Genomic DNA, 72,089 nt, shown 5'->3' with positions numbered 1-72,089 from the left:
AGCAAATGGGAGAGAAGCAATAATACCTATATATTTATCTTAATGGAAGCTAGCATCTGTTTTTTAAAATAGTAATTCCCATAAGGTTCATTTATAATTGCTCAATAGGAAATGGAACTGTAAGCTTCACATCCAAGAGCCACAGGAAAAGATTCCTTTCTACCCTAAACCTGCAGCTTCCAAAGAGATATTGTAACTATCAGGACAGCTCGACATCTTAAAAGTGCACATGGGAACCATCTGTGTGGCTTGTGAATATATGTGTAAATTTCCTTGATTCTAGCACCTTGAGAAAAGTGCTGATTTCACAGAAATTTTTCTACTTCCACCTCTAAACAAGCTGTGCCACTCCTATAGTTAGATCAGATCTGCTAATATCCCACAAACCATATTTACTGATCAGTACGTTCCCTCATTAGCAAAACCATAGAATGTCAGTCACAATGTAGATTGATAAGCCCAGGTTTGAACTGGTTAGATCATTGAACTGAGGCATCCCAATATGGACACATACCCTGTCTTAGTCTGTTCATGTTGCTACAACTAAATACCACAGATTGAGTAATTCATAAGCAATGGAAATTTATTTCTGATGGTTCTGGAGGCTGGGAAGTCCAAGATCAAGGCCAGCAGCATTGGTGTCTGGTGAGGGCTGCTCTCTGCTTCCGAGATGGTGCCTGGTTGCTGCATCCTTACATGACGGAAGAAGAGCAGAAGGGCAACGGGGCCTCGCCAGTTTCCTCCAGCCCTGTTATAAGGGCATGAATCTCATTTATAAAGGCTCCACCCCCATGACCTAATCACCCCCAAAGGCCCAGCCTCTTGATACTATCATCCTGGGGTTTAAGTTGCAACATATGAAATTTTGAGGGACACATACATTGGAAGCATAGCATACATAACGGCTTCATAGCCCTGACTGTTGAGCTGCCCTTCCTCCGTTCTCCTCTGCTGCCAAATGGTGCTGGAGACCAAGCCGTCTCTTATCTCTGGACTCTGCTATGACCATTGTTCTAGCAGAGTCTAGAGAAAAGAGACTCTCTTGCTATGCCAATTGGAGAGCAACGATCATTGGTTTGATGTCATAGGGATCATTGGTTTGACCGTTGCTCTCCAATTAGAGATTAACAGCAGCACAAGAACAACAGCCACAAAGGGAGCCAGATGTAACTATGACATGGCTCCATCTCCCTGACGTTTTCCTCAGACAACCTGTTTGGAACCTGACTTTCATTCGGAGGGGTATCTGCATTTGGCATGAAGTCTGACGTTTGTACAGGTGGGCTCTCATGGTGAATACAGATTCTGAGAAGCTCTGAGTTAAATCGATGGCCCTCTCCAAAGTAACTGAAGTGAGTTTTTTAACAGACTAATCTTTTCCCTGAATTTATTTTCCTACTTTTATAATTACCTATTTACATCTATTCTGTTTCTGTTGTAAGAAATATTGTCATATTTAGTATATTGATCTTTTTTTCTCCATGCTATTTTCTATCATTTTATACTTGGCATTATTTTTCATCTGGTTGATGGTGGGGGGCGTCTATGCAACTGGCATTAATTCAAAGAAGAAATGTACTGGCGCAAAAAAGTTTGAACCTTAGAAGCTGGGCTCTAAGAGGAATTGAGGTATAAAATAAACACAATAAATGACACCCTGAGTTCCTTCTCTCAAGACTAGAAAGTATTTCCGCACAACAGAATGGCATCAAGGAGAAAAGAGCAAAGAGACGTGACAAGGGAGAGACGGCTTTGAGAAACACAGGCAGGGCTAGACACAGCCTCTCCAGGAAGCCCGTTCTCTGCTAGTCATCCACATAAACATCAGCCTTGCTGTCCTTCCTCCAATCCGTCGCTCAATGACCGCTCCACAGCAATGGCATCAATCTGTCTCCTAAAGACTGAAGTTACACTGTGGGGGAAGCATCCCCTGGCTGGTGCCAGGATGTAAGTAAACCCTCAGGGAAGGAGGGCAGCATCCTAGACATTATAGAGGGAAGCAGAGTCCTGGACCTACAGTGGGGACACTTTATATTTTGCAGAGTATAACTGCAGAGAGGTAGGTGCCATCACTAGAGGACAGCAGGGTGTCACACCAATGCAATCACCACTTCAGCCTTGAAAGTTTGCATTTTAGCTGTATCAAAAATACCGTGAGGGGGGGAAAAGTGTAATCAATCAGTCAGCCACAATGCAATGTAGCATAAGTCTCAAACTAAAGCTTCTGGGCTGAAGGAGACGTGGAGTTGCATTTTATTTGGCTTCTACTGTATTTTCACATTTTTAAATTCATTGTCAGCATTTAGAAACTATAAGGTCTTACATAATAATCTCCATTTTTTGGCTTTGAAAAACATTGGAAGATGAGAGAACACTTGGCTCCTGTCCCTGGATGGTGACAGTGGGCTGGAGCTGGGTCCAGGAAGCCCCTGCTGTTTTCATTCATTATCATCTTAGACCTTCTGAGTTTCTGCATTCATGGATTTTCCTAGCCCCTGTAGGCTTTCAGGTTTGCTGTCATGTAATCATTAGAGTAGAGATAAAGACCTGGCTCTGTTTTGATCAGTATTGTTGAACTAATTGCCTATTTTGCTGAATTTCAGGTGTCATCAATATAGCTAATTGCCTGTCATCTTGGTTCTAGATACACTGATCAGTGTATTGGACCAGGACTGACAGGAATTCTATGAGTTTTCAGTCTTCTGTCCTGCAGTCTTTTTCATTCATCTACTTCTCACAATGCTGAGAGATCAATGAAAAATTCTTCTCCCCTCCCACTTTTTTTCTTCCACATTTTCATACCTACGAAATAGAGAAAGAGTGCTGCCTAACATCAAAATGTCCTCCACCTAGATTCAATCATCGCTACATTTTTGCCACGTTTACTTCTTCTCTTCCTAATTTTTTGCTGATATTGAGACACTTGAAAGTGACAGGCATCACTTTCAAGTGCAGACATCAAGACACAGGGTGCCTTATTTCTTGATCATTCAGAAACATGTACTAAAAACAGTAATGGATATTTTCCATGTATAATTGTCACTCTTTACCAGAATAACAGAAATTTCATATCTCCTATTATCTAATCTATATTTAAATTTCCCTGAATATCCCCAAAGAATATTTTAGAGGGCTAAAAGTTGTTTTGAACGAATTCCCTATCTTCTCAATTTTTATCATTTAAATTTATAAATGACCGGCCTGGGAACGGAAGACACACTGCAAAGTTCTTCAAAACAATCTCAGCTCCTTCCGTCAGATCAAGACTTGAAACCCCTGTTTTCCAGATGCAATTTCTGCATAGCAGTGTACGGCAAAACTCAGCACTTCAGTTATTTTTTATTATGGTCATGGGATGTATGGGTCAGAAATTTGGACAGGGCATCTTCGGGGGTCCCATAATGCCCTGGCCTCAGCTGGGAAGACTTCCAGCTAGGAAATGAAATTATCAAGTCACCTGAAGGCCCCTTCACTCTCAGTGTGTTGCCTAAGCTGCAAACCCATGAAGAACTAAACTACTGGGAGAAACACCTACATGGGGCTTCCCCACAGCATGACGGCCTTAAGTAAACTGAGACTTGGGCATGAGAGCCAAGAGTGCCTTGGGGCTTTGATTATCAAATGGTCATGTCCTGTATTTTCTGTTAGTTTGTTACCTTTTCAGAGAGGACCATTTTTCTTGTTCCTCTGACAGAATTAAAGTCATCTTCCCATGAAGTCCACCTATCTCCCATTTTATTTCTACCTTCTTTGATGCACACGATCTCTATAAAAAGCTCTCATAAGTTCTGAATAGGTAAGCTATCATTGATTTTTTTCCCCTTTCACCTGCTTCCACTTAACTGATGATGAGAGTCTTAGGTGTGAATAGAGTCTATGGCATCCTGGTGTGACTCCGTCCACCTGTGCAACAGCAAATCCTCTCAACACCAACTCAACTGCAGAAAAATTTATTCATGCAATTATCCAACAGACAGTCTAAATACGTTCATGGATTCAGCTTTCTCTTCCCTCCCCCAACCATTTCTTAGAAGGCTATGCCCTGGGTAATTGGTAACCACAAAACTTTCTACCATCATTAAAGTCGATCTGGTGTTATCAGTCAGTGAGTTTTCCTGTGGGCAGATTTCTTAATAGGTTTCAAGGCTTTGGAAGTAAACACATTAGCAAAACAAAACTATTTGGGCGAGTGCATCTCCCACTGGTGATTAATAAAGAATTTCTGTGCATTACTCTTCTAAAGAGTCAGCGTTCTGGAATAGACAGCAGAGGCATAATTAAAGATGGCAGCGTCACAGTCACTAATAACCTCTACAGGAGTCTGCTGTTCTGTGTTCTCCATAATTAAGTAGGTAGTTAATGTTTGTGTGCCACTTGTCTGACAGCATTTCAGCTCATTGACTTCATGGAGTCCCCTGGATTTGTGGTTAACTTGCATATACTGTAGGCTTTTAACGGGGGAAAAAACAGAATTTCACTGTGATCACATACGTGGAGAGAAAATTTGAAGAGTACAGGTTGAGTATCTTTTATCCAAAATGCTTGGGGTCAGAAGTATTTTGGGTTTCGGGATTAGAGATATTCAATCTGTACTTGGTTTTGCTTTTTTCCAAATGAGTAATAATATTGAAGTAGTCTAGGAAACTAAAGTGATAAGCATTATGATGGTTTTTAAATCGCTATGTGATTGATGTTCTGGAGATACTATAAAAGCTTGGGCCTTGGTGGTAGAAGTGAAGTAATTATTTCATGAAGGCTTTCAAAATAAACAGAAAGGCAGCAAAATTCACAGAGCAAAGTGTTAGTTTTCTGTGCCCTGCCTCTGACAAAAGATAGGGACCACTGGGGAGAGAATGGTATTAATGAAATCAAAATGAGATTAACCTAACTAAAAAGACCCTCCACAAAGGCGGCAGTATTGTTCAGCCGAGGTGTACTTTTATGGATTTAATTATTCATTTATCAATTCAGTCTTTAATTTACAGGGAGAGAAGGGAAATGCCGGCCGATTCCAGTACTTAGAAGCCAGTTGGTCACTAAGCTGATATTTGGGTTGCTACCAAGTGAAAGTGAGCTTCATTTCTCTTTTCTCTTTTCATTAGCATGTTTACCGAAAAGATCCCCACACTATTGCAAGTTGGGTTTAAGTCACCAGCCTTCCTCCTGCAAAGCAAATAAATGCCAATTGAGTTTCCACCTCAGACGTTGTCTCTTCCTTCAGAACATGGTTTCTTTAAAAGCACAAAGGCTTCTGTTTCTTGGCCTGACAGGTAAAGAGCTTGAAAGTCATCACTCTTGTTCTTATAACAAGGAAAAGGGGTGAACAAACTGGAAAATCAACAACTTTGCTCATATCCATGAGGGAATTTAGGTCACAGGATGAACTTCTTGGCCCCAAACCTGGAGAGACAGATGAATCCTTGTGTTATCATTGTCATCAATGTAACATCTTTCCTGGTATAAAGCTATCAATACAGTTTTATAATTATTATCTTATGAAATTGTGTGTTAAGTCATTTAAAAGGAAAGAAATAGGTTGAATCCAGATTTGGGCTATTGTGAATAATGCTGCAATAAACATGGGAATGCAGATTAGAAAAAAAAATAACAAAGGCAAAAAAAAAATTAAGTGAGACTAGATTTTTTCCTTTTGGTCTTTTCTTTTTTCCCCATTCTCCCCATTCAAGGTTTAAAGTCATTTTAGACCTTGCCCGGCCACCCCAAAACTCTTAAGCGGAATTCCTTGGAAATCTTTGATGATTTAGATACTTTATTCTCTCTTCTGGGACTTCATTTGAAAACGTCTCAGGCTTCCTTTGTTGAGTATTAGAGGGTCTCAGAGAATGAGCCAAACAAATTAGCCATCCTGGCTTCTAGTTGATACTGAGTTGAGGGCCAGTCATTGATCTTCCTTTGAAGACTCTGGCTGCCTACCATCTCCCACAGAGCAGAGGGTGCCGGCAGGAGAGGGAAATGTCTGCATCCATTGGCTCTGGCAGAGCTCATGGGCCAGCTCCCTTTTCTTGGTTTCCTGCGCAGTTGAGATTCAGGTACATTCCCTGCCACTGCCCTCTTCTGCAGGACGTTCCTGTGGCTTTTGCGTCTGCCCTCAAAGCTTCTTTCTTATTCAGAGGTGGCACGTGGTACAAAGACACTTATTTTTCCAAATACTTGCAGCTTTTTAAAACATACATATGCAGCGGCTCCTCAGATTTCAGCTATTATGGACTTGAAAGCAATGTGCTGTTTAGATTCAAATTACTGAGAGAGGAATGTCTCACCGACTTCACACACACCCATAAAAACACGTTTTTTTGCAATTTTCAGGATATTCGAAGAAAGGGAAAAAACGTGATGCTTGTGTTTTTTTTTTTTTTTTTTCCTCTTCACAACACGTTTCTCTCTCTTCCTCCTATTTTGATTTCCGTCACTTAATTTCTTAAATTGGCTGAGCTAGAAGGAGTTTACAGGACCGGATTTGGCAGTGGAGAACTGTTTTGCACTACAAAATCAGAACCGCGCCACTGAGCAAAATGACCACAGTGAGAAGAAAAATCTTCCTTTGCAAAAAACATTGCTCAGTGGGTAGGGGCTATTGGCTGGGGTGGAACCGAGCTGTTTGTGGTCAGCAAGAGTCCAGCGGCCCTTACATACCCCAGGGAGCTGCCCACACTCAGAACCACCGAACACTTCAGCAGTCAGTTAGTTTTCTCAGCAGCTGGGCTTCTAATTAGCCACCTCGCGTCCAGGCCTGACCTCAATTTCAGCTCACCTGAGAAGACGAATAGCCTCCTTCACCCTCAGCTGATGGCTGGACCCAACCTTTGCACCCATGATGGAGCACACTAGAAGCAGAGGCCAGGAAGCAGAACAAGGCTGGCTGGGCACAGAGGCCAGCTCTGCAGCCTCGTTCATAATTGGCCAGGGACAAAATCAGCTTGGCATTGCTTGTCTTCTCCAGGACTTGTGAAATAAATAACTCCAACAATAAAGCACTGCATTTTGCCAATTGAGGGATTAACTCAAGCGGGGAGAAGAAACAGTGAGTGTCCAGCCCGACAGGGCAGTGGCGCCTGCCAAAGGGACTCCTTTGGATTTTGGTGGAGTGGAAACCAGTGTGTAATTATTTTCTGAATCAAGCCCTAATAGAGCTGTCAGTAGCTCTGTGGGAAGAATAACAGTAAGAATCTTTGTTCCACAGGCTCGGAGGTGAAAGCCTTCTACAAGAGGAGTTCATGACTTATAGAAACAGCCAAAGAGGAATAATTTAAGAATTCATCATTCATGTGGTTTACAATTTGTTAATCTTAGTATTCATCAAGGAAATTTAAGAAATTCTTGTTCAGCTCTGGGTGCTTTTCTAGGTTTGGGGGTTCAGCAGTGAACCAGGCTGCCTCCTCATGTAGGCTGCCCCCCTGGAGCTACGTGGACCAACAGTGGAGTCCTGTTCCTGGAAGGGGAGATGGAGGCTGGGAAGGGAGGAGCTGACTGATGTGTATTACTGCACATTCTCCGTGTCTGTACATTTCTCCTCATTCATTTGTATCTTAATCTGCAGCCTCATTCCCAATTCCATTCCTATCTCCATTTTTGACTCATGGATAGTTTACATATGGAATAAAGTAGCTATTTCATCTGATAGTCGGGTAGAAAAGCAGCAACAGCACCAGCAATAAACCAGGTTCCAGAGGAGCTGCCACCTCTCCTCCCCAGGATATAAGACAACCCTGTCCTTCTGCTGTTCCCTTTTCCTCCCTGCCTTTTCCCACAGCTTCCATCAGTGCTATGCAAGTCACTGACTCATCTTCAGTCACTGTCCTAGCCAGCAAAGCTATCGAGCGTGTTTGTCTCTCACTCATAACTGTGCTGCCGTGGTGTGGCCAGCTGACCTGCTCACATAATGCTTCCCACTTGCCCGTCTCCTGGGTGGCATGAACAACCTATTTTTGCCCGCCTGCGTCCATTCGAATTCTTGTGGGAGTGACACTCCAGTGTATTTTTTGAAGAATGAGCTTTTGCTTATTGCCTGTAGTCATGTGTGGGGGACAGTTGGTCAGAGATCCTAGCACTCCCCCACCAAAAGTGAGTCTATAATTCATTCTGGCCTTATCAGCTCTTTCTGAACTTTGAGTCTTTAGCAGAGTGATGCAAGAATGGAAAACAGACTCATTGCAGTCGTCACACCCTAAGAAGACGGCCAGTCATCTCCTTAGCTCCTGCTCTTTGAAACTGTGTTCTTAAGCTTTGTAACTATTCTGCTACTTTATCACCTTCTGTGTCAGGGGTTCCCAACCCCCAGGGCATGAACTGGTTTTGGTCTGTTAGGAACTGGCATAACTGCCTGAGCTGTGCCTCCTATCAGATCAGTGGCAGCACTAAATTCTTATAGGAGCATGAACCTTATTGTGAACTGCGCATGTGAGGGATCGAGGTTGCTGGGTCCTTGTGAGAATCTAATGCCTCTAATGATCTGTCACTGTCTCCGTCACCCCCGGATGGGACCGTCTAGTTGCAGGAAAACAAGCTCATGGCGCCCACTAATTCTACATGATGGTGAGTTGTAGAATTATTTCATTATATATTACAATGTAAGAGCAATAGGAGTAAAGTGCACAATCAGTATAACGTGCTTGAATTATCCTGAAACTATCCCTGTTGCCTGGTCCGTGCAAAAACTGTCTTCTATGGAACGTCCCTTGGTGCCAAAAAGGTTGGGGACCACTGTTCTCTGTTCTATCCTTGCTTCAGTCGGCCCAGTCGGTTTCTCTGAAGAATGGACACAACAGGTTTTCCTGGAGGATTATTGTCTCTTTCAGTCTTCAGTTCGAGTCACAAGTAAAGAACTGCTTGAAGCTTAGGAAGAGACAGACCCCTGCGCTACTGACCAGTCATAGAACCATGAATGAATAAAAGCGAGTTGAGTGTCACCATGCCTGTCCCTCAAGCCGGCTACACTCCTGCCTGTGCTGGGGTGCTGACAGCATGGAATCCTAGAGCATCCTCTGGTTTTTGTTTTTAAATTTGGCTCTCACTGAGTCTTGTCCATTATAGATAGACTCAAGAGAAAGACACACTTGGATGGTCTCTGTTTCACTTGTTCCTCTCTTGGCTGGTTATAAGGTCTAGGGCCTTCAGGAGCACATACTTACCAGCAAGAAAATGTCCTGTCCCTCTGGTACTTTTTAGTAATGGCTCGTTCATGCATTCATTTGACAATCATTCATTGAGAACCTATTGTTTACAGTCCAGGACTTTCTCTGAGCATCTCATATATAGTAAGGCTCTCATCAACATTTGATTGTTTGAAAATATTTTATATGAAATATATTAAAAACAGATTTTTTTCCTCCAAGACTCAATGTATGGGTCTTCTAGAGCTGCCATAACAAAATACCACAGACTGGGTGGTTTAAACACCGTCACTTTATTTTCTCACAGTTCTGAGGCTGGTCATCCAAGGTCGAGGTGTCAGCAGGTCTGGTTTCTCCTGAGGCGTGTCTGTGACTAGCATACTCACACAGTCTTTCCACTGTGCATGTCAATCCTGGGGACCTCTTTCTGTTATCAAGGCCCTGTCCTACCAGATTAGGGGCCCAACCCTATGACCTCACTTAACCTCGACTACTTCCTGACAGATCCTGTCTCCAAATGCAGTCGTGTTGGGGATTATGGCCTCAGCACCTGAGTTTGGGTGGGAGATGAGGCATGATATATGCCATCACCTGGCCCTCACCCATGGTTCTCCCATGTGGTAAGTGGCACCATAAGCCTCTTCATTGTTAAGGTGTTACTCAGAAGTTTTCTGTGATCCTTCCCTTCCCTGACACCAACAGCCAAACTATTACAAGTCTCATAGGTTTGGTCTCAGAAATCTAACCTGACCTACCTAATTCTTTCCATCTTCACTGATAACCAATCTCCCCAAGTGCCCATCTCTCACCTGCGCAAATTCACCAGCTGCCCGATTCTATGAATGTTCCACACAACCCAGTTTTCACACAGAGACAGAGTGGTATTTTAACCTTGAAACACAAATCATGTCTCTTTCTGCCATCAGTGAGGGGCAGCCCATTGTACTTAACTGAGTGATCTGACTCCTTGCGATCCCCTGGCTTCTCTCCTCCTCTGGATTTTGCCTCTGTCACTCCCCAGTCTGCACACTAACACATCTGTTGTATCTCAGAACCTTTGCATTTGCTGCTTCCTTTGTCTAGAAGATTATTTCCCCCATCTCTGCCCCTACTCCCCCACTTTCTGTATCCCTGTTCCCTTTCATCCTCCAGGTGCCATGCTGGTCAGGGTACCATGGTGAAAAAGATGGACACGTTTATTTCTCAAGAGCTTGCAGTCTTATCAATCTAGCACGAGAGAGCCAATATCCAAATACGCCTGCTGAAACCCACCACAACACAAACTGCCATTAATGCTATGTGGAAAAGTGACAACATGTACCAGAGCCTATATATAACACAGGGAGCTGTTCCATTCTGTGCGGTCAGGGTAGACTTTCCGAATAAGGAATATTAGACTAGAGAACTGAAGAATGACTAAGCAAGACAGAGGAGGATATTCATTCATGCACAAAGGAAAAATGGGACTGGCGACCCATCACTAGGAAAGAAGAAAGACAGTGTTGAGGGTCATTGCATGATGTGAAGCTGGGACTAAGGATTTAGATTGTAATTTTTAAAGCAGTGGGCAACAATGCATAGATTCTGAGCAAGGAATGGATGACATCAGAAATGAATAATTCCAGGCAACCTAGGCTTTTATGTAAGAATATGAATCATCGGAGGTCTATCAAGCCGAAGATCTGGAAGAACCTTTTACTGCCAGTTTATTTCACAGGTGAGCTGGGTTATGCCCAAGGCCAGGTAGCTTATTAACGATAGAGTCAGGACAATCCTTTGAGAATCCCACACAAAGTCCATAGTCTTCCCGCTGCACCATCTTGATTTAATTTTACTCAACACTAAGCAGGAAAGAAGACCTATTTAGCAAAATGCTGATAATTATGTTAAATAATGATACACCATATATATGTGTGTGTGTGTGTGTGTGTATATATATATAAATAATGCCGAAAAGAATGAAAATTAGTAGCTCTCTTACAGATCTCTGGTTTATAGAGTTGATTTCTGATGCCTGAGGGTTTGGGTGCCCTGTTGGAGAGTGTATTATATCAACACAACGGAGAGATGATGTATTACTGCTGTAAATTCTGCTGGGCAATCTCCAAAGAGTCATGTCCCACCTTGGCTGTGTATAAAGCTCTTTCTTCATGCATGTATCATTCCTTCAAAATGTCCCAAAATCCAAATCCTGTGCTTTGTATTTGGCCAACTAACAAAATGTCTATGTGACATTGGGTTTTCTCAATTAGCCCATTAAAAAGTAGGCAAACGCCATGAATAGACATTTCTCAAAAGAAGACATACAAATGGCCAAGAAGCTTATAAAAAAATGCGCAACATCACTAATCATTTGAGAAATGCAAATTAAAACCCCATAAGATATCATCTTATGCCAGTCAGAATGGCTATCATTAAAAATACGAAAAATAACAGATGTTGGCAAAGATGCAGAGAAAAGGTAATGCTCATATGCTGTTGGTGGGAATGTAAATTAATGCAACCTCTATGGAAAACAGTATGGAGATTTCTCAAAGAACTAAAAATAGAACTTTACCATTTGATCCAACAATCCCACCATTGAGCATCTACCCAAAGAAAAAAATCATTCTATAAAAAAGATATCTGCACTTGTATGTTTAACACAGCACCATCCACAATAGCAGAAACGTGGGATCAACCTAAGTGTCCATTAGCAGATAACTGGAAAAGGAAAATGTGGTGTATATACACAATGGAATACTATCCAGCCACAAAAATGAATAAAATTATGTCTTTTGTAGCAAGGTGAATGGAACGGAAGGTCATTATCCTAAGTAAAACAACTCAGAAAGACAAATACCCCATGCCCTCACTTACATGTGGGAGCTAAATAATGTGTACACATAGACATAGAGAATAAAATAATAGTCACTGGAAACTTGGAAGGGTGTGGGGTTGGAAGGAAAGTGAGGGATGAGAAATTAATGGGTACAATATATGTAATTCAGATGATAGATGCACTAAAAGCCCAAACTTCACCACGATGTAATATAGCCATGTAACAAAATTGTAATTGTACCCCTTAAATTTATACCAAAATACAGTTTTTCTAGGATGATGGTGGAGCGGGCAGGAAGATATGTTGCAGGGCAGATTCTCAGGGTCATCAGAGATTGCTGGCCACTGGGCTGTCTATGGCATTCACAGCTACTTAGAAGGATGAGAAAATGAAAGGTGAAGAAAGTACTTACGAAAGACAAAAATTTGTACATCAAGATATAATCTCATCACATAGGCACAAAGCTCTTTCTTCTTTTTATTAGGCCACAAGGTTTGTCATACATAAAATTCCATTTCATCCAAGTCATCAGATGTGTGTGTGTAGTTGTTTGTGGTGTTTTCTCATAAGCCTTTTTATGTGCACAGAATCCGTAGTTTTAGTCCCTGCTTTATTCCTGATATTGCTGATTTTTGTCTTCTCTGTTTTCCCTGACAGTTTTTCTAGAAGTTTGTCACATCTATTGGTTGTTTCAAAGAACCAGCCCTTAGTTTCATTGATTTGCACTACTGTTTTTTATTTAGTTTTGTTTTCCGTTTCTTTGATTTCTACTTTTTATCATTTTTTCTGCCTGATGTATGTTTACTTTGTTCTACTTTTTCTAGGTTATTGAAGTGGAAACTTAGATTACCGATTTTAGACTTTTCCTTTTCCATGATATAAAATATTTAGTGCTATAAGTTTTACTCACAGCACTGCTTTAACTGCATGCCACACATTCTGACATGTTCATTTTCACTTCATTCAGCCCAATGTATTTTTTGATAGCCTTTGAGATTTTCTCAGTGTATTGAGTGTGTAGAGAATTTCCCATTACCTTTCTGTTGCTGATTTCTAGTTTGATTCCACTGTGCTCAGAAAATGCAGCTAGTATAATTTCAACTCTTTGAGATTTGTTGAGGTTTGTTTTATGTCCCAGGAAATGGCCCATCTTGGTATTTGTTTGGTGAACACTTGAAAAGAACATGCATTCTGCTCTTGTTGCTTGGCATATCCTACAAATGTCATTTAGATCCAGTTGGTTGATGATGTTGTTGATTCTGTATACTTTCTGGTTTTCTGCCTAGTTTTCAATCAGTTGTTGAGAGAGGTTGTCAACGTCTCCAACTATAATTGTTGTTTTGTCTATTTCTCCTTTTAATGCTGTTGGTTTTTGTTTCACGTGTATTGCAGCTGTGCTGTTTGATGCATGAACATTTAGGATTACTCCATCTGGTTGGTGAACTGACAATTTTATCATTATATGTCTCTGTCCCTTGAAAATTTATTATCCCCAGAGTCTGTATGATATTCACATAGGCGTATGTGCTTTCTTTTGATTAATGCTTCTTTAACATATCGTTTTTATCGTTTATTTTCAACCTACCTATGTAGTTTTATTTGAAATAAATTTCTTATAGACAGCATAGCATTGGGTCATTTAAATAAATCCATTCTGCTAATTTGTCTTTAATTTTCTTTTTCTTTTTTTTTTTTTCATTTCAATAGCTTTTAGGGTAAAAGTGATTTTCGGTTACATGGTATGAATTATACAGTGGCAAATTCTGAGATTCTGTGCACCTGTCACATGAGTAGTGTATGCTGTACCCAATATCTAATTTTTTTATCCCATTCCCCAATCCCACTCCCCGCCACTTCTGAGTCTCCAAAGTCCATATATCACTTTGTATGCCTTTGAATACTCATCTGCTAACTTGTCTTTTACTGATATTAGGGCTTAAACCTTCCATTTTATTTTGTTTTTTGTTTATAATTTCTGTTTTTATTTTTGTTTCTGTCTCCTTTTTACTGACTCCCTGTGAATTACTTAAATATTTTTTTAAATTCTGTTTTGATTTCTCTATAGTGTTTTTTAATGAATTACACTGTATAAACTTTAGCAGTTGCTCAAGGTATTTTATTTTACATACATAACTTGCCACAGTCTACTGGTTTTACCCATTGAAGTCAGCCTTACTTCCCTTCATGTTTTTCATGTCCTTTATCTTCCCATATTCATATATAATTATCTTAAATGCTTCCTCTACATGAGATGGAAACCATGTCAGTGTTACAATTTTTGCTCCATTTATCAAACATAATTTAGAAAACTCAGGAGAAGGAAAGCCTTTATTATTTATACCTATCCATTTTTTCTTCTTTCCATTGTTCTGATATTTCCTTCCTTTCTGATATTCTAAGATCTCTTCTGTTATCACTTTCTGTTAAGATAACTCTCATTAGTCATTCTTTTAGGACTGCTTTGCTGGCAACAGATTCACTTAGTTTTGAATTTCCTTCATTTCTGAAAGATATTTAAATGGATAGAGAATCCTGATTTGACAGTTATTTTCTTGAAAAAGGTTTTGCTAGTTTCTTCTGGCCTCTGTGGTTTCTGGTGAGAAAGCTTTTTTTATTCAAATTGTTTTCTCGTTTTATAAAAGGTATTGTTTCTCTCTCACTGCTTTCTAGATTTTTTTCTCTTTCATTTTCAGAAGTTTGACTATAATGCACTTTAAGGTGGAATTCTTTAGATTGTCCTGTTTGGGGTCAAATGAGTCATGAACCTGTCCCTCCCTCCCTCCCTCCCTCCCTCCCTCCCTCCCTTCCTTCCTACCTTCCTTCCTTCCTTCCTTCCTCCCTTCCTTCCTTCCCTCTTTCCTTCCTTCTTTCCTTCCTTCCTTTCTTCCTTTCTTCCTTCCTTCCTCTCTCTCTCTCTCTCTTTCTTTCTTTTTTGCCAAATTTTGGAGCCTTTTAAGGCATTTTTTCTTAAAGTACCTTTTCAACCTCACCATTTTTCTTGTCCCCTCTGAGTCTCCAAAGACACAAGTGTTAAATCTCTTGATATAGTTCCAATGTGTCTCTGGGCTCACGTTAAAAAAAAAATAGTCTATTTTCTCTCTGAACAGGTTGAGCAATTTCTGTTGTTCTGTCTTACATAACAGCTAATTGATTCTTTCTCTGTCACCTCTATTTTGCTGTTGAGCCTATTTATTGAGCTGTTTATTTCAGTTATTTTATTTTTGAGTTCTGAAATTTCTATTTGGTTCTTCTGTTTATCTTGTACTTATTTGCTGATATTTTCTATTTCTTTGCTAAAGTTTCTATTTCTCATTTGCTTCAAGTGTGCTTTCAATCACTTATTAAAGTAATTTTAGGATGACTGTTTTAAAGTCATAGCCATGTAATTCTGTGTGTCATCTACATGTGAACATCAATGAAAGTAATGAGTAATTTCTCATTACTTTCTCAAGTTGATAGTTCCCTGATTCTTGGTATAATGGAAGACTTTAAAAATGGAAATCTGCTTACTTTTGGCATTATGCTATAGGACTCTGGATATTAACCTTGTTTCAGCAACTTTCTCTGATGTCATTCTGTTTTGATGGATGGAGGAGAACAGTGCTGCCTTATTCTATCCAGGTTCCTCACCCTGTCTCCTTTGACACTTGGGGAGAGGGACTCCTCATTGCTGCTGGGTGAGGTTGGGAGTTCAGACTCTCTGCCAGGCCTCCACTGACAGCACCACTCTCGCTGGAAGGGGACAGTGGGCTTCACTGCTGCTCTTCAGCTGTCTCCCACTGACACCATGGGAAGGTTGGTCTCCTTCATCCGGACTAGTGGAGAAGGTCCAGGCTCAATCTTGGCTGGTGGTGGTAGGCATGGGTCATCATTTTTCCTGTGGTATATGATTGAAGAAGCATATTAATTATCTAAAACTTTTCTGTCTAGCTAGTCAGTTTGTTTCCTAGTGTTTGGGGTTTAAAAAAAGTAGACTTAGAGCCTTTTTCATCTGCATCCATTGGTGTTTCTGAAGCATCAGCTTCTCTAGCACTCAATTTGGATTACATGAGGCAAAAATAAACCAGAGATATTGTTCCTTGGTTTCTGTTTGCTTTACAGATAATGTAAAGCATGGATGTTAGCTCTACTTAGCAGGAGGAATAGGGAAAAGTGCATCTACTCCAGCCCTCAGATGTGGAAGTCTAGAATTCTAACATTCAGACACTACCAGTTGGATTGAATGAAACTTTCTCATGCCCTGCCTTGTCCACATTTCTCTGGCCTCAACACTCTTTATGTCAGTATTATATTACCTAGATTTCCCTCCTGCTCCTTGACTTTCTTTATATGATTTAGGGAAAAAAAAAACAAAAACAAAAACAAAAAATAAATGCCTGGTCTATATTTACTTTATTGGACTTGAGACTGTTAGATTATTTTCTTAAACCTTCCTTTCCAATCTCTCTTCCCAAATTACCTGCTTAGCTGAGGCCACTCTAATTTCTGCTTTTGTTTTTTTGAGCTGCTGGTGGTGGAGTTTGGAATTAGAACTCTGCAGGCACACAATGGAAACACTCTGCCCTCCCCCAGATCGCAGATAAGCTGCCAGACCCGCCACCAGCCTCTGCAGGAGCTCGGGAAGCTGCAAACCTTGGAAACAGCTTCCATGGTGTTTGTGGTGCCTGTAAATAAGGCAGAAAGCCTCCAGCTACAAAGTTTGTTTCAAGCCTTTTTGTTTAACAAAGTTTATTTTAAAACCCAAGCATGTTCTTTTGTTGTGTGGGTCTGTCTGCTTTTTTGAGACAACTGTAAAATTAGATGCATCCAGGAAAAATGGAGACATAAACTTTGTCCCCATAACTGGACCGAACCCCGGGAAGCCTGGGGAGTGGGCTGACCTTTTGTTCTTTTCTAGGTTTACTCATGAATTTTGCATTCATCCGAGTCCTAGAAGAACACGGAAGGCATGTGACATAGATACCCACTAAGGTAGACAGGAGCAAGAGAAAGCAAGGGCACGCATGGTGCAGTGCTTTGAGGGCCTTAACACTGGGGAGCCATTACTACCTTAGACCTGAAGAGCCCAAGAAGGAGGTGGTTGCCAGAGCCAGAGAGTGGGGCTGTAGAGAGGGCATCTCTCTGGCTACCGCTGGCCAAGTCTGACAGGAAGCCAGAGCCCTTGGGTGCAATTGGTGATGGTGCAGAGCAGGGCAGGGAAAAGCAGAGAGGAGACCTAGAGGGCAGAGATGTCTAGCACTGCTCGTACCCTGACATAGACTGAGAGCCTCCCCCCACCAACGTGGCTTCTTATCTCATGTGGAGTAGACGCCAGCGTCAGCGTGGCCCACGGGTCCTGTGCATGTGGCCTCTGTGGTCTCCCTGACCTCATCTCTCATGCATTTCTTGTGCTTGCTCTATTCCAAGCAAACCAGCCTCCTTGTTCCTGGAAAACATCGGCAGGTCTCCAACTGAGCGCCTTCTCATTTGCTATTTTTCCTAGCTCAGTGGTTCTCAACCAAAGGCGATTTTGCTGCCCGGGGGACATTCTGCAATGTCTGGAGATATTTTTGTCACAATGGGGGAGAGGTGCTATGGCACCCAGTGGGTAGAAGACAGGAACGCTGCTAGATGTCTTACAGTAGACAGGACAGCTTCCTCACATAGCACTGAGTTTCAAAAGCTCTGCATCTATCTGCAAGTCCATTCCCTCAGATTTCTGCATGGTGTCTTCTGCATCAATATAAGGTTTTTGTTTGAATGTCTCCCTCTCGGTAGGCCCCTCCCTGACCATCCTATCCAAGGCCAGGATCCACCCTCATCCCAACACTCCTTGTTGCCTTTTTGCCATATATTTTTCTACATAACGCTTATCACCTTCCAACGTACTATGGCATCTTATCTTTTTGTTTAGTCTTATTTTATTTTTAATTGACACATAAGAATTGTACCCCCAGCCTCTGGTAAATACTACTGTCTACTTCTATGAGATCAGCTCTTTTAGATTCCGTGTATGAGTAAGATCATGTGGTATTTGCCTTTCTGTGCCCGGCTTATTTCACGTAACATAATGTCCTTCAGGCTCATCACCCATGTTGTTGCGAATGACAAATTTCATTTGTCTTTATGGCTGAATGGTATTCTGTAGTGTATACAGAACACATTTTCAAACTTATATTTTAAGTTTAGGGGTGCATGTGCAGGTTTGTTACATAGACAAAGCTGTGTCATGCGGGTTTGTTGTACAGATGATTTCATCACCCAGGTATTAAGCCTAGTGCCCATTAGTTATTTTTCCTGATTTTCTCCCTCCTCCCACCCTCCACCCTCTGGTAGGCCTCAGTGTGTGCTGTTCCCCTCTATGTGTCTATGTCTTCAAGCATCTAGCTCTTACTTACAAGTGAGAGCATGTGGTGTTTGGTTTTCTGTTCCTGCATTAGTTTGCTAAGGATAATGGCCTCCAGCTCCATCCATGTCCCTGGAAAGGACACAATAGCAAAGACATGGAATCAACCTAAATGCCCATTAATGATAAGCTGGATAAAGAAAATGTGGTACCTATATACCATGGAATACTATGCAGGCATACCACATTTTTAAAACCCTGATGGACATTTAGGCTGGTATTATATCTTGGCTGTCATGACTAGTGCTGCAATAAATGTGGGAGTGCGATATCTCTTCAGCATACTGATTTCATTACCTGTGGATACAGATCTGGTAGTAGGATTGCTGAGTCATATGTTAGTTCTGTTTTTAAGTTTTTGGGAAGCTCCATACTGTTGGCCGTAATGGCTATACTAATTTACCTTCCCATTAACAGCACATAAGAGTTCCACTTTCTTCACAGCCTTAATAGCATTTATTTTTCTTCCTTTGGATAGTATCTATTCTAACTGGGATGAGCTGATATTTCACTGTGGTTTCGATTGACATTTCCCTGATGATTAGCGATGTTGAGTCTTTTTAAAGATACTTGTTGGTAAGTTTGTAATTTGTAAATTTTCTTTTGAGAAATGTCTAGTCAGGTCTTTTGGTCATTTTTAATTATAGTGTTTGTTTTTGTGGTGGTTGAGTTGTTTGAGTTCCTTCCACATTCCGGATGCTAACTGTGTATCAGGTGCATGGGTCACAAATGTTTTCTCCACCTGCGGGCTGTCTTTTCACTCCATTGTTTCCTTGGCTGTGCAGAAGCTTTTTACTTTGATATAATACCTTTTGTTTATTTTTACTTTTGTTGACTGTGATTTTGAGTTCTTATGCAAAAAATCCTTGCCTAGGCCAATGTATGGCATCATTTTTATTAACATTAGAAGGTAATCTCCATGGGATGTAGACTTTTGTCCATTTTGTGCACTGCCATTTCCCTAGTGTGTGAAGTGCCAGGTATATGGCAGGTACTTCATAAATATTTCTTGGATGATAAAATACATTTTTAGACAGACAAGATTGTCACCTCTGTCTTCACTTCTTATTGCTAGAATTGAATCTGGGCTTCACTTTTGCCCATCCAAAATGGCCAGCTGTTACCTGCAAGTCAAGTAAAGAAATGGTGTTTTCCACTGTTGAGTTCTGTTCAGATCCATGGAGTGAAGGGGGCAAAGTGCAGGTACCTTTTAAAGAACATCTTCTTTTTGCATCCTCACTGTATTTTTTCAGAAAACAAGATGAAATGGAAACCTCATTATGCCTGTTTTCTGGAAGCTGTTGACTTTACCATTCACGTGTTCTTACTGTTCACTTGTCCTTACTAGGACGTGTCTAGCTCTGCAATCTCTTCTTGGGGAGCTCAGAGCAGAGCTGCCTTGAATGTTCTAGGTGGTAGCACTCAGGTATTTTATAAGTAAGATGGGGCTTATGTTTCTCTTTTTATTTTAAAGTCCAGGGTTCATCTTCCTGAGGATATTCAGCCTCTGTGGTTCATTTAATTCATACAACACACTGACTGTATATCTTCAGAGAACATATAATAATATGCCAGTGCTACTGTTTTATTTCACCGTTGTAATTCTCTTTTCTTCCATTTGTAGAAAAATGCACACACGAATACATTCCAAAGATGTTGGAATTCCATTTATATCCAGCTCATCCATTATTGGCATAATTTATATTTCAGAAAGTAATTTATGTGTCTCTGAAGGAAGTTCAATATTTGAAATTAGTTATCTTACAATGAATAAAATAAGAGCTTAAAGGCAATTTAACCTTTCCATTACCTGCGGTGCAGCCGAGGCAATTAAGAAGCTTCTTTCAGATTAAAGTAGAGCTTACAATAATTGAATGGGTTTCATTCTAAGCCTCACCTGCTTTGACATTACCTTAATGTTCAATTTCTTACTGCGTGGACATGGGTCCAAGCCCATTTCCCCACAAGAAAGGGCGGCGTAGGCTCATTTCCAAGAGAAGCTCTAAACGTGAGCATTGCAAGACGACAAAGTAACAGGAGAAGCTCTGTTCTCTGATATTTGGTAAAACCCATAGGGAAAATTAAAGCCGCTTAATCTGGGCCTTGTTATCAATAGTCTTCCTAGCCTTGCTGCCCCACTATGGCCCTCTTCTCAGTGATAAACCTACTCATTCTCCCCATGGGAGGTGGTGCTTATTTTCTTAGTCTGTATTGGGCTCATAGGCCAAGTTGAAAGGCATCATCAGTGGGGTCAGAGCATCTAAATAATTAGATAGAATAATTTTATTCACTCACTCATTCATTCATTCACCAAATACGACTGGCCTTATGGTGCTATGGTCTAGGCAGGGAGGCAGAGATCAAACAACCAATCACACAAACACATGTACATTTGCAACAATGTGTTTCGTACCCATCACGAGTCATGAAACCATTGGATTGCAGCCAACATTTTACAGGTAAAAGAAGTAGAGTAAAATAGAATGCCAAATATCAGTGCATTTGATATAAAAGCAACATGGACACATACCTATATCAGTCAGCATAGGATAGGTTATGCTGTGGTAACAAATAATCCCCATATCTCAGTAGCTTAAAAACACCTTTTCATGGCTTGTACATGCTGCATGTCTGTAACCGATCAGCAGGGCTTGCTTTTCTCATCAGGGTCACTGAAGACCCAGGTTGAGGGAGCAGCTACCACCTTGAGTTGCCAGTCTCCTGCAGAAAAACAGGACTGGAGGGTTTCATGGTGCCCGTGCTGAGTAAGAGTTAATCATGCTTGGACCCACTTCCCCACGAAGAAGTTTCAAAATGCAATCCTACAATGTGCCTAAAAGGCAAACCTTTCTGGGAGATAATTGTAAAGCACATTTTTTCATAGTTAGGAAAGTTTGGTGACTGCTACTCGATAATTTTAATGTTGCATTCCAGCAAAGCAATAGGAAGTCATCTTTGATAGTAAGCCCTGCCTTTTATACCCTGCTCCTCAGGCCGATCCTGCCTGCAGGGTCCATGCCCTCAGCGTCACATTGCCCCTGACTGGAGCTCCCATCGGTCTCCACTCAACATCAGTGTGGTCCATCATGCCATTGCTGAGGCGGAATGGCCATTGCTGAGAGCGTGATGACGCTCTCTGTGTCCAGTCATGTGCAAGTGACTCTCCTTCAATGAAGAGGCTGCTGAGATGCTTTGTTCCTGGTGGAGTGGGTGTGTCAGGTCACTCATGCACTGGACCTCCTGTGACATGATGTGTGTCTAGGTGCTTTCTGACCCCTGAAGATGCTGCTGGTGGCAACAGAAATTAGTTTGCACGAGGATGGACCTTTGACCCATTAATATCCCACCATAACTACCCAACCCAACCACCCCCAATACTGGTCAAAGAGGAAGCACAAATTATTTCAACTCCCTAAAAAATCCTTCCAAGAGTGTGTAGAGAGGTTGCGGTGAAAGGTGGGAGGAGCTGACATTGAACGCCTCCATCAGAAGCAAAGCCAGTGATTCTCCAGGACCTTCCAGGACCATTACAAGATCCAAGATGGTCCCCCAAGCTCCACCAACCACCTCAGTTCACTGCAGTGCGGTGAATGTTTTGTAGTGTGTCCAGAAGCCACTGTGAATCCCTCCCCTGCCTACTTGTCTGCTTGCACCCACCTGGAGAAAACAAGCTTTCACTTTTTTGTGCCTTCTGTGTCTTGTACGGATTCCCCTTTTTAGCACACTCTAGCCTGAACTGTGCCGGGAAAGGGATCCTGGGACATGTGGTTCTCAACCTTGGGAGGGCGGTGGGCTGAGTTGACGACAGATCCTCCAGCAGGTGCATTAGATAATGACTTATCTTACAGTGGATCACGTTGTAAAGTCTACAACAGGTAGACTTCCCAGCTTCGTAGAATCGCTGTCTAATTTCCATAAGCGTAATGTATAAGAAAAATGTTATTGTTACCTGACTGGACGGTCATTGCAATGTTTTATAAGTAGAAGTCAACAATGGGAAATAAGTGCAATGCACACAATTCCTTCTGGAGACGTGCTGCTGTTTGCCACGGCTGTCAGCCTGACTCCTGCCCTGCTGTGCTAGAAGGGAGGTGAGCCAGGGCGTGAGCCTCACAACCATGCCGGTGCCCAGAGAGACGCAGACCTTGGAGGGTTTACAAAGAAGAAACACTCTCACTACGTGACATCATCACTCCACAGAGAATCAGAGGACCACGGCTCCTGCTCTGAGGTAGCACCGTCATAATCTTTCCTGTGAAGTTCAGGGAGAAAAAGAAGCTGTGGGAAGCCAAAGGGAAGCCTTTCTGAGCAACCTCTGGTGATCAGGAAGGGAACGGGCTCTGAAGAAATATCGAGTGGCATGATGGGGTTGGGGAGGAGCTCTCTTTTTGTTTCCTTAAATACAGTAGAGCAGAGCTGGGTGGATCGTCCCGAAACTCCCCGGAGCTGAGTTACTGCATAGGGAATTCAGACTGGGATGAACAGCCTGGCTGGTTTCCAACAGAGGGAACTCAGCATTGTGACAGTGTTTCTACCACCCTCTCCCAGCCTTCCTGCCTTCCTTGCTCCCTGCTCCCTCTTTTTTCTTCTGGAGCCTTCAGTGGACATTACAATATTGAGTCTGTCTCCTCCTTCCTCCGTCAGTAGCCAGCCTGGCCGCTGCAGACCTCCTGGGGCACAGTAAGTTGCTGAACAAAACCTCCTTTTCAACAACTCCATTAAAAACCTGGAAAACAGAGGGGATGCTTTCCACTGTTGCCTCATTCTAATGCTTCCCAGGGGCACACTAGGGTGGGAGGGCTCAGCTATTAGAGGAGATTAGAGCGATGGATCTTGCTGAATGGAGCTCCTGTGCCTCCCTGAGGCCTGAGATGCAAATGGGAACACTTTCTCTCCCTGGGCTTTCTTGGGGGAAAACAGAGAAAAGCCCTTCGGTGTAATCAGTGGGAATTCTCTGGTTGGCCACTTGGTGTTGATCTCTCTTACAATGCTCAAAATAATAAGGGCTGGGCCTTTCTTCCCAGCCTTTATCCGAGTGAAATGTCTTTCCTTTGCTTTGTAGGAAGAGCTCAGATACCTAGAAATAACAAATGTCTTCAAGCAACTTCCTTGCAGTTTTCACACACCCATCTCTGTGGCTGCACTATATCTCCTTCTCTCTCCAGCTTCCTTTCCTTCCCCCATGATAGCTTCCCCCTTTCTCACTGTGGTCTCCATCCCATTCCTGCTGATGTTCACACCCTTGTGTGGTCTCCTCCCCAGAAGGCAGGCAGGACCTGAGGCTTGCTCTAACTCATAGCAGGTGGTGAAGGTGATGGGCTGTGCATGTTCGCGTCGTGTGATGTTGGGAGACCCGTCTTGCTAGGACTCTCTTCTTGGCTTGATGAAGCAAGAGGCCACGTCAGGGATCCATGAGGCCAGAAAGGAGGGCAGCCTGCGGGAACTTCTGCAGTAACCTGGGTGAATTGGAAGCGGCTCCTTCCCCGGTCTCGCATTCAGATGAGCTCTCCTCCCTGGATGATAGATGCCTTGATCAGATCGCACTTCTCAGCAGACTCAGCAAAGCCGTGCCCGGCCTCCTGGCCCACGGAAACAACGAAGAAGTAACTGTATGTTGTCTAGGGCCTTAAGCTCTTTCCTTAAGTGTGCATTCCCTAGCAATAGATAATATTGATAAAGGAGGTAGAAGGGAATTATTTAGGCAGATAGTGAGAGCAGAAGGGTCCTCAGCAGAGCTTCCCTTCTAACAAAAAGCAGCCCAAGAAATCATTTCTTGTCTAACAGAGCAGCCTGAAGAAGCAAGCTGCAGACATAGATAGGCCAGCTGGAAGCTTCATGAGGGATGGCGGGAGCTGTGCCAATAGCAGAGGGCTCCCTGGGGGCCAGATCTTCCCTGCTTTGTTGCCATGTGTACAGTAAAGGAATGGACAACATGGCACAGCTCAGGCAGAGGACCTGCCTGCATAGTCAAAGATGAGGGTGAGGGCTGCCACAGACTCGTGACCTGTGCAAATGGCTCACCTGTTCTAACCAAGTTTTCTCACTCTATGCAAATGGTACATTTGGTCCAACCAGCCTTCATGCCCTATGTAAAACAGATGCTGGCTCCTCACCAGCTCATTCCTAAAACCCCCTGCATTTCACCACGGGTCCGGCAGCCCACTTCTCTGGGACCCGGCTCTGCAGCAGAGAGCTGTTCTTTCTTTCACCAATTAAACTTCCACTTTTTTTTTTTTTTTTGAGTCGGAGTCTCGTGCTGTCACCCAGGCTAGAGTGCAGTGGCACGATCTTGGCTCACTGCAACCTCTGCCTCCTGGGTTTAAGTGATTCCCCTGCCTCAACCTCTCAAGTAGCTGGGACTATAGGCGCATGCCACCATGCCCGGCTAATTTTTTGTATTTTTAGTAGAGACAGCCTTTCACCGTGTTGGCCAGGATGGTCTTGATCTCCTAACCTTGTGATCCACCCGCCTCGGCCTCCCAAAGTGCTGGGATTACAGGTGTGATCCACCGTGCCCAGCTGTAAACTTCCACTCTTAACCTCACTCTTCGTTTATCAATGTCCTTGTTCTCCATGGCCATGAGAACACGAACCTTGGGTGACACTCTGACATTCAGGTCGTTTCCATATGCCCACTTTGCCTCTTTTAAAACAGAAAAATCAGCTATCCCTCAAAGATATTTTTCAGATGGCAGACCACGCAGGATGTCTCTCTGCTGCTGGCCATCTGTGGCCTCCACCGGCGCCCTCCGCTCCCCATCTTATCAGTGCCTTTCCATCCTGAGGTGCTGGAATAATTATCCGATACTGATATGGCCTCATCCTGTCAGCCAGTAATACTTGGCCCACTTCCTGCTGACACTGCATTCCTCATGAATAATTTGTTTCAGACCAAACTCGATAATTTGTAGGCCACCTTCCCTTTAAAGAGCGTTTCAAGTAGCTGTTGTCATCTGTGAAATAAGTTTGGTTTTTATAAATGAACTGTATTATAAATCAATGAACCCGACTCTTAAGTATACTGGGATAATTTATGGCTGTTATGGAAGGTAGCAAAACCTGCTCTCGAGCTTATGATTAAATAGGATTCTACCTGTGAGTAGAAAGCCCATTCCTCACACTCCTTCATGCACTCTCTGGGTACTGCCTCCTTCTCCCCTTCTTTTCCATCACTGAGGGCAGCAGTAGCCATCACTGAATGGACTTTGGTTTTTCTACAGAAACACGGTTCATCGGTCTATTTTTAGGTGGTGAGAGTCTGGGAGGCATTCCTGAGTCTGGTTCCGTAAGTGGATGAATTGCATGAAATGTGGCAAAAACACTCTCCTGCAGAGAAGCCCCCAGCATTGGTCAGTTTGGGTTAGAGCACGAGCTTGTTGCACTAGACATTCCCCATCTACCCCTGAGACTCTTCACTGCCCTATGCCTTGGGGGCTAAGTTCTATAAATGCATTCATAGGCTCCATTGTCTTTGGTTTGATTTGGCCAATGAGATGCTCTGCAGAAGACAGAGGGCAGGAGGAGAGCGGCTGCTGTATTCCCCCCACTGGCTTTTCCCTGCCGGGCCTCCATGGGTTGGCTGCATCTCACTGTGGATCCTCTCAGCTCCTGCAGGGAAGGCTCCCCTCCCTGATCCTGCAGGTCTTGGGGTGGCATCAGGCTGTGCAGCTGCTAGTCTCATCTTGCCTCCACCCTTGACAACGGTGCCTTTACTAAACTCTCCTCCATCGTCCCTTTGGAATGTGGCATCCACACCCTGCAAGGCCTGAGCAGCATGCTGTCCGCCCTGGTAGCTGCCTGGGCATGGTATCCCCCACACACAGGAAGTCCTTCTTGACGTATTTCTCCACGCCTATCTTTTCCCTCTGCCCTCTCACTCCCTTTCAAGCAGAAAGTCAGCCTCAGACATAGATATGATGAAGAAGAGAGCAAAAGTAGCCTGGGAAACTTCTTGAATTGTTCCAGACATCAACGTCCCCAAGAGGGTTTGGAGATCAATACTGTCTAACTTGGAAGCAGGAGGGGAGGCCAGGCAGGGTGGCTTATGCCTGTCATCCCAGCACTTTGGGAGGCCAAGATAGGAGGATCACTTGATGCCAGGAGTTCAAGACCAGCCTGGGCAACACAGCAAGATCCTCAATCCTCTTCTCTTAAAAAACAATAAAACAGCTGGACATGGAGGCGCTTCCTGTAGTCCTGGCTGCTCAGGAGCCTGGGGTGGGAAGATCTCCTGAGCCCAGGGAGCTATGATTGCACCACTACCTTCCAGCCTGGGTGACAGAGACCCCGTCTTTAAAAAAAAAAAAATTAAAAAGCAGGAGGGATCATAGAGGGGCTTCTGTACAGGCCATGTGCTGTGTGGGTATTTTGGCATTGTCATGAAGGTGACAAGACCCAGGGAAAGATGTGCCTAGGAGACCACACCACGGGCAGATTTTCATGTACCAGGGTGGACCTGCAGGGAGATGCTCACCAACTCAATGCTCACCGCTGAGGCAAGCTTCATGGACACAGAACCAAAGGCCAGCCCACCGGGGCCCTAAATCTCGCTGTACCACTGCCCCAAGGAAACCTGGCCCCATGCAGGACCCAGAGGGAGGGCTGCCCCTGCAAGGGAGCCACCGTGTGTCTAGTGCTCACTGTGCAGCGAACATCAAATGCCTTATCTATGTGAAGCAACCCACCATTCCCAAATCCATGAGGACTTTACAGATGGGGAAACTGAGGCACAGGACAGTAGAGAAACTTTTCCTTGGTCGCATAGCTAGGAGTGGCCGACAATCTACCCCCCAGGTCCTGCTACTCCACTGTCACTCAAAGACTACAATCAAAGTGAACCATACCAACCCAGAAAAACACAAAGAAAGTTTTTTCCAGCCGGGCACGGTGGCTCACGCTTGTAATCCCAGAACATTGGGAGGCTGAGGTGGGCAGATCGCCTGCGGTCAGGAGCTCAAGAGTAGCCTGGCCAACATGGTGAAATCCTATCTCTGTTAAAAATATAAAATTAGCCAGGTGTAGTGGTGGGAACCTGTAATCCCAGCTACTTAGGAGAATCACTTGAACCCAGGAGGCAGAGGTTGCAGTAAGCTAAGATTGTGCCATTGCACTCCAGCCTGGGCAACAAGAATAAAACTCTGTCTCAAAAAGAAAAGCAAAGAAAAGAAAGAAAGCAAGAAAGCTGTTTTCTTTGCATATGAGTTTCCCTTAATGGCCGCAGTCAGGGTGAGGATGGTGATGCCAAGGGGCATTCCCTCAAATTGCCACGGGGACCTATGGATGCCACTCACATCATGGACTCCTGAGTCTGTAGGGAGAAAAGCTCAGATTTCAGATTTGCCAACATTTTAGAAAACTGTAGAATCTCGAATCTGGAAGGGATGATTCAGTCTTGTTTCCCACCTTTATGCGAGGGTTGATGGTCCCCTCCTTCCTCAGAGGCTGTCAGGTGACAGAGCAGTCTCTCTTAGGACCTCATCCTGGAATTTAACATTCATCCCTAGCCTGGCTTAGAGTGCATGCCCCTGACCTTACCCTGTAGTAGGGAAATGTAGTTTAGAATGGGCTCCTAACCTCCTTCTCCTGTCCGTCTCCTTCAAGGCAGCTTGCCGATCTCTTGCGAGCACTTCTCACTCTCTGAAATTATCTGGCAGGTGCGTTATCCTGCCTGCCTGCCTGCCTGCATGATGGAAGCCTCGTGAAACCAGGTCTGTGTGTCTCCTTCCCTGATTCATCCCTATATCCTGAGCAGCGCTGGGCAGATGGGAGAAAGTAAAGTCATGTTTTGTTGAAAGCATCAGTCATCCTTACAATTGAGAATCGCCAAGTGAATCATGGGCACACAGGCTGTCCAGGTTGGAAAGGATCTTAAACTTCTTCCAGTCCAATTTCCCACCCAACACACGCATCCAAAGTTCCGTTTGTTGCAGAATTGTGTCCCACAACTGTTGCTCTGACTTCAAGGCCGTTTCAGAAAGAATACTGGTTTGGTTTGATTTGGTTTTGTTTGTCTTTTTTTGTGTGTGGACAAAGAAGCAGCTGCTGTTCCGTCAAGCACAGAAAGTGAAGCTCCTTCACGGCATCTTGTTTGGGAGCTGAGTGTGTATCATTTGGGAACAACTTATAAAGATGGTCAATTTTGCAATTAACTGTTGGGATGAACAAAAGGCTAAGATCCTGCAGATAGTAGATTATTTGATTTTAAAAGTCAGTTTTTGTTAATGAAACACTGTGCTTTACTCAAAGTATTTTCCCATCTTACAAGTGCCAATTACCTGCCTGGAATGTACAAACTCAGTGTTAAGAGATGGCCTTTCATGTCTCTAAACCATCATTTGAAAAACCTGTAGTAAAAGGTAAAAGGATTGTTAGTATCAAGTGCTAGGAATGTATGGGAAACAGGTATCTTTTTACACTCCCTCTCCTGGTGGGAGCAGGACTTGGAATTTTAAAAGCATACACCAATTTCATTTCTCAGAAATTTCAACAAGAGGAATGCTGTCCTCCACGTATATTTCAGCACAGGTTAATAAAGAAAAACTGGGAACAACTTAAAATATCCATTAGCAAGGAAATGTAGTTTAAAATGAGCTAAACCTACATAAAATAATGTAAAAAATCTCTGTGATATATTGTTGAATTTAAAAGTTGCACAAAGGTACCTAGAGTTTATTAACTTTTCAGAGAAGATGCACACAGACCCACACAACATATTTTAACCTCTCAAGTTGTAGGGTCCAATACATGTATGCAATTTTACAGAGCAGTCCAACAGGTAAAAAACAAACAGAAATCAATGGCTGAGCCCGGGGAAAAGAGAAGAGGGTGTGGGGGGTTTGATCAATAGTTGATGAGAACTTCAGCATTACCCTTGAATTTCAAAGAGAATATATGTGTGTGGTCCTGCTGCAATTAAAATTTAATTAAAGAACACTGCTGTTATAAATCACAGAAACAAAGGTAAGAGCGTCAAGATAGGGGAGAAAATGGCGTTGTCAGCATTCAGATATACTAATAATACTCCCATTTTGACTTTATATGTGAGATGATGACATTTTTTTCTCCCTGTAACACAAGAGATGAGCAGTGGCTTATCTGGAAATTGCTCAATCAATGCAAGGGACCCACACATGGTGTGGCTTCTGTGCTTTAGGTCCGGAAGTTGATTCCACTCAGCATTGCCTGTGAGAATGGGCTGAAGGCAAACGAAAGCTGGGGAGGCGTGAGGTAGACAGACACAGGATGGGGGAACAACGGAGAACGCTCTCACCTTGCGTGTCTCGTGCCTCGGGGAGGCGGCAGCCCCTTCTGTGTGCTCGTCAGCCTCTCCTCTTACTCTGGAAATGTGGGCTCCTTCTGGGACCTGCTGAACGGTGTCCAGAGTGGCAGTCATGTTTTCACGTGCCCTGGCCTTCATGCCTCCTAAACCTGAATGGTCCCTGGGACACTGGTAAACCCAAAAGCACATCAGAGAATTCCCTAGAATATGAATACCTGGAATTGGGAGGGAGAGCTGGATTCCCGAAGGCAGTGGAACCACTGTCTATAAAACCTGGGCACTGTGGTCAGCCATATTTTCCACTCAACAAAGAATTCAGGTATGGGCCAGGTGCAATGGCTCACAAGTGTAATCTTAGCACTTTGGGAGGCCGAGGTGGGTGGATTGCTGGAGTCCAGGGATTCAAGACCAGTCTGGGCAACCTAGTGAGACCTCACCTCTATAAAAAATAAAGAAAATAGCCAGGTGTGGTATTGTGTACCCGTAGTTACAGCTCCCTGGGAGGCTGAGGTGGGAGGATTGCTTAAGCCTGGGAGGTGGAGGCTGCAGTGAGCTGAGATGGTGCCACTGCACTACAGCCTGGGTGACAGAGCAAAACTCTGTCTCAAAAAAAAAAAAAAAAAAAGAAAGAAAGAAAGAAAGAAAAAAGATAATTCAAGTCCACAGTGAGAGAGGGTAAGACTGATATGTACGGAGAAGGGAGATGGTGAGGGAGGGCCCAGCTGGCCTGCGAGCCCGCCTTCCAGTTCTGCTGATGCTCACCCCTTCCTGCTGGGTAATCGCACAGTCTTCTTCAGATTCCCTGAGCGAATAAAATCCCTGTTGTGCAGACAGGAGGGATCCCAATTCAAAGCAGTGGCTCCTGCCAACCCATCTCAGCAGTCAGGACATGGTCGTGAGGAGGGCTTCTCCTCAATAAAATCTCTCCACACCGGCTTCCAGTCCTGTCTCTGGAATCTGCCTAAGGTGAGCTGAAGGAGTCACTGGTGTCTTTGATGATTCCAGACTTTTCTTGGCAAGAAAAGATATAAGAGAAGTCAACTAACTCCTTTACCATGTCCAAGATTACCGTGTCTCTACGGAGCACCAGTTATGTTCCATATTTACAACATATATATTGAATCATGCATTAAACCCAAGATGTGTGTTAAAGAGTGGCTCTGCGTCTATAGTCTTATCCTAGTAACTGAATGCTCTAGAAGAATCCCTACAGAATGTTCTAGAATTCCCACAGAGCATTCTAGAAGAATCTCTACAGAACATTCTGGAAAAATCTCTACAGACTGTTGTACAAGAATCACTGTCTGAGTAGGGATGTTGTAGAACTCTCTCCTTAGTTCAGCTAAAGACAGGGTCCTTATCGCCTGACCACAAAAAATTAGGCTCACAGGTGATTTGAAGGAGAATAGAAATGGAATTTATTGGGCAAAAAGGGGAAAAAAAAAAGGGAAACAGGGACTCTCCCAAAAGCCAGAGCAATAATCCTGCTAGTATATTCTTCCTGCCTCGCAACTTGAATCCCAGGTTCCACCCAGGAAGAGGAGGGGCCGGGCTCCTCCCTCACACAAGAGGCGCAAACCTCTGTGGCTCCACCCCAGTGCACTCCTCCTGGGGTGCAGGCTCCTTGGAGCCTCTCTGGGGACCCCTTCCCACCTGGCTGTCTCAGAGAGACCAGACGGTCACTTACACTTCCTTCAGCTGTAATAAGCGGTACTGAGGCCATGTGGGACTGCTTCCTGGAGGAACTTTACAAAGTTCTGCCTCTCCTTTCTTTATTTTTATTTTTTAGAGACGAGGTTTCACCATGTTTGCCAGACTGGCCTCGAACTCCTGGCCTCAAGTGACCCATCCACCTTGGCCTCTCAACGTGCTGGGATTACAGGCGTGAGCCACTGCACCAGGCCATATGTCTCAGCTTCGATGAGAATCAGCTCATCTAGGGGTGACAGAGCTGTGGGATGTGATCTCACACAGTCAGGCTTTGTGACTTCACAATGGGGAGAGCTCTCTCCAGAGGCCCACACCCTTCTGCCTGCTGCTTCCCAGGGGAATTTCACTCTGACGCTCTGACATCATCTGGAATGTGCGTTATCCTGCCGATGGCCGCCCGCCTGCCTTCCTCTAAGATGGAGGCCTCAGGAAAACAGGCTCATACGTGTCTCTTTCTGTGATTCGTTCGGCTGCTACATCTCCTACACACAGACACAGAGACGGGATGGTCAGGGCACATTCTCCTGTTTCACTCTACAGAATGGTTTCCAGTGGTCAGGCACGGTGGCTCATGCCTGTGATCCCAGCACTTCGGAGGCTGAAATGGGCAGGTCACCTGAGGTCAGGAGTTTGAGATCAGCCTGGACAACATGGTGAAACCCTGTCTCTACTAAAAATACAAAATGTAGCCGGGCATGCTGGTGAGTGCCTATAATCCCAGTTACTTGGGAGGCTGAGGCACAGGAATCGCTTGAACCCAGGAGGGGGAGGTTACAGTGAGCCGAGATCGTGCCACTGTACTCTAGCCTGGGCAACAGAGTGAGACTCTGTCTCAAAAAGAAAAAGAAAAAGAATGGTTTCTAGTGACCTAATTTTTTTCATGCAATGTGACATGGCTCTGCTCTAAATAGGACTGGACAAATACTCATATTCTTGCCTTTCCACTCATCTCTTCCCTTAGAGTAGGGTATTAGTTGTACAAACTCTGGATCCTGATGCTCCTGAACTGGGCACTGGCTTAGCTGCTCGCCAGCTTGGGAAAGCCACGTAACCTCCCTGTGTCTGTTTCCTCCCCTGCAACACGAAGATGAGGTGTGTATTAACTAGAAACACACTAGTTCCTATTAGTTTATACAAGTAAGGAGTTACTTTTCTCACAAAGCAGAAGTCCTGAGGCATCGCCCCAGTCACTCAGCTGTATCCAAGGGCCATATGCCTATACATCCCTTCATCCTTTCCTCATGCTCACAGGATGGCTGCCACAGGTCCTGCCATCGTGTCCGTGTTTAAGGCAGGAATCATTGGGGATGGTGGTAGCCATACTGTTCTTCTCTCTTTTTTCTCCCTGCTTGTTACTTTTAAATAAGAAAGCACAAGCATTACCAAACTTGCTGTATCTTATTAGCCAGTACTATGTCACAAGGCTTCCCTTTGCCGTGGAGAAAGAGATACTTACTTTTTCATCCTTAGTTGAAGCAGCAGTAAAAGGGAAAGTCAGGGCTGGATTTGGGGTTAGCTAAATGGCACTGGGAAGATTAAATAAAAGCACCTGTGAAATACCCAGATGCTCAAATTATTGATGATTATTTTTGCGTTGGCCTAGCAACAATTCGTACTGGATATTACAGAAAAGCCCCTATTCATTTCAGCAGGTATTCACAATATCATTTTATGAGTTTTATATACTTTAACAGAATCATAGCATGTTGGCCTAATCAGTGTTTCAGCATCACGTTAGTTGAATGCTTTCTTGATGAGATCTTGATGAACTTCTTAATGTCTTAAGTAACTTGTCTCTAAATATTATTACTACTACTGAGATCTCTTTTATCCCTTTACAATTTTTATTAAAGTTTATTTTTTCTATCACAGTGGGAGATGGTGCCAGGAATATAGTCATTGCTTGCTAACGTTAGTTAGTACGTGGCAGGACCAGCAGGAGTAACGACACATCCAGTCTTACAATGTTGGTGTGTTTTCTTGTCGGCAAGCCATGGACTAGACATGTCAGTTATGGCTATCACAGCCCTCTCCTCTCTGGAATTTTCCTGCCACCCACAACCCTTTTGAAGGGTGTGCTTTGGCAGCCAAAGGTAAGACTGTGCGTGCACAGGACACAACTGGACATCAAACCCAGAAGGAAGCAGCCTTCCAGTGAGACAGAGCACTTGTGGGCCTCTCTCTCGAGATGGTAAGCTGACACAGAGGTCGAGCCTCCCAGAGATTCTGCTCCTGTAGAGTCACGTAGACTTGGAGGTGGTGGTGGAGGAACATCAAGCATGAGGAATGGAGACACACAGCAGCTCAGGGTCCTCGGGAGAGGAAATGACAGGGGCTGGTGAGAAGACTCGCTGACCGATGGCCACACAAGTGTGAGAGGCCACAGGCTCTTGCTGGGGAGGACGTGGAGTTTCCCTGGTCTCTTTTTTATTTTTATTTTTATTTTTTACTTTTTTGAGATGGAGTCTTGCTCTGTCACCCAGGATGGAGTGCTGTGATACAATCTCGGCTCACTGCAACCTCTGCTTCCTGGGTTCAAGTGATTCTCCTGCCTCAGCCTCCTGGTTAGCTGGGATTACAGGCACCCGCCACCACACCTGACTAATTTTTGTAGTTTTAGTAGAGACGGGATATCACCATCTTGGGCAGGCTGGTCTTGAACTCCTGACCAGATGATCCATCCATCTCAGCCTCCCAAGGTGCTGGGATTACAGGCGTGAGCCACTTCACCCAGCCCTGATCTCTCTATTTAGTTTAAACTTTGGGTTCTGCAAGATGGTCGTGCTTTTGATGAACTTCCTTTTTTTGAGCTAGTTTGAGCCAGATTCTGTTCCTCACAACCAAAACTACACAAAGATGAGTAACTTTCCTAGATGTTTGACACAGCATGGGAATGGAGTTCGTATGCCTGTGGAGTCGTGCACGGTGAAGTGTATTCCATGTCAGTGCAAATCCTCCATAACCAGCTTTAGCATAATACACTTTTTTTCTTACTTGAAAACATTTCCTTTATTAAAAATCTGAAAAACACAGAAAAACTCAGAAACAAGCATAGATGTCATTGGTAATCCTATGATGAGAAAACTAAAAACTCCAAATCTGTGACTATTTGGTATATTGATTGGATTATTTCTGATTAATGAAGATAAGTCATCCTGGCTTGAAAAACAGATAAACGCGAGCATCTCAGTGTCTCACTCAGTAAGTCTAATTCTCCTTCACATTACGACACTATGTGATTTGCAGAATCTTTTCTCTGTGTAGACGCTCAAAGACCCAGGCCCCTTCCGCTCGTGGCTCGATCCTTCTCCAGATCCCTTTCACAAGCCAGTCCATAAAGAGAAACGGGACCAAGCATGGGCAGGTTTTAAGGGCCATGCCTATAGGCAATGTATATCAGTTCTCTGCATTTCATTGACCCATAATCCATCAGATGGTTCTACATGGCTGTAGGGAGAGGGGTTGGAAATCTAGCCTAGCTGTGTGCCCACAGAGAAGAGAAGAGCATGGACAGAGGTGTGCAGCTGCAGTGTCTGCACGATCTTCTGTTCTCGTTAACCTTCTGTGCGGGGGGCGGTTCTTAGCTGTTTGAGATTTACACACTGCATTAATTATTCTTGCCTATGGTATTAGTCAGCTGAGGCTGCCGTAACAAAAATATCACCAGACTGGGTGGTTTAAACAACAGAGATGTATTTTCTCATGATCCTGGAAGCTTGAAATCCCAGATTTAGGTACCCACAGGTTTGGTTTCTAGGGAGGGCTCTCTCGCTGGCTTGCAGATGGCCATCTTCTTGCTGCATCCTCACAGGGCCTTACCCCTGTGTGCAGAGGGAGGGAGGGAGAGAGGGAGTGGGGGGAGGGGAGAGAGAGAGGGAGAGAGAGAGAATTTGATGTCTTTTCCCCTTATAAAGACATTAGTCCTATTGAATTAGGTCCTCATCCTTACGATCTTGTTTGATTACCTCTTTAAAGACTCTAAATATTGTCACATTGGAGATTAAGGATTCAACCAATGACTTTTTGGGGGGAACAATTCCATCCATAACAACTGTTGAGGATTGCCTTTCTCTACCTCTATCAATGACACCTTGCTTTTACTTCGGGGAAACTTGGCTTTTACTTACTTTCAAGCCAAGTTCGTATCGTTTGTTTAAGCCTAAAACACTCCCACATCTGGCTCCAGAAGATGGCACATATCCCAGACGTGGCCGATCAGCCTGTTCTGCACTCTGGATTGTTAGGCACGGGATTCACTGCTCACCAGCTCGTGGAAGGCACATAACCCCTCTCTCAATTTCCTCCTCTGCATTATGGAGATGAGACGTGTATTAATTGGAAACGCAGCAGTTGCTAATAGTTTATATAACTGGTTATTTTTCTCGCAAAGCAGAAGTGCTGAGGCATTACTTCAGTGGCTCAGCTACATCCAAGGGCCATGTGGGATTGGTCCAAGCTGGGCACGTTACCCTAGACATGCCGGTGAAATGCCATCTTGGAAATTTTGCAGGAGCCACTGAAGAAATTTCCTAGGTCGCTGGAATAAATTACCACAAACTGGGCGCCTTCAGACAACGGCGACTTATCATCTCAATCTGAAATCAAGTGCGTGAGCACTGGTTCCTTCTGAAGTGTTTTAGGGAGAACGTGTCCAGCCTCTCTGCCAGGTCCTGGCGGGTGGCCGCTGCCCGTCCTTAGCACTCCTCGGCTTGTGGACGCGTCACTCCAGTCCCTGCTTCCATCTTTTCATGCTTCTCTTCTATGTGGCCTCTTTTTTTGCCTTCTATTCTGACACTTTCCAATCCATTTAGGGCACATCTTCATCCAAGAGGATCTCATCTCAAGATCCTTAACTCAATTATGTTGACAGGGACCCTTTTTTTTTCCAAATAAGTTCACGTTCACAGATTCCAGATTGGTATATCTTAGGCAGATGGGGGGGGGGGCCATTACATCAAATATAGGAAACAATGGTCTCTTTCATCTGGAATTACTCTAGAAAAAGAGGTAAACTGATGGCGGTCTGGGGCCACCCTGAGGAGAAGGCTCGCCTGAGAGTGCAGCTACACACTCAGAAGCAGACTGTGCGGCTCCAGTCCAGAGGGTTTGAAGTGAGTGCTCACCTCTGCCCTGCTGTGGCCCAGAGGGTGCACACCAGCATGCACAGGCAGACTGCGTCAGGACTCCCTCTCCACAACAGCTGGGACATGCACATCGGTCTCACACCACGTCCCCAACACCACCTCTGGCGTCATTCCCATCTGCGAGACTTCTAAATCCAGAGATTCTGTGAGTTATCCAAGGGCCTCTGAATACATCTCTTCTGCTTAAGTTAGCCAGACTTGGTTTCTGTCGTTTGCAGCCTAACGAATACAGCAAGTATCAGCAGAAACTCAAGCCTTCTTGGAACTGAGCCCACTGTCTGGAGTCAGTGGCCTTCCCACTCAAAACAGTGGCATCCAGCTGTGTCCTGCAGAGCTGGGGGAGGCCCATGCTCTTTGTCGCTCTTGCTGCACTCCCACCAACACTATGAGGTTTCTGGTCAAAGCTACTGATCACCCACTTTCATTTAATCTGTTCTAGAGAAACCAGCAGTTTAAGAAGAGGACACCCTGTCACCTCAGTACTTTGGGAGGCCATGGCAGGTGGACCATGAAGTCAGGAACTCCAGACCATCCTGGATAACATGGTGAAACTCTGTCTCTACTAAAAATGTAAAAAGATTAGCTGAGCGTGGTGGCATGCACCTATAATTCCAACTACTAGGGAGGCTGAGGCAGGAGAATCACTTGAACCTGGGAGGCGGAGGTTGCAGTCAGCCAAGATTGTGCCACTGCACTCCAGCCTGGGTGACAGAGCGACACCCCATCTCAAAAAAAAAAGGACAAGTAGGTAGCACATCTTTAAGAACAATTTAAAAAAATAAAAAATCTCTGTGTCTCAATGTTCTCATTTATAAAATGGGAGTAATATTAAGATCCCCTCTCCAGGGCGGTCGTGTGTATCTGAAATAGCATATGAGAAGTTTTAACCAGAACATCTGCCACGTAATAAGTGCTCAGTGAATCCTAGATGATTCTGGTTTTCATTTTATCCACATACACACCTGCAGTAAAGTGAAAATCAGTTTTCATTAAGTTTTTTTTAATTGGCTGAGCTGGGGGAACCCAACTATCCTGATATTCTGGGACTGAGAGGTTTCCTAGGATGTGAGATTTTCCAGCATTAAAAGTAGCGAATTCAGCCCAGTTGGTCATCCTAAATCTTAAGTTAGTATTGAGTTGTTGGAAATATTCGTGTGGTAATGAATAAAATCCTTTCACTTTCAAATGATAGAAAATGGACTCTAATTTGCTTAATTAAAAAAAGAAAAAATCAATTAAATTATTTCTACTGTATAGGAAAATATAAATTTTGGGGGTCGTAAGAGCCAACATGGTGTAACAGAAAGAGAACATGAGAAATGAAGGCAGCCCGATCCCAGGTTTTGTTAGAAAAATAGATTTTCTAGATTCTCTCATTTTTTTTTTGGATGGAGTCTCACTAGTCTCCCAGGCTGGAGTGCAGTGGCACAATCTCGGCTCACTGCAACCTCTGCCTCCAGGGTTCAAGTGATTCTCCTGCCGCAGCCTCACAAGTAGCTGGGTCTACAGGCAGGCACCACCATGCCCGGCTAATTTTTGTGTTTGGGGTAGAGGCGGGGTTTTGCCATGTTGCCCAGGCTGGTCTCGAGCTCCTGAGCTCAAACAATTCAGCCACCTTGGCCTCCCAAAGTGCTGGGATTACAGGTGTGAGCCACCGCGCCTGGCCCTATTTTCTAGATCCTTTTCAAGCCCATTTTATAGATCAAGAAATAAGCTGACCAACCAAAATAAAAGTTACTAATCCCATTTATAAATGTAGTCACCAAGCATTACTTGCACCATGCTCTGGCGTGCAGGCCGTTTTCCCACCCCAGCTGTCTCCACAGGGTTTGCACTGGGAATTGCCCCTTCCAGCTACTGAAGCTTGTGTGGTAGGGTATAGAAAAAAAAATCAGCCACTTGTTCGCTTAATGGGAAGTGTAGACTTCAGAGTCCTGGCTTGAGGGAGGGTGGGGAGTGGAGGCGCAGAGGATGTGGCTTGACATCCTTGCTGCTGTCTCTTCCCCGGTCCTGATTTCCTCGTGTGAGCTTCATTTGAAGACAGGCTGTCTCTCGGGAGAACACATGGTGATTGCAGCTTCTGGATGGCTTTCTGCTGCCTCATTCACATCAGCATTGGGAAGGCAAGCTTTTCTCTCCACTCACATTTTCAGCTCGAGGGCCAGGGCCAACACTCACTGATTTCATATTGGTCCTAGGCTAATGCCTGGCTCAGGTAATTGTATTTTTGGTAGAGGTGGGGTCTCACTATGTTGCCCAGGCTGGTCTTGAACTCCTGGGCTCAAATGATCCTCCTTGCCTTGGCCTCCTAAAGTGCTGGGCTCACAAGCATGAACCACGGTGCCTGGCCCCTTCTTTATCATTTTTAACAACTGTCAGAATAATTTATTTTCTTTGACATTGACCATAGTTTACTACATTGGCCGTAGTTTACTCAAGATTTGTTTTGCTGACTGAGGAATATTTTGAGACTGTATTGGGGAGGAGGACTTTTCCTATTGCATAGGAGTTTTGACTCCAACTGGCGTAAGAAAAAAAAAAGATTTTTGTGGTTTATACAATTGGAAACCTAAGGGATCATCCTCATTATATATATGGTTCAATCTAGGAGCATGGAAATATGTCATCAGGGTCTGGTTTCCTCCAAATGCTCCTCATTTGGAGCTGCAGCAGCTCCAGTCTCCACATGTTCTCCCCTTCAAGACAAAGGAAAAAAGAACCTGCCTCACTTCTAAAAGCCCAGCACGAGTCTCACTGTACCTGTTAGTTCTCACTGGGCCATGCAACACGACTCAACTCACTATCACTAACGCAATGGGATGCTTTGATGGGCTGAAACATTAGCCACCTCTAATGCAAGAGATGAAGAAAACCACTCCTGTGGCCTGATGATGGCTGGTGTGAGCCTGCTGGACGGAGACTGACACACTATTTTGCCAGAAATACAGGCAGTGAATATCGAACAGGAAAAAAATACAGTGGTCCACTAAAAACACTTAGCAACGCTCCCTCATTGGTAGTTCACATTGACATTTCCCACACTGAATGCAGGATAAATTAACAAATACCTCCAGAACAGTAGGGGCTTTAGAGAAACATTCACACAACAGACACAAAGCTCTCAGTGGCCCCAGGGAGGCCTGGAGGACAATGACGTCTGGCATGAAATATCCCTGCATTTATGGAAGCAAAAACTGACCATCGGAGTCATTCCTTAAAACAGAGGTCCAGACAGAATCCAAAAGTTGCGTTTTATATGCAACTGTATGGCAGTAACTGTGTGTTGGTGGTGTTTTCTGTCACATCTCACATTTTCATTTTTATGGGCTGCTATCCAGATTCTCAATAAACAGGCCCTGCCCGTAGCCTGGCTTACATGCTATTTTTCTAAGTTGGTAAATAATGAAATGAGACATGGAGTGTTGCGCACGCTGTTGGCACGTACTGGTGCAGACACGTGCCGTTCGGTGCCATTGACTCTGCTCCCATCTGGCCTAAATATAGAGACATTGATTTTCCTCCAGATGGTGCCACGGCTTTTGGTGGACTGCTCTTTTTTATCCTAATAAGCTGGGAGCTTGTCCCGCCTCATGACGGAACCCTGGGATGTGAGCATCTGGAGGACCCTCAAGGTGTCGTGCCAGTTGACTTGCAAGTTCCACGTGGAAGAGTTCAATGAATCTTGGGTGGTGACAGATGTCCCGGCTGCTGAATTAATTATCAGGCACCAGGGGAGTGAGGCAATGACCCGGAGAGGAGCCCTTTGGCCCTAGGTCCCTCTTTCTCATCCGTAGAAGGTAAGCGGTGAGGTGAGAAGGCACGACTGCCTCTCTGGACCCAAGGATTCTACCTGTTCTGCTCCTGGGAGCCCTGGGACCTTCACCAGGATGGAAAAACGAAACCACTGCTTTCCAGGAAGGAAGGAGTGTGGGGAGGAACCGCAACCTAGCTGTCTGCCAAGGGAGCCACACAAAGGCACCGAAAGCGAGGTGAGGCGCTGGTAAAGAGGGGCCATGCGTTCTCCAACCCATTCTCACTGGCCAGCTTTTTAATTTTTATTTTTTGAGATAAGGCCCGGCTCTGTCACTCCACAAGCTGGAGTGCAGAGGTGCAATCAAGGCTCCGTGCAGCCTCAACCTCCCAGGCTTAAGTGATTCTCCCACCTGGGCCTCCAGAGTAGCTGGGACTACAGGTGTACGCCACTACGCCCAGCTAATTTTTGTGTTTTTGTAGAGATGGGGTTTTGCCATATTTCCCAGGCTAGTCTTGAACTCCTGGGCTCATGCAATCCACCCACCATGACCTCCCAAAGTACTGGGATTATAGGTGTGAGCCACCATTCCCTGCCATCACGTGGCCAACTTAAGCAAAAGACTTGTAAGTCCACCTATCTCACTTATTTCTACTTTCCAGTAGAGAGGGAACTCGATGATAAAAGAAGGATAAGAAACCTTCCTAAGCTGTGTGTTATTTGGTTTATGGGACAACGCGGTCTCAGGCACCTGGTTAGATATGACTAGATGACGCCACACAAGAGGCAGGATGACATCACAGCTCAGAGCACAGATTCCAGAGCTAGAAATCCTGCTTGGGATTCCTGTCCTGACACTTTTGACTTACCTTTCTGCCTTCAGTTACCTGATCTTTAAATGGGGAAAATAGCATTACCTACCTCATTGAGTTGTAAAAATCAAATAAGTGTGTCAGATGATCGGAACAATGCCTTCATCTTAGTAAACTGATATGGTTCAGCTGTTGATACAGTCCCTTAGTAAGCTGATATGGTCCCTGCCCAAATCTCATCTCAAACTCTATTTCCCTTAATCCCTCCGTGTCATGGGAGAGACCCAGTGGGAGGTGATTGAATCACGGGGGCAGTTACCTCCTTGCTGTTCTCGTGATAGCGAGTGAGTTCTCACGAGATCTTATGGTTTGATAAAGGGCCTTTCCCCCTTCACTCTGCACTTCTTGCTGCCACCATGAGAAGAAGGACATGTTTGCTTCATTTTCCACCATGATTGTAAGTTTCCTGAGGCCTCCTCAGCCACGCTGAACTGTGAGTCAATGAATCCTCTTTCCTTTCTACACTGCCCAGTCTCGGATGTGTCCTTACAGCAGCGTGACAATGGACTGATGCAGTCAGTTGGGAAGCAAATACATCCTTCTTCACATGGTGGCAGCAAGGAGAGGTGCAGAGTGAAGGGGGAAAGCCCCTTGTAAAGCCATCGGATCTCATGAGAACTCACCAACTATCATGAGAACAGCATGCAGGTAACCGCCCACATGATTCAATCACCTCCCACCCGGTCCCACCCACGACACCTGGAGATGAAGGGAACCACAATTCAAGATGAGATTTGGGTGGGGACAGAGCCAGACCATATCATAAATGCTGGCAAGTGTTTGCCAAGATTATGACCTAAGAATTCGAAAATAGCTCTGTGCCTTTAGTTTCTTATACTTAGCATGCAATAATATATTGCATATCATTGAAATAACACAGAAATATATTGCCAAAAAATCTCACTGTGCAAGCGTATTTTGGGTATGAGGATATGAATCGTATATGCCTCTGATTAAGAGCACATAAATGTGTCACAGATGAATGAATGATAGCTCCAACGTTTATCAGAAATTATAGGCCCAATAAGTAAGTGTGCCTTAATACATGCAATGACATTAACCCAAACCAGATCGGAAAGTAAACTGACAATAACAAAGCTAAATTCACATGAATTTGAGGTTGTCAAACAAAAATAATTAGAAACTGAAAACTATGGCCATCTTAAGACAGCACTGAAGATTTGCTGACAGCAGTATCCCTTCCCTAAAATTCTAGAATTCCAGTTATCTGAATCCATCTTATACTTATTGATTTGCAAATACTCTTTATATATTAAAAACATCAATTCTTTTTCATATGAAAGTATTTTCTCCAGGTTTTCATTTGCCTCATTAGTGTGTGTGTATTCATGTGTGTATGCATGTCTGTACATCTTAGTCTTCAGAAAGGTTAGTTTTTATTCAATCTAACCTGTCCATATTTTTGTTTTATGATTTTTTCATTGAGGTATTATTCAAAAAGTCCATTCCTATCAAACATTCATATTAAACCTAACTATATCTTTGCAACCCCTTATGATGTTCATTTCTATTCCTGAAACACAGACTGTCAGAGGATGAACCTCAGGACTGCTCTGAAGAAGTCAAATGACATTAAAATTGTGTGGCTTTTTTTGCTATTGTTTATAAAAGTTGTGATTGGGCCAGACATGGTGACTCATGCCTGTAATCCCAGAACTTTGGGAGGCCAAAACAGGTGGATCATTTGAGGTCAGGCATTTGAGACCAGCCTGGCCAACAAGGGTAAAACCCTGTCACTACTAAAAATACAACAAATTAGCCAGGTGTGGTGACAGGCACCTGTAATCTTAGCTGCTTGGGAGATTGAGGTATGAGAATCGCTTGAGCCTGGGAGTTGAAGGTTGCAGTGAACGGAGAAGGCACCACCACCACACTCCAGCCTGGGCAACAGAGCAAGACCGTGTCTAAGAAACAATGTTGTGATTGGCAAGCAATGGGTACTGGTTCCTAAATGAATGTATCAAAAATAACATATGTAGCTATCCTTTTAGAACAGTCACTTTGGGTGACTTGGTAATAATCCCAATGGCACCTTCTGTGCGAAAAATAAAAATGGGGCAGCTGGTTTTTCAACGATCTTCAAGAAGCATCACCTCGTGAACTCTTTCCTTGCGTTCTTGACACTACACGTTAGTGTTCTCTATTTGAAAGTTACCCTGAACTTTTCCTTGCCAGAATAATGTCAGATTTAGTTAAGGTCCTAAATCTCCCGTCTTAGTTTTTGGGTTCAGCTACTCTAGTCTTTCATCTGTGTCGAAAATGCCGGCAGCAAGAAATCAACCTCAGCACATGCGGGAGAGTCCCACCATGTGGCCTGAAGAATGCCCCCTCCAGAGACATGCAAGTCCCAATCCCCAGAACCCGTGACTGCCACCTTTCATGGCAAAAGGGACTTTGCAGGTGCAATTAAATTCAGAGTTTGAGGATGAGGAGATTTTCCTGGATTATCTGGGAGGGCCCAAAATGCAATCACAAGTTCCTTCGTGGCTGGAAATGGAGCAACATTGACAACAGAACTGGAGGAGGTGAGGATGGAAGCCGTGGATGGGAGTGACGGAGGAAGGGGCCACACGTCCCGGAATGCAGGCATCCTCCAGGAAGCAGAGAAGGCAGTTTCCCCCCCAGAACCCTCGGAGGAGCCAGCCTGCCCACACCCGCCGATACCCCATGAAGCTGGTTGTGGACTTCAGGCCTCTGATTTCTGTTGTAAGCCTCAGGTTTCTGGGGACCTGCTACAGCAACCCTGGGAAATGAATCCACCGACGCCCTCAATTTTGTTATGATTTATCGAAGAGTTTCCACCAAAATTCCACTCTAAAATCAACAGCTATTAAAAACAGGGAACTGTGAGTAAACGCCTGTGATGGAAGCAATGCCCCATCTCTGTTCTGGGGAGGACGAGGATGGTTCTCCTACTTCCCTTGTAAGTTTCCTTTCTCAGGCCCAAAGAAAACTGTATCTGATGTCTTCTTCTTTGCTGAAGTGTTAAGGAAGGAACGTGTTAAATAATGTGTTACTTCACTCAGAGTATGTGCATTTTAATTAATGGCTAAAGGAGGAGGCAGCTGTTTATACAGACGAGGGCTGCGAGACGCTGGAGCTGCAGGTGCCAGCTTGGGAGGTATCTGTGGCCTGCGGCCTCCCAAGACGTCCTCAAAAGACGCCAGGGTGGCAAGTGTCTGGTCAGCTTGCAGGAGGTCCCGCATCATGGTGAGATGCTGTTTTTAGGCCCTAGGAAGGTGGGAATAAACAAACCAGGTGAAGTCCCTGGCATCAAGGAACCTACACTCAAGTGAAGGAAGGTAAGAGATGAACTAAGACAGCAGGTGGAGTGACGGACCACACGGTGGAGGAAAATCACGTGGGGAAAACTGGGTGGCTGTACTAGGAGAAGTGGGCTTGTTTTACACGGGGGGCCTTTGTCCGCAGAGCTGAAGGCGAGAGGGCACGGAGAAAGGGCTGCAGAGAGGGGAGGGCAATGCGAGGAGGTAGGTAAGGCTGCAGTCCAGGGTGGGAAGTGAGATCAGAAAGATGGCAGGGGCCAGGTTTTGCAGGGGCACACAGACCTGTGTGAGGAATTTGGATCCTACGCCGCATGAGATGGAAGCCGTTAGGGCACTTGGGGCCACCAAGGGCCGAAGTCCGACTCATGTCTTTTGAGGACCACTCCAGCTGCTCTGCTGGGAATAGAATCTGGGATGAAGGGCTGCGTCAGAGGGAACCGTGAGGCTGCGACTGCAACCACCCGAGATGACGGGATGGTGTCCTGGGTGAGGGTGACGGCACGGTGCTGAGAAGGGGTGGGTTCTGAATATTGTCGAATCCTACAGCCAATAGGATAGCGGATGCTTGGGAAAAGCAGCTAAAGCAGCCTCTGGTTCAGGCTTGAGAGTGACAGCTCTGGGCAGACAGAGTCCCTCTTCCTGGTTTCGTCAGCTCCTCTCTGCGAATGTCCAGGAACACCATAGAGAAGCCTTCCTAAGCAACACTGAGATGTGTGGTAAATCCTGATATAAGTGAATATTGTTCTTTCCATCTAGGAGATTCTGGTGTTGGGTAATCGTGGCGATTGTGTGAAATGCCTTCTTCTTTAGGAGGAAACAAAATTTTGCTAAGTAAGTAGATTATAGCTGTTCATGCCATGGGGAGTGGTGGAGGGGGATGGATAGCTGTGTGAGATGATACATGTGCCCGTTTGTTCCACTATAGCAACCTTTTTTTTTTTTTTGAGATGGAGTCTCACTCTGTCACCCAGGCTGGAGTGCAGTGGCACAATCTCAGTTCACTGCAACCTCTGCCCCCTGGGTTCAAGCGATTCTTCTATCTCAAACTCCTGAGTAGCTGTGACTACAGGCGTCCGCCACCATACCCAGCTAGTTTTTATATTTTCAGTAGATACAGGGTTTTGCCATGTTGGCCAGGCTGGTCTCGAACTCCTGATCTCAGGGGATCAACTGGCCTCAGCCTCCCAAAGTGCTGGGATTCCAGGCGCAAACCACCGCATGCGGACTTCATGTACTTTTAAAACTAGGACTGATTGATGGTCTGTGTTCAGAGGGATTCCGAAATCTAAGCTGGGTTGAGTCTAATCACCCTTGTCACATACACCTGACATTGCAGACCAGTTCGGATGGTTCATTCCATAGGTTTGGCTTGCATGGATATTTAACTGTGGACAGGAAGATTTCTCATTTATTGGTGCAAAATGCATCCTCATTTAAAGATTAAAGCTTGGATTCATCCTAAACCCCAGGGGAGAGCTCTTATGCTTGTGCCACGGTGCTGGTTTAAGACGCTCTTGATTTAATCATTTTCTAAAGCCTTCATTGAGTTGTTCTCTCATTTCTCTGAGCCTAAGCCTTAGTTTTTTAATAAAAATTAGCACAGTAATTCACAGATAATTGGTCCAAATAATTCCTTCTTTTTACGACATAGAAAAAGAAGAGCAAGCAGAAAGCAGAAACAAAGGTGAATCATTTGGAATACGGTTGATTTATCTAATCCAACATACAAACATCTAAACTACCACATAAACATCGTGTAAAAACTACCATATAAATATCTAAACCATCATATATGTATATAATAGGCTATCATAAAAATTCTAGTTTTAGGGTATTTTCCCTGTCCTTTGGAATCTGAATCGGTATTTTGTGGCACATTAGTGAGCTAAAGGGATGTGTCATCATTTAAAAAGAAATGAAATAGCCTAACATAGCAGGATGCAGCGAAGCATGGCAGAGTGTGATTCAATATAGGAGAGGGTGGGTTGATGACATAGTTTGGATATTTGTCCTCACCTAAATCTCATGTTGAATTGTGATCTCCAGTGCTGAAGGGGGCCCTGTAGGAGGTGTCTGGACTGGACTATGTGGGTGGATCTCTCATGGTTTGGTGCTATCTTCACAATAGCGAGTTCTTATGGGATCTAATCATTTAAAAGTGAGTGGTATCTCCTGCCTCACCCCCTACAGTCCCCCACCTTGCACCTGCTCTGGCAGTGGGAGACCATGCAGCCCCCTTTCGCCTTCTGCCATGATGGTAAGCTTCCCAAGGCCTCCCTAGGAGTCGAGCAGATGCCAGCACCATGCTTCCTGTACAGCCTGCAGGACGCTGAGCCAACTAAATTTCTTTTCTTTGTAAATTACCGAGTCTCAGGTATTTCTTTACAGCAATGCAAGAATGGCCTAATGCAGATGAGGTGGGATGAGATGGCATGGCGTGGGGTGGGATGAGATAGAAAATGCTAGAATAAGTTACATGTCCTGAATGCAGAAGGGTAAGCATTGTTTTCTGAGGTTTAGCTTCGAGGGTGCTGCCTTGCCTGTGTGTTTGCACATGTGCATCTGTGCCTTTTAGGGAGTGATGTTGAATACTCTATCTCTTGCTGTGAATTCTAGTCAATAAGTTATAAAAGACAGTCGTCCGGACAGCCTGTGTCACATGGAAGGACTCTTAGCTCCTCCCTTTGCCTGGCCCCGGCCACAGCTGCAGAGCCAAAGAGATCACCGTCAGCAACATTCACTTGAGTGGGAAGGACAGCGATAAAAATGGTGTGGTCATCAGGCTGACACTGTGGGCGTGTGGGCACAAGGCACATGCTATCTTGGCTTTGATGGTGCCAGGGCCCCTCCCCATGAAATGGAGATTCAGCAATATTTCTGTCCACCCACCCTGGGGAGGAAGCAAAGAGAGACACACAGCACATTTCAGATGGCCACGTGGGAAGCTCATGAGGCACAATCAGCCCGGAGACGCACACGCTGCCCTTGCCAGTTCTGGTGAGCCAGATGGAAGATCGCTTCCAACGCCATTCTCCTAAGATGCACGGTCCAGAAGCATTCCCAGCTATGCTTTTGTTTCCGCCTGTGCTGCAGGTTCTGAGGAATGTGCCTTTTAAGTCACCTTGTGGATGTCTCTCTTTTTCTTTTCTTCTTCTTATTTTTCCTGAGAGCATCTATTCTTAGGACATCACCTCTGCTCTCAACTGTGGCTAACTTAGGCGAGAAGCACTTGTGTTCATGGACCAAATGCTTACCGCAGATAATTGTGCATGTGTGCAGCTGAAGATGCCCATTTTTAGCAACTGTTAAAGTGAAGAAATTCTCACCTCTAGACAACACTCTCCTTTCTCACACGCACGTCAAGGGAAGACAAACACCACTCACTCACTCACACTGCTCAAGTGTCATTTAAAACCAACTCTCAAGCATAATGGGATGTTACAGCCAATATTTATTTTTTCCCTTTCATTAGATAAATAGTATTAAATTGGGATCCTTGAGAAAATTGTACCCACGGTATCATAGCTGAATGTATTTTGAGCTCAAGACTCACTCAGGCAAATTTTCCTCATATGCAAATCACCATCATTATGCAAATCAGGACGTCCACATTGCCATGCGAGTGTGAAATGGATGTTTGTTTTTGTGATGATGAATTATGTTCCCCAGTAGCGTGCAGTTCAGGAATCTGCGTGGGGACCGTGTTTGTGTCTCGGGCGTTTTTGTTGGTTCCAACATAAATCTATTGCCAATGCAGGCAATGTGGGGGTCTCTCTTTCATTCTAGGTCTGGGATCTAAGTTTCTCTCTGGAAGTGTCCTGGGGTTCTTTAGTGTAAGTTTGTGATTACATGTGATAGCAAGTCTACAGAATGCTTTTTACAGCTGACTTTCAAGTCAGATTTCGATTTGTAACTTCTCTGGGGTTAAACTGGGAAGTCCCTGGCTTGCCTGCAAACACTTCTGTGTTCTTGACTGAGAACCAAATGACTTATTAGAATAAGGGAAGAAAGTGATCAAGAGTGATGGATTATTTTATTGTTCTGCTGTATGGTAAAAGTAAACTGTATAATAGCATTACCAATATACATCATCAGCAACTGATGCTTCCTGCACAAACACTGTGCTAAGTATTTAACTCATGGTTTCTCATTGGAGAAATTTCCCTATTTCTCCACACATAATCTTCCAAGGAAGTTACTGTTGTCAACCCTATTTCATGCACGAGGAAGCCTGGGCTTAGAGAAGGTTAATAACTTGCTCAATGTCACAAAGCTAATGCCTGGTAGAATCCGGACTCAGACCCAGATTCCTGCTGTTACAAAGCTCAAGCCCTTACGCCCCTTGCATCTCTTGAGAGTGATCTGATTCCCCAAAGTTGGAGCCATGCATTTATGCATACTGAGCGAGGTAGGCTGCTTGCGAAGGGGGAGACGGTTGAAGGAGACACTGGCGGAAATGTGTGTGGCTCACTTATACTGCGTCCTCACAGGAGGAGAATCCCTCCACGGATGTGAGTTGGAGGCAGTAACTCGGCGTTTGGAGGGAAAGGAGGAGAGTTGCTGGACCTGCCTGTGAGAAACTCTGCCCTCAGTGTGAGGGCGCTTGAGTCCAGGAGAGGAGACAGAGTCATCAAGGCCAGAGGACACTCATGGTTTCCAGGGAGATACCAAGGCAAGCAAAACGGTGCATGACGACTTCGCTGCCTGAGGTTTTCTCTCTTCCCTGAGGTGCCCTCTTTTGTCCTCTTTCCACTGACCTCAGCCTTCTGCCTCCACCACGGGTCTGGATCTTCATTCATTTGTTGTAGGCTTGAGAGCAACAGGGCTGTGGGTGAGAATCCCAAGCGCTCTACCGTGTTTCTTCGAGGGCTCTGGAAGCTCTCCGTCTTTAGGGAGCTTATCGCCATGGGATATTTCATTCGGGGCAGCTTGGCATCTCTTCACTCTCTTTTGGAAGCAGCACATGGATTTCCTTGCTGAGAACAACTGATTTACTGTGGGATGCATTTCAGTACTCTTGTTAACCAAGTGTCTGTTAACCTGCTCTTTCCAAGTCTTCTGGGGCATGACCCATGCTCCTTCCCCGGAATCCAGGCCCTGAACCCTGTGATACAAAGACCGAGAGAAGCCAATATTTGCTCATTCCAGAAAGCCCCTGGGAAGATGATCAAACGTTCGCTGCTGCCGGCTCCTCCGCCGGCGACTGTCTACACGACGTGTCCCATCCTCCCGCTGATCCTGCAGGCATCCCTGCAACTGATGCCTGGGCCTGGACACAGTGTACTCCGCTTGGCACACCCTTCTTTAAGGACAACAGGAGAGGCAGGGAACCGCGCAGGAGCGGGAGGACGCCACGCTGAATGGGGTCTAGTTAGACTTCCGGGTATCGAGATGGGTGATTAGAAAATGAGCCCACTGTCAATGGCAAGCGTTCCCTTCTCAGGCACTGTGACGGGGCAGCGAAGAGGCAAAGGGAAAATTGCGCTGGCTTATCAAAGGCCCATCCCCCACCAAAACGCACCTGCGAGGCTCAGCCTGCTCAGCCCAGAAGCCCCAAACAAAAGGCTCCCAGCCCTTTCATTTGGACCTAGGGTATGAGGAGAGGGAAGGGTTAGAAGTGGAAAAAGACTGGATTCGTGGGGGAGAAAAGCACTTTGCTGGTGGGAGGCCCCCGGATGCAGATGCGTCTGTGAGCACAGTGGCTCGGGGCCCAGCCCTCTGCTGCAGCTCCCTTCAGATGCTGCCACGCACGGCCTTTCACCAGGCTGGGGTGGCTGGGCCTGAGGGCCACGCGGTGGATTCCAGCCTGGAGCTGGACGCCTTGTGCTGCGTGCTGTGAAGGCCCATAGGGTTTCTTTTAGATGCAACTCTTCAAAAGTGAAAACTCAGAGTACTTTCCCACAGAAAGACAGGTTCTTCCTGATCTTTCTTTGATTTCATGCTTTCTAAAGCTGTTCCTTCCTTCCCTTTGAGTCTCTTGCTGTAAAATGCACAGAGGTGGTGTTGGTGCCTGGAGGAACCCCCATGGTGTGACTGGTTGGAAATACATTCATTTCCACATGGCAGCAGACAAGCGGCTCTGCAGCTTGGCTCTCATCCCACTCCCACAAGGGGACTGCTTTTATTCTGAGTATTATCTCAGGTTTAATGACCCCGTTACTGGCGGGCTCTGATTCCATTCTCAGGGCAGGCCACCATCTGCAGTTCTCTTCTCTGGCACTTGAGGAGTAAGTATCTCTCCCCGAGCCAAGTGCACCGGACCCCCATCCCACTCTCACCCTTGACCCTGACCCTAGATCAATTTGCCTTTTTATCAGCTTCTTTCCTTGGTATATTAAAAGGGTCAGAGGTCTATGGACCAAGGTCTCAGTCCTTTCCATGTGGACCCACTCTAACCACTTCCCATCTTTGTCCCTAGAGACTCACGTTGCTGGAAGAGATGACCTCGCAGCCCTAGCCTGGGTCACATGCTCACCAAGGCCATGTGCGATGGGGAGAGAGGTTCCTTCAAGGAGAGCAGGTACCGTTCTCGGAAGGGTTGCTGGCCACACACACAATAGCTGTCCACCCCAGGCACTGGCCACGAGGTTCCACCTCCTGCCAAAGGGTGTGTGTCTGTGAATCGGAATCCCCTGTGTCCCTTGCAATCAGCCTCAGGGGATAGTAGTTAAAATATTAATCCCCCTGTTAAAGGCAAACACAATAATATGCTACTATAGGATTTTAAGCACAAATGAGATTCCATTTGTGTTAGTTCGATTTCACCCTGCTGATAATGACATACCAGGAACTGGGTAGTTCACAAAAGAAAGAGGTTTAATGGACTTACAGTTCCACATGGCTGGGGAGGCCTCACAATCAGGCGGAAGGCGAGGAGGAGCAGCAAGTCATGTCTTACATGGATGGCAGCAGCTGAAGAGAGAGCTTATGCAGGGAAACTCCCGTTTTTAAAACCATCAGATCTTGTGAGACTCATTAACTATCATGAGAACAGTACAGGAAAGACCAGCCCCAATAATTCTATCACCTCCCACCAGGTTCCTCCCACAACACTTAGGATTTCAAGATGAGATCTGGGCGGGGACACAGCCAAACCACATCAGCATTCTCCCTTCTACAGAGAGAATATTGTTCTTAAGAGGACCAAGGCTAAGCCCTTGTTATGGACTGAGTTATGGTTTCCTCCGCCAGCCCCACCCCTCCACCCAATTCATATGTTGTAGCCTCTGACTTCACCTTGCTTCCTCTTCCTGGAAGCCCTCCATGAACCCCAGGGTTGGGGCTTCTCCTCAGTGCTCCTGCATCTCCCTGGATTGCAGCCGTCTCCACGACCAGGCCAGGGGCTCCCTGAGGTCTGTGTTCTGCTCATAGCTATTCCCCAGCTTTGAGTGCCATCAGTGTCAGGCACACAACAGATACTCACAAAGACACTGGCGGAGTCAGTGAATAATCACAGAGCACTTCACCGCGGAAATGTGGGCTGAGCCTTGCAGGGAGCCTGGATTTGGGAGCTGAGAAGAGCATGAAAGAATCTGAGTCAGGAAAAGGTCAGGGCTGCTGGAAGGGAGCGGGACACTCACTTGTGTGGGGAAACAGCAGCCTGGCATGAAGGTCTGGGCAGGTGCTGGGAGCCACAGGGCAGCGAGGTTGTCCAGGCTCGAGGGGTAGAGGGCGTGGGGAGCCGAGTCCAAGGGAGTTCTGGTGGTAGGTCTGGGGCGGGTCCTGAGCAAGTTCTCCAACTCGTGCAGGCTGCATTGTTCCCGCAGATCCATCTGTGGAAACCCAAACTTCCACCGCCCCCGCCTGGAACTGCATTTGGAGATGTGACTTTAAAGAGGTGCTTAAGTAGAAATGAAGTCATGAGGGTGAGCTCAATTCCAGCCTGGCTGAGGTCCGTATAGGAAAGGGAGTTAGGGCACAGAGAAATGACACCCTGTAAAGACACAGGGAGACAGTGGTGTCTGCAAGCCTGGGAGAGAGGTGTCAGGAGGAACCAGCCTGCCAGCACCTTGGTCTTGGACTTCCAGCTTCCAGACCAGGAAAAATAAATCTCTGTTGTTGACACCACCTGGCGTCTGGCACTTTGTTATGGCAGCCCTAGCGGACGCATACAGCCCCCGGAGTTTCATATTCTTTGGGGAAAATGGGATGTGTCCCTATGAAACGAATGGCAGAAATGCTATAGATTATTTTAAAGCCACTTTACTGAGGCATTCTGTACATATTTAACACACACGATTTGGTGAATTTGGAGAAAAGTATACACCCATGAAACTAAAGGTTAGTTTTGTTTATTTTTCAGAAATTCTTTCTTCTGCTGCAAGCCGACAGACTTCTGAACCTGTCTGTAATATTAATTATGCAGAAAATCATCTGTATTAATTGCTTACATTGCCAAAAGGCCAGTAGAAAACAGGTGATGCTTTTTTTTGTTGTTTTTTGTACTTTGGGCTCTGGGGTACATGTGCACATCCTGCATCCTGCAGGATTGTTGCATAGGTGCATACATGCCATGGCGGTTTTGCTGTGTCCATGTCCCCCAACACTCCCTCCCCTTCCCGCCCCTCCCCACCCGTTGCCCGGTGTTATCCTTCCCCATCCTCCCTGCCCCGTGCTGTCCCTCCCCTCCTCCTCACCTCTCATTGTTCGCAGGTGATGGTTTTTGAAGACGTGGTTTGCCGTGCAGGTTTTATTGGCTGCTTTGGCGTGCCCTGAGCTCAGAGCTGCAGAGGTGCACCCACAGCCTGTCCCCTGAGCGGAAGCAAAGTGGCAATGATCACCCATGACTCATGGTAACAAGGAATACAGTGGCCGATAGAGTACCGCCTCCTGCTTAACTTGTGATCTTTTACTTTTCCAGAGATTGAGAACTTCAGAGAAGCAAGGGTGAAAATTTCTACCTTCAAGAGATTTCTTCTTTTCTTTTTCTTTTTCTTTTTTTGAGATGGAATCTTACTCTGTCTCCCTGGCTGGAATGCAGTGGCACCATCTTGGCTCACTGCAACCTCTGCCTCCCAGGTTCAAGCGATTCTCCTGTCTCAACCTCCTGAGTTGCTGGGATTCTCGGCGCCCACCACCACTCCCGGCTGATTTTAGTATTTCTAGTAGAGACAGGGTTTCACCATGTTGGCCAGGCTAGTCTCAAACTCCTGACCTCAGATGGTCTGCCCACCTCGGCCTCCCAAAGTGCTGGAGTTATAGGTGTGAGCCACCATGCCTGATCCAAGAGTTTTTTTTAAATTGAGGTTGAGTGGGTAATTTTGGTTTCCTTTCCCAGGATCTAAACTGCCAAATTTCAGCAACAGCCAGCAGATTTTCTTTGCAGATCTCGCCCGGTGTCAGTTTCAGTGCCTGGTGTTGAGGGATAAAGACCAAGTCCTGGCTGACAAAGCCCAGTGTCTTCCTGCCACAGCGAGGACTGGCTTGAGGCCGACGCTGGTCCAATCAGAGTGAGGCTCAGGGCTTGCAAGAACCTCCAGAGAAGGTCTCCCTGGAGACAAAGATGGGAGCACACCAGGCTGAGGCTCCTGTGGTCACCAAGTGTCCGGGAGGAGAGAGCCTGTCTGAGCGAGGAGTCCGTACAGAAGAACAGCTGAGACGGGGAGAGAGACAGCAGCTCTCCCTGACCTCATTTGAGCTCGGATGCAGCCAGGCCGACAGACACAGCTGGGCCCTCTCAGTTCCATCGTTTAACAAGTCATCCATTTCCTTACGTATTTTGTGTTGGATGATGGGAGTTTCATTTCTGAGTGAAACATTAAAATAGCTAAAGTTAACGTTTGATGTTTGACTTGAATAATTTTCTTGATGCAAAGAGGAAGGATGACCCACTTATTTTTTCAAAAAAAAATTTTTAAATTGCCTTTGTGTCAATCATTGTGAAAGAGCCCTTCCACCTGCCATTTGCAGTCCTGCCCTCGAGTTCACAGAATTACCGATGGATATTAGACAGTTTAAGGGGAGTTATTTGTTTATTTGTTTAGAGATCAACCAAATTCAACCATTAGGCAGCAATACACAGAACTGAGTTTCTCACCCTCATTAATAAGTGACAAGAAGCTTTGATGTTTTAAGATGTAAGGGAGAATATGGTGGCTTCAGAAGATAAAATATTATCTTCCTTCTCCTGTGGTATGCTCTTGTATTTCTCCCTTCTATTTATTCTTACAATAATAATTGAATAATCAATAGCGTCATAAGTCTGTCCAATTATACTTATCTAGCTTGCTAGAATACTGTCTTGAGACACAGTTTGTGCTTTCTCATGGGCTACTGTTTCCTTTATACATTGTAGGAAGTCAGGAACAATTTGGTGCAAGGACGAGGAAAACAAGCTCGGAGCTGCTAAGTAACGTGTCTAAGATCACAAACCTGGTATTTGAGCTCCAACGAAAGCCCCCTGTTCATAACCCCTAAGGTGCAAGGAAAACAAGGGAAAGAAAAGGACGTGGTATCCTGAGTCATCCGTCGGAGGCCGATCCAGAGCTAGCGTGGAAATGATGGCAGAGGGCAGGTGCATTGGACCAGCTCTCAAAAAAAGGGTGGGTTGTCTTACAGGTGAAAAGTTAAGAGGCCCCACAGGTGTGAATTTCAGCAGATGAATTTTTCCATCTGAGTGCAGAAGAGCCGGGGCCTGAAGGAGATCCGTGACCTGGGAGATGGAGGACAACCTTGAGCACCATGAAGTGGCCTGGGGTCAGGGTGGGCAGCACCCAGTCTAGAGGGCTGCTCTGGAAGGGGTTTGTTCAGAGATGAAAAGAGGTCTCTTGTTTGAGCACCTGAATCCAGCCGTGCCTGAAGCTTGTATTTCCTAACAACTGTATGGCGATATGAACCAAACTGCTTCTTTTCCTTTGGTCATTTTGGGTTGAGTGACACAATTCAGGGGACACACAGGTGCCATGAGGGCAGGAAGTAGCGACGCCTCCTACCAGGCATTTGGAGGCGCTGAGGAAAAGCCACTGCGTAATGAGTGCGTGCCCAAGAGAAATGGATCAGCACCGTGCTCTGAGCCTGACCTGGAAAACAGAGTCCACGCCAGGTGCCTTCAGGGGGAGCAGAACTGGGGCACTAGTGAGAGTTGTTGGAAAAGCTGAAATGCCAGAGGTGACGAGGAAACCCAGGGCACCTGTGCCATCCAAGGGCTGGAGGGACAACAGGGAGAGGACACTGTGAGGTCAGAGAGGGGCACTGCCTGGAGAGAACTGCCGGCCACGAGGCGTCCCCCCTCCTGCTTTCCAGTCCCCCATCCAAGCCCTCGCTGGCCAGCCTAGTTGGAGACCAGGAGGCCAGGCATCCCGGAGAAAGCCAGCTCCAAGGGTCAGGATCACAGAGGCAGAGCAGGGCCTGGAGGTACAGGGGAGCTGTCTGAGGCGGCCGCAGTGGTGGTGCAGGGTGGAGGGAGGCAGGAGGAAGAGGAGCCATTCGCCACGTGGGGGCCTGGGAAGGCCTGAGTTCAGTTCCTTGCTTGAAACTCAGGGACCTGCATAGAATGGACGAGATTAAAGAAAAATTACTTTTGAAAACCTCATTAGCGGCCAGGTGCAGTGACTCAGGTCTGTAATCCAGCACTTTGTGAGGCTAAGGCAAGTGGATCACTTGAGGTCGGGAGTTCCAGTCCAGCCTGATCAACATGGAGAAACCCCATCTCTACTAAAAATACAAAATCAGCCGGGCATGGTGGAACATACCTGTAATTCCAGCTATTCGGGAGGCTGAGGCAGGAGAATCGCTTGAACCAGAGAGGCAGAGGTTGCAGTGAGCCAAGATCGCGCCATTGCACTCCAGCCTGGGCAACAATAGCGAAACTCTATCTCAGGAAAAGAAAAGAAAGCCTTCTTAGCACCCAGATATTTTGTTATTAGATAATAGTTTAATAGGAAAAGGAAATGTAATGATTATAGTCATATGCTATTATAAACAGTGCCCCTATGGGATCTGAATTTCTTTCTTTTCTTACTTCTCTGAAGGCCCCTGAGCTTTTGGGATGCAAACGCTGTTTACTTAACGCGTTAGCCAAAGCAATTAAATTATTTATTAATGGTGCTTATTTAATTTGATATCTTGGGAGCTTTCTGCGTATGTCTGATGTCATTTGGGAAACAGACCTTTGTTTTTCGTTTTTGTTTCTAGAAAACAGATTTGAGAGTGAATTATTCATGGATTGGTTAATTGGGGGGGAGTTTAATTATTTTGAGGCTGTGTGTCATTTTCACTTCCTTTAAAGACTGCCAGGAATGAATTAGCCATCCCTGAATGAAGTAGAGCACATTTCTCATTACTTTTTGGCTCAATATTTGTTTTTTCTGGATTACTTTTCATTTGTGATAATAGTTTTTATTAAGTGATTTTATACATGTTTTGCAATCCATATGTGTCCTTTGTAGTCAATGAAAAATGACCATGTAATCATTTCTTACAAAAATGTTTCCTAGACTGTAAGCTGCCTGAGAGCAGGGACCACATTTCAACCCTCTTTTTAAGAATGCTGATTCACATTTAAGGGACATAGACTATGTGTAAGATACTACACAGTGCAAGCTAGAAACATGACCTGATTTCATTCTCACAGCAAGATTGCAAATTAAGTGGTAAGAGACGTCCCAGGCCATAACTGAATCAATTAGCTGTGGCCATTCCAGCCCGTTTTTCTTAATGTTTGTTTTTGTTTTTGAGACAGACTTTCACTCTTGTTGCCCAGGCTGGGGTGCAGTGGCGTGATCCTGGCTCACTGCAATCTCCACCTCAGATTCAAGTGATTCCCCTGCCTCAGCCCCCCCTCGCCCCGCCGCACCAAGTAGCTGGAATTACAGGCATGCACCGCCATGCCCGGCTAATTTTGTATTTTTAGTAGAGATGAGGTTTTACCGTGTTGGCCAGGCTGATCTTGAACTCCTGACCTCAGGTGATCCACCCACCTCAGCCTCCCAAAGTGCTGAGATTACAGGCATGAGCCACCGTGTCCAGATGCCGCTTAATAACCTCCCCTCTCCTAGGAGACTGAGGTGGGTGGATCACAAGGTCAGAGATTGAGACCATCCTGGCCAACGTGGTGAAACCTCATCTCTACTAAAATATAAAAAATTAGCTGGGCATGGTGGTGTGTGCCTGTAATCCCAGCTACTTGGGAGGCTGAGGCAGGGGAATCGCTTGAACCCGGGAGACAGAGGTTGCAGTGAGCTGAGATCACGCCACTGCACTCCAGCCTGGCGACAGAGTGAGACTCCGTCTCAAATAAAAAATAATAACCTCTTGTAAATCCAGCATAATGACAATCATAATGACTGGGAAAAATTCTACTTTATGAGTGAATAAAGAAATACAGTGGTAAAGACACATTTCAGAGTTACTCCTGATAAAGGATACAGTGTCACTTGTTGGTCATGCAATGACCAAACACTGCAATGAGTTTGCCTTTAATGCCCAATGGGCAACCTGTTGGTTTATGGGTTAGGACAATTGGTTGCAAACGACAGAAACTCAATGCAGAGTGACTTAAGAAGAAAAGCAGCTTGGTTCATATCCCCATCCAGTGTATAGGAAATACGAACTTCAGGCATGGCTGGATTCAGGTGCTCAAACAACGGACCCCTTTTCATCTCAAAGCTCCCCATTCCTCTGAGTTGCTTCCATTTGCAACCACTGTGCCCCCTGGCGACGCTGAGATGGCAAACTGAGCTGCTCAACCCGCCCGCCCCGCCGGGTCTCCTACCAGCTCCAGCAGCAGGGCCTCTTCTGATGCCTCCAGCAAAAGACCAGGAGAAGGTGCGATGGGCTCTGATTGCGTGTCTGTCTTCCAACTGTCTCTGGGCCCTGGGCCCATCCAAGGTCTAGAAGCGAGGTCGGCTTGAGGGGAAAGTGTGTTGTCTTAAAGGAATGTTAAGATTCTTGGGAGGATGAACGTAGTGTGGGCAAAACACACGAATGTTCACTTGTTGAATTCTGAGAAATGTGTTTAAAGGCTTGTCATTTCTTATGATCTCTTAAGCTTTCAATGTTTGATTCACTCTTCCAGAAGATTCCAGCACGCCCCATTGTCTCTGTGTCATGCTCCGTGGGGGAGGCTGCAGTGTGGGTGGAAGACTGCCTTCTTTCTGGCGGCTGTCCTCTGTTTGTGAGTCACTGGGGCTGCCGTTCTTACAGCGGTTGCCTAGGATCTGCGAGGAAAGCACATACGAGGTGCTCATTTTTTTATTTGGCTTGTCATTTCTGTAACTGTCACCTGCAGACTCGATGGGTTTTGGAGGGGAGCGGAGGACTCTGGAGCCAAGACCCTTTCTCTGCCCCATGCATCTGTCTCCCAGGGAGCAAGATGCTCACAGCAGCCCATTTCCTTTTCAAGTGACTGCAGCGCGCAGAAACCCTGCGGCAGGTGCTCCAGGTGATAAGGAAGCCACCGCATGGGGGTGTGCAGTTGCGGATGTCCGTGGGTATTTAACAGGGAGGGCTTCCTTAGTCTTGGCCACCTGGCTTTCTCCCAGTCCTGGTTTCTTCCCTGCTTTGGGGTCTGTCTGTGTCTGTGGGAAGTCCATTTTCATTTTTCCATGTATGCCGTTTTCTCCGTGGCCAGCCCAAAGGACCTGGACTTTCTGGGGCTTCACCTCCGACTACCAAGAAAACACACTCCCCCAAGAAAAAGCGCTCCTCCTGTCTGTCTCTGCCATCCTGTCTTCCCATTTAACACACCAGCTTCCCTGTCCTCCTCGGAGTGACTGCACTTCTGGATCTCAGTTGGAGAATCAGTGAGGCTGCAAAAGGGGGCCATGTCCTAGCTTTCTGACAGTGCTGGTGGGTTCCGAAACCCAAGACACGCCTCTGAACTCGAGGCATTCAGGATTCAGCTCTGGCAGGAGGCAGGTTTGCACAGGAGGGGCTGGGCACAGGCCTGAGGCCTCGAGCAGGAAGGAAGGGCCCCAGCCAGGCAGGGCGCTCAGCCCAGTGAGCAAGCAGCGCTTACTTTTTCCTTCCTGGTTCCTTTATCTTTCGTTCTTTGTACATGATTAAGACATAATATAGACAAAGTAAAAGTCACCCCTTCCTTTTATTTGAGACAGGGTCTCCCCCTCACCCAGGCTGGAGTGCACTGGTGTGACCTCGGCTCACTGCAGCCTCCATCTCCTGGACTTAAGTGATCCTCCCGCGTCGGCCTCCTGAGTAGCTGGGGCTGCAGGTGCACGCCACCGCACTGAGCTAATTTTTGCATTTTTTGTTTTTGTTTTTGTTTTGTGGAGATGATCTCAGTGTGTCTCCCAGGCTGGTCTGGAATTCCTTGGCTCAAGCGACCCACCCACATGGGCCTCCCAAAGTGCTGGCATTACAGACATGAGCCACCACACTCCGGCGAAAGTCATCCTTTTGAAGTGTACAGTTCAGGGCTTTTGAGTTTCTTCAGGGGGTCATATGAGCACTACGGTGTAATTCTACAACATTCTCATCATGCGATCAAGAAGACTCACACCCTTTAGCAGTCACCCCACTTTCCCCGTCCCTCAGTCGCTAGCTGCCGCAAAGTCACTTGTTATTTCCACAAATTTGTCCATTTTGGGCATTTAACGTACACGAGTCACATGGTGCCCAGCCTCTGGACCCTGGCTGCTCTCACTCAGCGAGTTTCCGGCTCATCCACGCCGTGGCCGGTGTTCCGCTCTGTTCTTTTTTGTTGGCTGAGTGGCTTCTCCATTTTAAAAACCCATCATGAGTGTAGGAGAGTCCAAGTTGCTCCATGTCCTGGTCTGGCTCCTTTTTTTTCCTCGCCAACTCGTTGTTTCTTGCTATTTAAAGTTTTTATTTTAATCTATTAGATGGTAGGCTTAATTTTCAATCTATTATTGAGGTTCCCGTCTCTCAGTCCAAACCTGTACCATGGTTTGTCCAGTTCAGATAAACATCTATGCGCACATGCATCTAGATGACAAGTGAGTATTCTCTTGTCACAGCGATAAAATATGTCTATAATTTTATAACAGAGAATGGATGATGATCTCAATCATTTCTCTGGCAATCCTAATACCGTCACTATAGACAAGCAAGCCAAACTGGTCATTTTATCATGGGAAAATTTTATCGTGGGAAATTTCGTGGGGAGTTTGTGTATGTGTGCTTGGAAATAGCAGAAATCTCCAGAAAACTTAAGCTGAGCTATCTCTATCTCTGTCTCCATCTCCATCTCTGTCTCCATCTCCGTCTCTGTCTCTGTCTCTACCTCTGTCTCTGTCTCTATCTCTTTCTCTGTCTCTGTCTCTATCTCTGTCTCTATATCTCTTTCTCTGTCTCTATCTCTCTGTCTCTATCTCTATCTCTGTCTCTGCCTCTGTCTCTTTCTCTGTCTCTATCTCTATCTCTCTGTCTCTATCTCTGTCTCTATCTCTATCTCTTTCTCTATCTCTGTCTCTGTCTCATCTATTTCTCTGTCTCTGTCTCTATCTCTTTCTCTGTCTCTGTCTCTATCTCTCTCTCTCTGTCTCTATCTCTGTCTCTGTCTCCATCTCTGTCTCTGTCTCTGTCTCTATCTCTTTCTCTGTCTCTGTCTCTCTCTCTCTCTGTCTCTATCTCTGTCTCTATCTCTGTCTCTCTCTGTCTCTGTCTCTATCTCTATCTTTGTCTCTCTGTCTCTGTCTTTGTCTCTATCTCTTTCTCTGTCTCTGTCTCTGTCTCTATCTCTTTCTCTGTCTCTGTCTCTGTCTCTGTCTCTATCTCTCTCTGTATCTCTCTCTCTTTCTCTGTTTCTTTCTCTTTCTCTCTGTCTCTGTCTCTGTCTCTATCTCTTTCTCTGTCTCTGTGTCTGTCTCTATCTCTATCTCTCTCTGTCTCTATCTGCCTCTATCTACAGTCTACAGGAATTTCCCATGGAATGCAGCTAGAAGGGCCCTGCTTCGTGACAGAGACTGGGAACTGGAAACCCCTGTGTCCACTGCTCTCTGCCCACTAGTTCTTTACTTCTTCTCTGTGGTTTCTTTCCTTTGCTGCTCAGTTCACGTGGCCGACAGAAGACACCTGTCTGCGGCTCCTCAGACAGAGAGCCTGCCTCCTGCCTCGCTTCCACAGCCCAGGGAGGTGGGTTCGCCCAGCTTGGGACAGCTGCCTACCAAAGGTCTGATCTCATGTGGGCAAAGGCAGTGTCATGCATGCACAGGTGCCTTCCAGGATCCCAGCACTGCAGACACATTGACAAGGATCTTCAGACCTATATCGTTGCCACAAAAGATGTTGGTGACAGCAAGGCGTGGAGGTGGCAATGTGAGGAGGGCAGGGGCAAAGAAAAGGCTGAGGACAGACGGTCTAAGGGAGAAAGTGAGCACGTTGGGGAGGAGGGTTTCGGGGGGAAGCGTGTTCTACGTGGATGGGGAGCTGCGCAGAGCGCCTCCTGCGTCCATTGGCTGGAGGCGGTGGTCGTGACAGTGAGGAGGCAACCCCGATGATTCCCGAGACGCCGTGGCCCGCTTGCTAATGTGCAGGCTCCCATCAAACATCTGCCCGCAAGGCCACTCTCCTTACGCATGCAGAGCTCCTGGGATGAAAGACCACTTTCCTCTCAAGCAAACATCACCTCTATCCTACTTGCCAAGAAATGAGGAGTAAATAAATGCATCTGGAAACATAAATACATAATAAATAAAAATGACAGTAGGACCCAGTTTACCTTGCAAGTCACCTCCTTAATGACGGCTATTTTATTGCACCGTTTACCAGCCATGTGTCCAAACAATATAAAACCTTAATACTGCAACAAGATTTCACAGTGCTTTCCTGATGGCAATTGTCAATTTGGGGGGATTACTACTTGCTAAACAAAGATTAAATATGGCTATTAAAATTCCACAATGCGGATCTAGAAGAAAAAGCTTTATTTCTGCCATTGCACATGAAATGGCTTTGATGAAAACTCCATGAAATACAAAAATATTCTATTGTTATGTGCTCAGCCTGTGTAGTAGCAAAGAATGAGTTACTTGAAACGAAGCAATTACTTTTTCTGTATCTAAGGATAATGTGTTAAAAAAGTAAAACAAGTTGGTTTGGGGTTGGCTGCCAAATACTGAACTCTTAATCATTCATGTGGAGTATAATTTCAGATGAAATACACTCATTCCATGTGTATTATGATGATTTCTTGTGAGTAAGATGAGGTTAAGGCGTAATGAAAATTGTGACTTATTGCCTCAGAGTGTCCACAATCTCATAAATGCTGTTTTAAGTCTCTTCTGAGGTTTAAACACACTGTTTATATTTCAGTTCAGAGGGGAGAAATAAATTATTTAATTGTTGGCAAGGAAACAACTGGTTATTCACATAAGAAAAGAGAATTACATCGTCACCTCACACCATACAGCACAATAAATTCCAGATAGATTAAAAAGTTAAATCTAAGAAAACAAAACCACATAAACAGAGGTGGTTAGTTACCATCCCTCAATATGAAATTAGCTTTCCCCAGCCTAAGAGGAAAGGAAGAAACCACAAAGAATAAGGTTGATGGTTTGGACTACCTAAAAAACAACAACAAAAGCAAATTTATGTGTGTCCCAAATACCATAAATACAGTTTAAAAGGCACTGAGCTACTGAGAAAAAACTGTTTGCTGTGTACTACAAAGCATTAGCATCTTAGGACTCCTATCAGCCACCTTGAAAGACCAGCGCATTGTTGAAGAAATGGGGAAAAGTCATGAGTAGTCAACTGATATAATAGGATGAAAAACCATACACGTTCCCTAGTAGCAAAAACAAAAAATACAAGCAAAAGCACAATTTAAAGCAATAATGAGATAGGACTTTTCACCTGTCAAGTTGGCAATTCCCTTTTAAAACATTAACACCCTGTTATCTTTGGCACTATTAATATTTTGGGATAACTTTTTGTTGTGGGAAGAGCAATCCTGCATTCCAGGGCTCTGTCCTGTCCCTCAATGCCAGAGGCACCTTCCCCCTCCAGCTGGGATAATGACACATGTCTGCAGACATCACCAAATATACCCTCGGGGCAAAAATGCTCCCTGCGAAGAAGTGCTTTGTTAGAATAGTGGGAAATCTGTCGGCTTGTACATTTCTGGCTCAGATTTTCTGGAAGACACTTTGGACATATTTATCAAAAGATTTAGTAAATGTACATCCTCTTTTATCTAGTAATTATATTCTTAGTATTATCTTGAGGAAAATATCTTTATTATAATATCCAAAGCCTGTTTATAACTGCAAACAAGGATAAATCACCTAATCTCCAAGAGTAGAGAGTAGTTTAGTATAGAAAGGTAACTTCCTAAGCTGGAATTTCTGTAACTGTGAAAAACCACAGCAAATGAGCACAAGAAGTCCAACCACAAAATAATACTTAGTGTGTGATGGCCTGTGGCGGAGGTTGGGGCAGCCAAGCGTATATGCATATAGACAATTATCCACATGATCTGCTGGGTGGCAGGTTATGGCTCTATCCATTATCTATTGCTATAAAACAAGCCATACGTTGAGTGGCTGAAAGCCACTTTTCTTATCTCCTTCTTTCTGTGGGTCAGGAATTCTGGAACAGCTTAGCTGGGTGGTCTCAGCTCAGAATCCCTCATGAGGCTGTAGTCAGCATGGTGGCTGGGGCTGCAGTCTCATCTGAGGGCTAAGCTGGGGCTGGAGGAGCCAATTTCCAAATGGTTCTCTCATGCTGTTGTGGCAAGAGGACTTCATTTCTTATCACATGGTCTCTCTATAGGACTATTTTATGATTCTCATGACAGGGCACCTGACTTTTCTCAAAGCACGTGCTCCAAGAAAGTGATAAGTGTACATTACTTATCGAAAGACTTAGTAATGGACGAAGTCTTTTTTCTAGTAATTACACTGTTGGTATTATCTTGAGGAAAAAATATTTATAATAATATCCAAAGCCTCTTTATAACTGCAAACAATGATAAATCATCTAATCTCCAAGAGTAGAGAGTGAACAAGGAGGAAGATATGGCACCTTTTATGTCTGGCCTTGGAAGTCATTCACTGTCACTTCTGCTGCATTCTATAGATTAGGAGTGAGTCATTGTGTTCAGCCTAAATGGGCTCAGAGGGGAATTATGTTTCACTGGGGAGCTGATGATCAAATATATTTTGGAAATATTTTGTAACTGCAACAATGGGTTGTTTTAGTTTTGCTTCTTGGTGTTTTATTGTATTTTTCAGATTTCCTATCATGATGGCATATTACCTTTGTAATCAGAAACAAAAATATTTAAAATATTTCGAGATTATTTTGGCACTGGATTGTGGTTGGTAATGGGGAAAGAAGTCATACTACATTCAGGTAAGTATTCCATTCCCATACCAGAGGAAGCTACCACCTCGTGATGATAGGAAGACTCACCATTGTCAACTAAAAATTGACAAAATATGTGGAAGGGCAGGAAAGTGGTGTGATGAACAATACATGCCTGAATTAGCTCACTGGGCTGACCTCATCATCTGGGAGAAGCCTAAAATAGTAGCTGTGACTTTTTGCTGGGCACCAGTTCTGTTCACTGAAGACTTGGAAGACTTCGCCCTTGGATAACTCATGGGCACCTCAGACTCACGTTCCGAACTGAGCATAGCATCTTCTCAGACATGACAGACAAATCTGGACTCCCCGGAGGCTTGCTTCCTACTCTTAATTTTGCAAAGAGTTGGCTCAGCCAGTCTGAAGCAGCTCAATAGAAAAACATGCTGACATCAGCTTCTGAGCCCTGGAGGTCTCTTATCAACAAAACCACTTCATTGTTACTGATCCCTTAGCTGCTCCTGCCTCTTTTCCTCTTTCTATTAAAAAAAATCAGAGCATGTCAGAGGTAGCATACACCTACTGGAGTACATCCCTGGTGTATCCAGTGCAGCAAAGATTATCCTAATCACTCCCCTTTCTGGGAAAATGAGAGCTCAGGGGATCACATACACTCCGTTATTTCTTTGCTTCTCAGTTTTCATCTATCAAGCTTCTTTTATATTTGTGCTGTCAATATTCTCAAAAGTAGAATAAATCAAGACTAAATAATTAATGATGTATTAATCCATTTAACATGCATTTATTAGGCAGCTGTTAGGTGACTCTTACCATGGAAAGTACTGAGGCTGCAGAGATGAGGAAGACATGTACCCTGCACACCGCATGTTTTCAGAAGAAGCATGGCAACATGACACAGGCACGAGAGAGGTGTCTCCAGAGCGTCTGAAAGCACAGGTGGTGAGTGTAGCTTCCTGGGAAGGCTTGTGGGGAAGGAGGGCATCTCATCTAAATCTCCAAGGGAGAGTGCACCCAGTAGACAGAGAAATGCTTTCTTTCAAAAAGAAAAAAATCATAGAAATTGTATATGTACAGGAGTGGAGTTAAGAAAGACCTCGGTAACTCCAAAGGGGTGTTTACTAGGAGAGCTTGAAAACCTGAATATGTGGAAGAGAGGTAGGGGTGAGGTTCAAGAAGAGACGGGGCTCATGTGACAAGTCCAGGCATTATCCAGAGGGCATCGCAAAGTCATGAAGGAGTTTAGGCAGGAAGACAACATGGCTATGTTTGTGTTTGCGTAACATTGTTTTGGTGATTGTGTGGAGGCTTCAGGAGAATGAGCAGAGCAAAAGGAACCAAGAGAATATTATCGCACCCTACATGAGAAATTGCAGTGGTCTGACAGAAGGCTGTGTGGTACAGACGCACTGGGAACTAACAGGGTTTGATGATTAATTATCCACAGCAGCAGGGGGGCGAACCCGTGGAGAAGGCATTCAAATGCAGTGAGCTGTGCGGAACATGTGAGACCATTTATAGATATAGGAAACAGAAAAATGGGAGGGAGAAAAATGGGAGGGAGGGCATATTTTTGGAGAGATGATAGAAAATCTAAGGTTTTCTTATCTAAAAAAGATATCCCATAGGCAGGTTGGAATTCAGTCCTGATCTCAGGAGCAACTTCCTGGATAGATACGGGGGCTACCTCTTCATGGCTTGTGTTTCAAGTTGTGGTGTCAAAAAGAGGCCAAGGAGAGAATGCAGAGCTGAAGAAAGAATATATTTCTAGAGGATACATAGGAAGCAGGTGGAGGAAAAGAAAACCACAAACTAATACTGGGGAGGAATCATAGAGAGAGAAAAAACGAGAAATATTGTTACAAAACTAGGAGATTACTGCCTCAGGAAGAAAGAAGTAGTGTTAATGTTACAGAAAATAAGACAAATGAGAAATTAAACACGTCCTTGAGATGTACAATTAGCAGGTCACTTACAATACTGTTGGAAAGGGTTTCCATAGACTAATGGGAAAAAGATAAATTGCACTGGGCTTCAGAGTGAAAAATCTATTTAGAATTGGCAGATGAAAGACATTTCCAACAGAAACCTTAGATCTGACAACGAAGGACAAATAATTATTTGTATTCTATGGTCAATTAATGAGTGAGGCTTCTACTCTTCAGAAGATTTAACATGAGCCAGACTTACAGATTAATGACAAAATTAATAATCAAAATTTGATATCCACTGTAGTTAGAACTGCAACTACAAAGCCAATGGAATATCAATGCCCTTTGAAAAAGGCCTATTACTGATGCAAAATGATACCACTTATGCATGTGATTAGTATAATGAAAGAGAGAGAAGATTCTTAAATAACTCTTAGGAGCCAGAAACTTTAGGATTGTCTCCAATTTAATTCATTCTTGTAGCTCCAGGCTGCACTGCTCCCCAAGAACAAATGAAAGCATAGACGTGAATACTCAAATTTCACTGCGTTTAGTTCTTCTCTTTCTGGTTGCTGTCTCTTTCCCTAGGATTCATCTCTTGGGTTGGCTTGGGGAAGACGCTGTACCGTTTGCCATCCCAAGATGGAGCCTTATTTCTAAGTGGCTTAAGCACGGTGGTAATTCATTGGCTCGCATTGCAAAACTGCTTAGAGAACAGGTGCAGACCTGGTGTCAAGAACAGGAATCAGGCCCTCAAATTCTCAGGGCTGGCTCCCTTTTGCACACTAAATGTTGACTGAATCTCTGGGATATGCATTTGATCAGGTGGGGACCTAGTTACTGGTGGCTCCAAACCTTACATCCTTTCAGCCTTTCAGCAGGGAGAAAGAAGGGCTTCTACCTCCATGTTCTAGTTTTAAATTTTTCAGGGAAGGACTCTGCTTGGCCCTTTGAGTTAAACCTCAACGCTGGGACCAGTCACTGTTGCCCAGGGCAGGTGGATGAGTTCATGGATAGGTCCAGGGAAGGCCCCATGCCCAATCCCATGGCAGGGGTGGACAGTTTTGGGAGGATTACCTGCCCAAATCCACCACAATCCACTCCCTACTTCTACCATCGGAGGCTGCACAGAAAACATTCCTGGCCAGCTTCACCTCACTGTGCAAATCAACCCGAGAATATAAATGCTTGTGTCTCATACACCCCATTAACCCCAAAATACCTCCTAACTAAAGGCTCAGGAGACACATTTCCACCCCCAAACTCTGCAGGTACAGAAACTGACGCTTAGATTGTCTCTCCTCTAAGTAAGACCGAGATTTGAACCGTCTGAATGAGTTAGGCACCTCTGCAAGGTTTGGGGGCCTTCAACATTTGAATTGGGGGAGGTAAAATTCAGCAAGGACTCGCAGAATTAGTTTCTGGTTTATTATCCCATTTATCTGAAGTTGGAGTCAATGGTCCTGAGTCTACATGTCCACTTGGGAATCAGCACTCAAGGTTGCGTCTGAAGTATGCAGAATAGACAGCCCAGGCAGAGCGGCAGGATGAGCTGGGCACTGGGGTCAGGACACCTGCATCCAGGCCTGGCTTTGCCACAATGCAACCTGCAGCCTTGACCTGTCATTAAAATGTTAGTGGCTTGGTTTCTTCATCTGCAAAATAAACAGGTGTCCCTAAGACTTTTCAGGGTTTCTGTCATGGGACGTGGTTGACTGCTCTTGGGCACACCAATACTCTCTTCCAGTAGCTCAGGCACATATAGGACTTTGCTACTGGATTCCCGTAACCATCTGTCTCCATAACCAGTCATGGTTTTTCTTGATGAAGCCACTCTCGCAAACCATGGTACATGTGGTGTGGTGGGTTAACACCCGTGGCTCAAATCCTATCCAACCAGATGATTCCAGAACTCTGGTCTCAGGGACTGATCAAGCATGGGACTATTGTCCTTCCTATTTGGGGTGAAGAGAGTCAGGCTGCTCTGACTTAATGGGATAAAAAAGCTTTTTTTAATGATCACATATTTTGTGGGTCAGAAATTCACAGTGTAGAGATGAGCTGTTTCTCCTCCACATTGAATGGGATCATGATTGGGAAGACTTGAAAGCAGGGCTGGCCAGTTGTCTGATGCCTGAGGTTTTGAAGGCTCAGGGACTCACCCATTTGGGGCTGCAGTGATGAATCATTTCTTACTCATTTCAGCATCAGTTCACTTGGCTCCCCTCGCCTAGCATGAAGGTAGAGCTACCTGGGAAAGCTTACTTTGGAGGAGTAAGTGAAGGGGCACCTTCACTAGCCTTGGAAGGAACAAAGGGGGGCCTCCATCTTTAGCTCCAGAGTCACTTGATCACAGGACAAGGCTGGCATCCAGCTGCTCAGGAAGGGGCACCATCTCCCTGCCCACGTGAGCTGCCATGTTTTCCTGCTGCTGCGTGTGTTACATAAACGCCCCCACAACACCGTGGAAAACGGTAAGTCTGACACTCAGCTTGAACTCAGAGGTGAAACAACTTAAGCACGAAACCTGCAACTGTTACACCACAGGCAGGTCTGTGTCCCAGCCAGCACCTCCCCAGCTGCGCGCCCTGCAGCGAAAAATCAACACGCAGGACTCAGACCTGCACACTCCTCATCATGGAAAATTCGCAGTTACTTGAAGGTGGTGCGTGCGTGCGTGCGTGCGTGCGTGTGTGTGTGTGTGTGTGTGTGTTAACTTTCCAAGCTTTGGAGGCTTTTATGCAGAATAGCAAAATTTTAACCAAAAGATTAAGGTTCTTATTTTCAAACTCCAGGATGAGTATAGTTGATTTATAGGATTTTTTCCTCTTCTTATTCATTGATGTTTTCAGAGATCTAAGGTCAGCATAAAACCAATAAGGCTTTCAATGAGGAGTTCGATCCCCATGGAGACAATTTAACATCATGCAGAGAGAATCTGTGCCTCGCCTGGACCCTGCAGGAGCCCAGTAGGCTGTGTGAGAGCCAAGCAGAAAACTGAACACATGCTTACTTCTGTAGGAAACAGTCACTATCAATGGCTTTCTTTTTGAAGGCTAACTATATGCCGGGTGCCATGTAGGTGTTTTCTATGATAGCTTCAGTTTATTGTACAACACCCAGCGATGTAGGTGAACGTAAAATCTACATTTTTTAAGATAAGGGAACTAAGGCTCAGAAAGGTGAAGTAATTCACAAAGTTACATAGCTGATAATTCCTCCCCGAGCAGGGGCTCCACTCCAACCGCCCTGCAGCACTGCCTCAACGTCGCATCGAGTGGGGAGGCCGAGGCAGGTGGGTCACCTGAGGACAGGAGTTCAAGACCAGCCTGGCCAACAGGGCAAAACCCCATCTCTACTAAAACTACAAAAATTAGCCAGGCCTGATGGCGCGTGCCTGTAATCCCAGCTACCCGGGAGGCCGAGGTGGGGTAACCGCTTTGGCCGGGGAGGTAGGTGGAAGTCGCAGTGAGCCGAGATCACGCCTCTGCACTCCAGCCTGGGCAACAAGAGTGAAACTCCGTCTCAAAAAAAAATTAAAAAGTAAAGAAAAAAAAAAAAAAGAGATGGGGATTGCCAAGCAAATGTCAGGTCCAGGGAAGGCATCTGTAATAAAGTGGTATAGGTCAGGCGTGGTGGCTCATATCTGTAATCCCAGCACTTTGGGAGGTTGAGGTAGGTAGATTACTTGAGGTCAGAAGTTTGAGAACAGCCTGGCCAACATGGCAAAACCCCATCTCTACAAAAATACAAAAATTAGCCGAGTGTGGTAGCACATGCCTGTCATCCCAGCTACGCCGAAGGCAGAGGCAGGAGACTCACTTGAACCCAGGAGGTGGAGATTGCAGTGAGCCGAGATAGCGACACTGCACTCCAGCATGGGCGACAGAGTGAGACTTCATCTCTAAATAAATAAATAAACAGTAATATTCAGCAGAGACCGGAATGAAGTGAGGGAGAGACTCTTACAGGCTTCTGATGGAAGGCCGTCCTCAGCAGAGGGAGCAAAAGAGTCTGTGCAAAGGCTGTCACCCAGGGACAGGGCAGGTGTGTGATGGAGCAGGAGGCTGGCTGAAGCTTAAGGCCACTCCATACAGCCCTGCAGGACACTGCAAGGACTTCAGCTTTGCACTGACGGCCTTTTGGACCTGGGGGATGGTTTTGAGCCACAGTGACAAGATCTGACTTATATTTCTCCAGAATTTCTTAAACCAGGATGGAAGCGGGAGCCCAGCTAGAAGGCTGAGTCAGAGGAGAGATGAAAGATGAGAGGTGATTTTTGGCAGTGACAGAATAACTCAATCCAGACCAGTTTAAGCAAAAAGTGGCATTTATGGGCTGGGCACGGTGGCTCACACCTGTAATCCTAGCACTTTGAGAGGCTGATGCAGATGGATTACTTGACGTCAGGAGTTTGGGACCAGCCTGGCCAACATGGTGAAACCCCGTCTCTACTAAAAATACAAAAATTAACTGGGCGCGGGGGTGGGCACCTGTAATCCCAGCTACTTGGGAGGCTGAGGCAGGAGAATTGCTTGAACCCAGGAGGTGGGGGTCTCAGTGAGCCCAGATCACACCACTGCACTCCAGCCTGGGTGACAGAATGAGACTTTATCTCAAAAACAACAAAAAAGTGGGTTTTATGTGGAAACTGAGGTGCTTCATGGAGCATAGTAACGATGAGAACAGGCCCTTACAATGGCAGCCAAATTTTCTGTCTCTCAAATGTCCTTCTGCACCTGTTACTCCCCTAGTTCTCCACCCCGGGGCAGGGAATGCGGGCGGCAGCGGCCCTGTTTTGCATCACGTGTTCCAGGTATCCAGACCGAGGCTGTCGCTCCCTCCGGGTTCACAGGTCCCGGACAGGGCTGCACTCCGTCCAGTCTGGGGCCCCCTCTAGACCAACCCTCAGCTGCTGCACCGTCTTGCATTTGAAACACAGCAGGTTTCAGCGAGGGCGAGAAGGGAGACAGATGATCTGAGCATCTGCCATTTATTAACAGGCATCAGTCAAGGTAGGCGCGATGTGATTAATGCTAGTTTTCCTAGCAAGCAATATTTAGCTAAATTGCAATTTTTGAGGGCTAATTTTAGAAAGCATTTTGAGATATTTGATAAATATGTTCATTTTAAGCACAGATTTCCCATAATGGGTTTTATAGAAGTTATTTCCAAAGTGGTCCCAGTGCAGGAATGCAAAATAAAAAGGAAAAGAAAAGAGAAAGACGACCCCAAACAGCTTGGATTTTAGTTCACTTGAAAGAGGCCCTGAAAAACAGCCACAGATACTCGTGAGTAGCCACTTTCAGATCAAACTGAAAATCATGATGAGGAGGGGTCAATTTCGCAGCGAGATGTGTTTCCTTGTTAGGTATTCTTTGAGACAGGGCCTCACTGTGTCACCCAGGATGGAGTGTGGTGGGTCACCGCCCACTGCCACCTCCAACTACTGGGCTCAGACAGTCCTCCTGCCTCAGCCTCTCGTAGCTAGGACTACAGCAAGGTACCACCACA

Source organism: Sapajus apella, unplaced genomic scaffold (genome assembly GCF_009761245.1).
Source record: "Sapajus apella isolate SASKATOON/1434 unplaced genomic scaffold, GSC_monkey_1.0 scaffold2, whole genome shotgun sequence".
Lineage (NCBI taxonomy): Eukaryota > Metazoa > Chordata > Mammalia > Primates > Cebidae > Sapajus > Sapajus apella.
Note: the sequence above shows the minus strand (reverse complement) of the source record.